The sequence below is a fragment of the Pocillopora damicornis genome, chromosome 9 (assembly GCF_964200805.1).
Source record: "Pocillopora damicornis chromosome 9, jaPocDami1.2, whole genome shotgun sequence".
In the NCBI taxonomy this organism is placed as follows: Eukaryota; Metazoa; Cnidaria; class Anthozoa; order Scleractinia; family Pocilloporidae; genus Pocillopora; species Pocillopora damicornis.
In genome coordinates this window covers 11550683-11622283 of record NC_142678.1, presented here as the reverse complement: position 1 = coordinate 11622283, position 71601 = coordinate 11550683, and the positions used below count along the sequence as shown (strand labels likewise).

Below are 71601 nucleotides of genomic sequence, written 5' to 3'. Positions count from 1 at the left end.
AAGTACAGTTATTTTTCTTTCTTAAAATGTTCTCAATGCCAAACCAAGATTGTGGATTAGCAAAGATGTGCGTTTCAACCGAGTACTTCTCTGCCATTAAGTCTGATAGGCCTCTAGCTCGACCCAACTCCTCAACATAGAGAGCATCCCTAGCATTTCCGGTGTCACAGAGCAAAGTACAAAGCAGCTTGTAGGGAAATATTCCTGAGTGCTCCAGCAATGATGTTTTGAACTCATTATTGGTGCCCAAAAAATATCTCAGCTCCTCATACTTTTCAATGCACAGATGAAGACACGACAGAGAGTCTTTGATTTTATTTTGAAATAAATACAAAATGGCGTAGCCTCGAAGGATTTCGAACTCTGTTCTTCCATCTCCAATATCTCTGGATATGAATAAAGCTTTCTCCAAACATACTTCCGAAGCTTCATAATCACCAACAGTTCTAGACGCAGCAACTAGGTTTCCATAACATGATGCTTCCCCTTTTCTGTCACCAATTTCAGTTGTGATGACAAGCGCTTTTTGGTGATACTCTTTAGCCTTGTTGTATTGGCCAAGCGAATGAAACACAGTACCTAGGTCTCCATAACATGATGCTTCCCCTTTTCTGTCGCCAATTTCAGTTGTGATGACAAGCGCTTTTTGGTGATACTCTTTAGCCTTGTCGTATTGGCCAAGCGACTGAAACACAATACCTAGGTTTCCGTAGTCAGTTGCCTCCCCTTGTCTGTCGCCAATTTCAGTTGTGATGACAAGCGCTTTTTGGTGATACTCTCTAGCCTTTTCGTATTGGCCAAGCGACACAAACACAGTACCTAGGTTTCCATAACATGATCCTTCCCCTTTTCTGTCGCCAATTTCAGTTGTGATGACAAGCGCTTTTTGGTGATACTCTTTAGCCTTGTCGTATTGGCCAAGCGACTGAAACACATTACCTAGGTTTCCGTAGTCAGTTGCCTCCCCATCTCTGTCGCCAATTTCAGTTCTGATGACAAGCGCTTTTTGGTAATACTCTTTAGCCTTTTCGTATTGGCCATGCGAATAAAACACAGTACCTAGGTTTCCATAACATGATGCTTCCCCTTGTCTGTCGCCAATTTCAGTTTTGATGACAAGCGCTTTTTGGTAATACTCTTTAGCCTTGTCGTATTGGCCAAGCGACTGAAACACAGTACCTAGGTTTCCGTAGTTAGTTGCCTCCCCATCTCTGTCGCCAATTTCAGTTGTGATGACAAGCGCTTTTTGGAGATACTCTTTAGCCTTGTCGTATTGGCTAAGCGAATAAAACACAATACCTAGTATTCCATAATATGATGCTTCCCCTTTTCTGTTGCCAATTTCAGTTTTGATGACAATCGCTTTTTGGAGATACTCTTTAGCCTTGTTGTATTGGCCAAGGGACTTAAACACAGTACCTAGGTTTCCATAACATGATGCTTCCCCTTTTCTGTCGCCAATTTCAGTTGTGATGACAAGCGCTTTTTGGAGATACTCTTTAGCCTTGTTGTATTGGCCAAGCGACTTAAACACAGTACCTAGGTTTCCGTAACAGGATGCTTCTCCCCTTCTGTCGCCAATTTCTGTTGTAATGGCAAGGGCCCTCCCAACATATTCCTTCGCTTTTAGGTTTTCACCAAGTTTATAAAGCATAATTCCAGACTCGCTGTATAAGTCAAACAGTTTCCTCCCGTATCTTTCCGCACTTATGTCGTCAGAGATATGACGATAAGCGCTGAAAAGAACGGTATAGATGTCGCTGTAAAATTGTAGCAGTACTGAATCAAATTGGTCTTTGCTGTTTTGATCGGTGCTATTTAGTAAAATCAAACATTCGCTGCATATCTCAATGGCTTTCTGAATGCGATCTGAGTTGAGCAAGAACAGGGCAACAAATAAGGCGATACTCATGAAAGGTGTTATGGCTTCTGCTGTTAGGTTTCCATTGCCATCCTCTCCTGTAATCAGGGAAACATCATTTTTAGTAACACAATACTAAATGAGTCGATAACCTGGATTAATAACGAGTCACTACAAGCAGGAACACACATGTTAAGTTACAAAAACGGGCTGGGTCGATTACACCCAGAAACTATTTGTAACAAGCTGAAAGTGTTAGAAGTCACAATATCCCCATAAAACAAAAAAATAAGTGAAGATAAATAAGTTTGTCACCTTTCATTTTACTCAAGTTGTGATTTTTGCAGAACATTACATGACTTTAAAGTCTCGGGGCAAAGATAAACAAAACTGACAGCATTTATCTTAACTTTTGCAATGAGAACTTTTCTTATGCATAGTTTTTATAAACAACATTAATCAACGGGATAGGTTCTGAAATAAACTTTGGTGGGGTATTACAAAACTATTTGGCTTTACCAATTGAGTTGACAATGTAAATTGGCCATCGTAATGAGTTTCTGAAGCTGACGTTTCGAGCGTTAGCCCTCCATTAGTGCATTTGATAATCTTGAGGAATCAATGATGTTGTGTTGCTAGTATTCCACAAAGAAACCAGTAAAGAGTGTTTTGCCGTATAAATGTAATGCTTCGTTTTCTATCTGCATTTTTACCGGCCGTCAGAACTTATTTACAATAAAGCGTCTTGGAATCAAGCTACATGCTTCAAGTTTTAAGCGTTTCAATTCTTAGGCTAACAAGACAGATAACCTTTTACAACAACTCTCTGGAAGATTTCTTGACATTCCACAATATGACATGGAATATTTGAAAAAATTTTGAGGCCTCAGAGGTTTGACGAACTCAAGCTTTGTTGCGAAATCATTTCATCCGGTGGCGATTTTTTGCACAACATAACATGACTTTAGAGGCGATCTCTGTAAGAGCGGTCCAGGGCGTTTCGCATCGAAAAAAGGTTTTCCCTCAAACTTTGCCCAATGAACTATCTATGGTAACAAGTAAATAAAACCACATTAGGTTTTGGAAATACGTTAAAATAAAATTTTTAGAGCTCTCAAAAGTAAAAGCTGCGAAAGGCTTTTTTTTAACCTCTTGCGACATCGAAAATTTCAAAAGTTAAAAAGCCCGGTCCTCGTACCACACCGCATGCAGCAAAAAATATTTTGTACCCTTAAACTTTGTGATATATAAGGTGTATAAAATGCATTTCAATTTTGATATTCGTTTATTCAGAGGCTCGTCATAACTTATTTAAAAACATTTGTTGGATAGCTTCTGAAATTGGTCAAAAGTACTCTTTCTTTCTTGGTTGATATTGCTCAAGTCCAGACCAGACCATTAAAAACTCCGCTTGATTTCTGCCAATAAGATGTTTGGCTGCAGAAAAATATAAAAATATCTTGCACTTATTGATTTTCTTCACAGAGGTGACTTTAAACTTTTAGCGGTATTGCTAGAGTGACAGCCGATTATGCAAATTAGTTCAATGAGCAAACTCCGACAGTTTTCTATGAGTAGCTCAATAAATCTTCGATTTTAAGTAGAAAATATAGTAGGACAGAGCTTTAATACCACACCGATTAATACTTTAAACATTTTAAAAGGCCAAAATTTGAAAATTTGAAAATTTGGCAAATTTCATTATCTCGTGACGAAAGACGTCAACAACAACGTATTGAATATCATAATCTGATTAGCGCTCGCAAACTCTTTTTTAAAAATTTGGCTTCTGTTATTTCATATTTGAGTTCTGATAGCTTACGCTACTCAAACCTGTATGAACATTTCAAAACCAAACTACAAGATTCTATTTAGTGTAACCGGCGACAACAGCACACACGGAAATACACTGTGACCACTGTCACGTAATTAAATTGTGAAATTATCCTGAATTGCTTCTCTCTTCGTTATAAAGCGGCGATAACATCGCCTTTTGGATCAGAATTCTAGTCGGCAGGAATAAGTGAAATTTTGTCTGCACACCAGTCTTTATGAAAGTTTCTATTCAGAACTCTGGGGAGTTATTGTGGAAAAGGACCCCGCGATTTTTGAGGATATAAATTATTACGTTACTTGTCACCTCATTTTTCCAAAAATTAGCTATATTTATGTTGTAAAGCGCGTAATTTGATTAGCTGTCATTCTTGGTTTGCTTTTGATTAATAACACTAAATTCTTGAAGCGGTATTCGCAACAAGAAGTCTTGTTTTCAGTCGCGTTCCTCCGAAACTTCGTTCGGAGACTCACGAGGAGTTTCCGGTTTGTTTAACTTTCCTCAGAGTACTGACTCAATAGAGAGTCATCTCTGCTTAATCCATTTGTCAAAAGAGAGTGTCACAGAAGGAGAGCTTATTTTTGCAAGGGCTGGCCTGTTCGATGTAGGAGACTCAGTTATGGCAAAATGTGGGTCTGCGCAAAGCATAGGCACACTTATGGGAAGTTCTGGCGCCAAAGTTCAATGTGCCAGTATCCGACACATCCTGGTAGCGATTCGAAAGGGGTAAAGAGCCGGTATTCTGTCAATTTGCAAATGTCAAAGGCCATTTCTAAGATGTATGGCGTTCTTTAGGGGTTAAGACAATACCGCAGCTGAGGGAGCGGATGGTTTCAAGGATTTTCTCCAAATTATGGACGAATTGGAACGCGTGGGAGCAGAAAAGGATTGGTGTAAAGAAGTTCGGAAGAGGCTTCAGGAGAGCAAGTTGTATTTGAAGTCTACATTCCGTAATCACTGCGAAGAAGACGATAGCAAATGTGCCGATCACTGTAGGGTCTTTGCACTGAGCGATGCTGGTGACACTGACTTTCAGAAAGTATGCAGTCACAGTCACAACGTGAAGTGTGAGGATCGTGAGAAGCTGAAGTGTGTTCTTGAAGAAGTAAAAGGCGCTATTTCTGAGTACACAATGCAATTGGGTAAGTTTCAAGCGGAAGACTATCTGTATGAAGCAAAAAATGCTGCTGCTAAGATCTTTGAATGGAGAGGGCATATCCTGAGAACAGAAGACCAGGATCAGTACAAGCGGCAAATTGTCGATGCTTTGAAGGGAGATGAAGCATTTGTAATAGTTGACTGGATAATGAAGTCCAGGAAAAGCAAGCAGAATGGTTTGCCAAGAGGGAAATCAATTGGCATGTGAGTAGCGTTGTTGTAAGACAGGAGGAAAGCCTGGAAGTAACCTGATACGTACACCTTCTTAACAGCTGTAAACAAGACTGGTTTTCAGTGCTGTCAGTCCTAGAAAATCTCTTTGTCACCATAAAGTTACGAAATTCAGGAATAATAAAGGCCTTTATAAGATCGGATGAAGCAGGTTGCTATCACAACAGTAAGCTGGTATTATCTGTACGAGAGCTCGGATATCGCCAGGGAGTCGAACTCGTGAGGTACGATCCGATTCTAAGCCACAGGTTGGAAAAAATATGTGTGACAGGAGTCTGTGTCCGTTAAAAGCGTCAATCAGGAGATACTGCAACGAAAGCCATAATGTTGTTTCTGCCAAAAACATACATACCGCATTGAAAGAGAGACCAGTCAGGAGAACGACAGCATCAGTGTGCATAGTCCAGGAACAGAACTCAACCGTATAAATTAACAAGATTTCCAATTTCAGCAACTTACACAACTTTGAGTTTACACAAGAGGGCCTGCGCGTTTGAAGAGCGTTTAATGTTGGGCCTGGAAAGTTTATTCAGTAAAATTAAAATTGCAATTTTTCCACAGAAAAAAGACGGATCTAGTGGAGGAGATTCCATTTTTCCCCACTACTGCTCGACGAACTGCATCAGCAGGAGAAAGCAATGATGGTAACGACGGTAGTTCCTATCAATGCCCTGAACCTGGTTGCGATGAAGATTTTAAGACCTAGGCCGATCTTGACCTCCATATGAATTAGCTAGTTCATCATGTAAGTCCTGTGCCTGCGAGCATGATTTAAAGTCTTTATGACTCAGTGAAGAGGTAGTGGGTTCATCACTTTCAGTCATTGTCATTATAGGGTGAACTGAAATGGTTGCAGTGGCCACAGAACCCTTGACAAGTACTTCAAAGCTTCCCATGGGATGGGCTTTTCATAAGAGAGGTGCAAGTGAACGGCTTTCGCAAAAGGTCAGGCAGTACTTGACACAGAAATTTAATATCGGATGAGACACTGGCAGAAACCAAAACCCAGTAAAAGTAGCAAAGGATATGCGAACTACTTGCACAATAGATGGAGAGAGAATGTTCGATAGAATAGAGTGGTTATCCAACATACATATTCAGGGTTTCTTCGCGAGATTGTGCCTTAAACAGCGATCTAAAATACAACAAGAATCGGATGATGCCACTGACGCAGACGACCACTTGATAGAGGCATCCGCGTCTGATGTAGATGAAAAGTGTTTGAGAGAGGCGAGGAACACAGTGATGGATGAGATAGGACTGAAACATCCAATCATGTTTTATATCTATGATGTGTGCTCGTTGGCAAGAGAAGCAAGGTTGCCTAGCCTCAAATTCAAGATGCTAAGAGACATGTGCAAACATTTTGAGCTCGCATTCAAAATGCAAGATACAAATGCAGCACCTCTTGCAAAACTGGAGGAAATGATTTCGGAGTGCAGTTGTTATGCAATCTAGTTATGAGGTCCACCGTTATGCGAATGCGATATCCTTTTCACAAGAATTCTTCAAACTTACGAACAGAGACTGTTATGCAGACAGGTGTGACGACCAAATATCATTTTTTCCTTTCAATTAGAAATCCGAGCAATCACTGCTTTATTGTGACGTGAGAAGTATTCAGCACAATTACACGATGGAATTACGTGACACTGTCACTGGTCACGGTGTATTTCAGTGTGTGCTGTTATCGCCGGTTACACCAAATAGAATCCTGTAGTTTAGTTTTGAAATATTCATACAGGTTTGAGTAGCGTAAGCTATCAGAACTCAAATATGAAATAACAGAAGCCAAATTTTTAAAAGCGAGTTCGCGAGCGCTGATCAAATTATGATATTCAATACGTTGTTGTTGACGTCTTTCGTCACGAGATAATAAAATTTGTCAAATTTTCAAATTTTGGCCTTTTAAAATGTTTAAATTATTAATGGTATTAAAGCTCTGTCCTACTATATTTTCTACTTAAAATCAAAGATTTATAGAGCTACTCATAGAAAACTGTCGGAGTTTGCTCAATGAACTAATTTGCATAATCGGCTGTCACTCTAGCAATACCGCTAAAAGTTTAAAGTCACCTATGCGAAGAAAATCAATAAGTGCACGATGTTTTTATATTTTTCTGCAGCCAAACATCTTATTAGCAGAAATAAAGCGGAGTTTTTAATGGTCTGGTCTGGACTTGAGCAATATCAACCAAGAAAGAAAGAGTTCTTTTGACCAATTTCAGAAGCTATCCAACGAGTGTTTTTAAATAAATTATGACGAGCCTCTGAATGAACGAATATCAAAATTGAAATGCATTTTATACACCTTATATATCACACAGTTTAAGGGTAAAAAATATTTTTTGCTGCATGCGGTGTGATACGAGGACCGGGCTTTTTAACTTTTGAAATTTTCGATGTCGCAAGGGGTCAAAAAAGGGCCTTTTGCAGCTTTTACTTTTGAGAGCTCTAAAAGTTTTATTTTAACGTATTTCCGAAAACTAATGTGGTTTTATATACTTGTTACCATAGATAGTTTATTGGGCAAAGTTTGAGGGAAAACCTTTTTCCGATGCGAAACGCCCTGGACCGCTCTTACAGAGATCGCCACTTAATAGTCACAGGACAAGACACAACTAAAAAAAACCAAAAAAAAATATTATAGACAAGATTATGGAAGATGGAAAATCATAGGAAATCAGTTGAGTAACGTTCTGTTCCTTACAGAAAATACACTACCTTTCTTCCTGAACTTTCAGCGTCATACGCTGACTTATCTTCTCACGCACGACTTTGACGCTTTAACAAGAAGAGGTCAAGTTAATTGGTAATGCAAATTACGACCATTGGAAAACCACGAAATCTTACACCGCGATTGTCCTATGACATCAGCAGCAGAGTATGTAAATTTGCTTTTTAAAAAAATTAATAGTATAATCGTCAAAACCATCATTTTCTACAGTTTTTATCCATGGATGTCCTTTTTTTATCGGAAATTGTAATTTTTATGATTGATGGTAATAAGACTTTGTGTCGTCCAGTTCAGTCTGTAATCATACTCGCAATAAACAAATCGGACTCCCGCTGCGCAGTCGTCCGACTTTGTCATCGATGGTATGATTACAGACTCTTCTCAGTCCTATTACCGGTACGTAGATGTGACCCTCCACGGGGTGTCAGGGAATTAGGTGAACGCACTCACACGGCACGTTATAACACGCTCGCACGCGCGCTAACGGCATGACACACTTATCGCGCAGATATACGCATAAAAAACAATTGATTTTGGAAAGCATGTTGTAGCCATTGTTCATATCTGGCTAACACGGTAGAGCTTACTTTCTATGACACGCTATTTTTTTTTTTTTTTTTTTTTTAACACGCTAAGTTCCATTGTTTCTTAACACGCTAGCTTATCTTGTAAAACCCAGCTTACTTTGTTACTTGTGTTTGTCAGCTTCTTAATAAATTATAGTGAGAACGGTGTTTGTGAAGTATATTACTTACAGAATGTAAGCGAAAATGAAGAGGATCTTCTGTCCTGTCTGAAAGTTGTAATAAAAAAGGAAACATTCAATTCAAATCACGGCTCTTTCCCTCAGGATTTTCACAAGGAATTCAATGAGCACGAAGTGTTTCACAGGGTCCAGAGGAACTCAGTTGGAACACATGAATTACTTTTTTTAAAACTTAACTCTAACCTTGTAAAATTTAAATCCTTATCGCTTCACGAAGTTAATGAGCCCAGTACTGAATCTTTGTGAATACTTTAGCAACATATATCTGGCTCCATGTCCCCTACGCGGTCGCTGTTAGTCACTCTATGCAAACCGGCATTAAAATAAATAACTGACCGCAAGTTAGCCGGCGCAAAACGAAGCTTTCCGATAAAAAGCCGCGTATGATTTGCTGTACACCGATCTTGGCATCTTACGAGCTAAGAGGTGTGTTATAAAATTGGCACGGTCACCGTGTTGTATTGTGCAAAGTTGCGAGAAAGATCTTAACACGTTCCTTTGTTTCTACCGTACGAGGCAAGACAATGGCTGCAAAGTTAATGAGACAAGTAACTTACACGAAGCTAACGTGTTCAAAGTTCCTTCTTTTGTTTTAGCGTGCTAGTGTACCGTGAGCGTGCGTTCACCTTATTCCCTGAAATCTCGTGTTGGGTCACATACATGTAAGATCATAGTGAATTCAAGTAAGTTACTTAGTTGTTATAGCTGATGGAAAACCGCGTAAGATAAACCAGTCGCGGTCAGATAAAGTTTAAGAAATACTGTAATTGGTACTGTTGGGGCCAAAAGGATGGCCCAAATTGTTCAGCAAATTTCACACGTACCATAGAGGGTCTTTTTGTTCTCGACAGCGTTCCTAACTTGGAAGATGAAAGTGTGTGTGCTATTCTAATGATTAAAGGTGGAAGATTTAATGGGCGCTCATAACTTGACTTATAAGAAAGACTTCAGCATGTTATTGGACAGCAAAACTGAATGCGAAATTGGCAATGACGAATGACACAAGCAGTTAGAAAGGCTATAGAAAACAGACTTTGAAAACACAGAAGTAGAGACCAAAGTTTGCGCACCAGTTGAAGATAAGAGAGCTTTTAAGATCATGGAAGGGATTCTGCAGCAAGTCCATGGACACTTTCAAGTTACTTTGCCGCCCTGGCAAAATGACCCACCGTACAAACTCAACAACAAGGTGATGGCAGAGCGAAGAGCTATGTTTTTGTAGAGGTGTCTTATGAAAGATGAAGAATTGTCGAGGAAATAACGGACGACAATAAACGACTACATAGAAAGAAGAGATGCAGAAAGAGTTCTTGAAGAAGAGTTGAACACAAGGGATAAACCAGTGTGGTACCTCCCTCGCTACCCAGTTAAGCATTCCTTAAAGCCCGGCAAAGGTGAGGCTGGTTCATGATTGTGCAGCAAAGTTTGGACAATCATCACCAGTAGTTGGTGACATAGAAGCAATGTTTCACCACTTAATGAACCCAAAAGATTGCGACACTTTTTCAATCTTTTAATATTTGTATGGTGGCCGAATAGGGACCTGGCAAAGGAAATGCAAGAGTATCGAATGGTGAAACATCTATTTGGTTCTACATCTTCACCAAGCGTTGCCAATGTCTGTCCTAGGAAGACAGCTCAGTTGAATCAGGAGGGGTTTGATGCAAAAGTAGAAGCGACAAGGAAGGAGGGCTGTAGCCAGACTTTAGAACAAGACGAGGCAAGTTTCGAGCGCTGAAGGCGCGAGCCGCTAGGGGGGGGGGGGGGGGGTCTAGGGGCATGCCTCCCTAGAAAATTTTGAAATCAAGAGGCTCAGAAATGCTCTTCTAAGCATTTCTCGTGGCATTATTCTTCAGAAAAGTCAATCTTGAACCAAAATCAAGACGAGGGAATTGCCTCGTCTTGCCTCATGCTAGCTACAGCCCTGTGAAGCGCAGCATGTATGCAGATGACGTGATGAAGGCAGCAGGTGCCACAAAGAAAGCAGTTAATTTAGAAATTCAACTGCGCAGGTTGTTGAGAATGGCAGTTTTCCCTTGAGGAAGTGCTAAAGTAACGATAGAGAAGTGCTGGCTGCGAACGTGGAGTCTGGAAGAGCCAAAGCTGTGGTTAATGTATAGCTTATAACGACTTCCTACAGATAGTGCTTTTGGCCTCAAGTGGAATACAGAGAAAGACAACTTTGCATGGGAGGTCTTGGAGAAGATATTGCAGCTAGCGAACCAGAGACCAATGACACGAAGAGGGATTGTGTCAGCTGTTTATTCCATCTTCAATCCTTTTGGATTCATCGCGCCACATGTCATGAAGGCTACGTTGCTGTTGCTAACACTCAGTAGAAAGAGTTTGGGCAGGGATGACCCATCAGAGGAAGATGACAAAAAGCAATGACAGTGCTGGCTAGATAATCTACCAAAGCAGTAAGAAATGCAAGTAGTCCACCGTTTCAAGCTCAAGGGATTGGTGAAGTTAAAGAAGTACAACTACACCTCTTCTCAGACACTTCTCGTCAATGATATCCAGCCGTCATTTACCTCCATTTGAAAGATGTCACCAACCAAGTTCACTATGCATTTGTCATGGGAAAAGCAAGATGAGGTCTCATAAATAAAATTTCAATTCCAAGATTGGAACTGACAGCCAGTGTTATCTCCATAAGGCCTTCCAGAGTTATTCGAGAACAATTGGACATGACAGTAGATCAAGTCTAACACTGGACTGAATCAGCTTCCGTGTTGAAGTACATTAACTTTGTTAACTCGCAAGTAAGCGAAGCGTAAAAACTGGTAGGGACTATGATGTGCAAATGTTAACTCACTCACTGAGTCACTCTATGTAGACACTGTCGTAAATAAGTTACTTTGATCTAGTTTTTTGGTTCGTTCATCTCGTCACGCGATGTAAAAGAAATCGTATGATAACAGACTCCACTCAGTCCTATTACCAGTACATTTCACTCGCTCACTGACTCACTCTGGTGTGAGACTGTTGGTCTCGTTTTTTTATGATCGAACCAGAACTTACGGTTTTACTGATCACCTGAGGAAACTCGAAAACCTTTTTGTTCCGGCCTTCAAAACGTATATGTAATGAAACTTCCTAGGATCGAGCATCCTTATTTCTTGTTCATGGTAACAACAAAATGAATGAATTACCGCCGGGACTATTCCCAACCTTCAGAACTTCCGCTGTCAGATTGTTTTGGGTATCCAGATCACGTGTGTTTTAGAATATTCCCTTCCCCCCTCTGGGCTAATCGAAATGAAAAGAAAAACTTTTCATTACAGAATTTGTATGTGCTCGTATTCCCGTCTATTGCGTCCTATTTAAGTTGAAATTTTCAATAGTTAGTGGTCATATGATAAAATGCTTATTGACCGAATTTAGTGGAGCCGGACGGGAAAATATTTGGCTCAAGGTCATGAAGCAAGGACCTTACTGCGCTCGGTTCATAGGTCATGACCCCGAGCCAAATATTTTTCCGGCCGGCCCTACCACTCAATTAATAAGTTCACAATATTTCGATTTTGTAGGTCAAACATTTATTACTCATGATTTAATTAAACATAGAAAATGAAAAGCGTCATTCTTTCTTGAATAGGGAACGTCAGGCTTTAGTGTTTACCCCTTTGAAATGTTTAATTTTCATCACAAGATCTATCACAGTACAACCTAAGTAAGTTTCTTTCTTGAAACGTTAAGCTATCTTTGCGTGATAGTGGACTTATTGTCTTCGTGAACTTTTCATTTTCAAGCAAGTGTGATTTGCACGAGCAAAGTCAAAATTGCAAAAAATACCGAGTGACTGTATTTCAGTTTGGCACGTCATGATACATTTCTATCTAATGGTGGATTTTAGTATCCAAAGATGAAACATCTTACTCTGTTTCACCAAAACGTCAGGCTTCAGGGTTCATCCCTTTTAGACCAGTTGGATTTGCATCACGAGATCAAGAGTACAACTAAAGCTTCTGTCTTTAAACAGTAAGCTATCTGTGCGAGAAAATTGACGCATTGTATTCATTAACTTGTCATTTTCTTGGACGGAGTGGATAGGGTAATTTGCTCGAAAGTAACCACATCACTGGTCTTACATTTGAAAGCGCTGATCCAGTGACTGAAATATGGCAACAATCAGAGAGAGCAGCTTGACTTTCAGTAATAATCAATAGTTGATATTTCTTTTGGGAAGGGGAGGGGAGAGATGGGGGTAATGGAAGGGGAGGGGAGAGAGGTGGGGGTAATGGACTGGACTCCAGTTACGTTGTAAGATCCACGCATCTGCAAGGCACTCCTCAGAAAACTCCCAACGACAATTCGCGCTGTTTAACATTTTTGTTTCCTCTTTTCCTCAGACAATCTCATTTTCGAGGGTCACACGATCAAAACCAAACACGTCGTATTTGAGAATTTGTAGTGAAGGGAGGGTTTCAATGGGATGATGGCTTTTACGGCTAACGGTTAAAATGATTTTGGCCATGTTACGGCTAACGATTGACGTCATTCCATGAATTGTCACCAGAAATTTTTTTTTTGAGGTTAAAATTTTCATACGATTAGTGGTTAACTGATTTGACAATTTTTATCCTTAACGGTTAAATTTTTTGGCCGTTTCATGGCTATCGGTAAACCCCATCGAGACCCTCTGTAAGTATATGAGGTCTTAAATCAGTGGTAAGTGACTGACATTTAAAAGGTACTTACTGTAATTGTTTGCTCTCATATACAGCTGAAACCATAGATATTTCACAAGTTATGTTCTATTTACTAGAATCTGAGGCGTTGGGAACTTTTTTCAAATGGGAGGGGGTTTAGCTCTGTCAAATTTGAATTTAAGAGCATACCGGCCAGAATGCATTATTATCGTGAATTGTGGGATAGGGGGTAAAATCTCCCAGTGAACCCCTTGGATGCTCCCTCTAAGTATCAAGAGGGCCGGATAGGAGTGTTAGCTTGGCTTTTACGGCTAACGGTTAACTCTTTCCATTGTTGTCACCAGAAGTTTCTTTTACACCTAACGGCTAATTTGTTGGCCGTTTTACGGCTCACGGTTAACCTTATTAAGACCCTCTATCAAACACTGTTACTGCCAATTTGTGATTAGGAAAAAATGAAAATTGTGATTAAAAGTATTTAACAAAATCTCTGAGAATAGGAACTGATCAATTATCAAATAGGATTGAGAAAAAGATCAAAATGGTATGCTTTTTTTTTCCTAAAGTGATTCATTATGTACGAGACGTGAACTAATGATTCTCATTTAACAAAATCTTGCAGAAGATGGTGAGATTTAAACTCCCCGGTTTCCATGCGACTCTCAAAATTCGAATACTAAGAGAGAATTAATGATGGAGATATGAAGAGCGAATCAGCATTTACTCAGAATATTTAAGTGTTCCAACTCACACGAATGAATTTCGGTTTTGTACGTCACACTTTTATAACCAATGATGGAATTGAACATGTAAAAACAAATCATTTCATTCTTTTTTAACAGGAAACATCAGGCTTCTGTGTCCATCCGTTTGAAATTGGAATTTTATTACAAGATCCATACCAGTAGAACTAAAGCTTCTTTAAATGGTAAGCTATATGTGCGCGATGATCAACTTTTCATGAACTGATATGGAAAACCGATCGACAGTTTACTCCACAGAGATTCTATTTCGGTTTTGCACGTCACGCATTTATAACTTCAAATTGACCATATTTGGTTCCCCATATTATTCTTTATAACGTGTTCAACTCTCGTAACTTAACACCGAGTCACACAACGCGTGATGCTTTCATAAGTTAATCGTTTGTTTTTTTTTCGAGATGTGAGCTAGGCCGCCTCTATTGTCATCAGTAAAGGACATTCTGCATGATAAATGTGTTTTGATACAAAATTGACTATAGCTTTTGATCACGTGATTGTAGAGAGCCCGTCTCCTGACAGTGTTAACAATCTTAGCTATTGAAGTTGAAATATATTATATAAAACTTTAACGGTTTGAAGAAAGCCATTTAACGGTGAAGATATGAAGCATCCGATCAACGGAAAAGTACGCTCATACTATGTATGCAATAGCATTGAATTTAAGAAAGTTTCAGTTTCTCTGAGAAAATTGAAACATCTTTCTTCGTGGCAGTGTCATGACCTATCTTCTTGTGCGAGACTCTGGCCCTTAAACAGACAAAAAAGATTTGTGCTCGTATACCCGTCTATCGCTTCCCATTTGGGTCGAAATTTTTAAGAGTTAGTGGTCATATGATAAACTGCTTATTGACTGAATTTGGCTGGGGCCGGACGGGAAAATATTTGGCTCTCGGTCATGTAGCAAGGCCTTCGCTGTGCTCCTACCACTCAATTAATAAATAAACAGTATTTCTGTTTTTACGTCACACTTTTATCACTTATGATGTAATCGAACATGAAAAATGAAAAGTGCTATGTATGTTATTTTTAATGAGGAACGTCAAGCCTAAGTGTTGACTATTTGAAAAGTTTGGTTTACATCACAAGATTGATCACAGTACAACCTAAGTTTCTTTCTTTAAACGGTAACCTATCTTTGCGTGATAATCGACTCCTTGTCTTCCTAAACTTTTCATTTTTTAACGGGTGTGATTCACATGATGGAAGCCAGAACTGCGAAAAAAAAACTGAGTAACTGTATTTCGGTTTAGCACGTCACACTTTTCTGACTAATGTTGGATTTTAGCGTCCAAAAATGAAACATCTTACTATGTTTAACCGAAACGTCAGGCTTCAGTGTTCATCCCTTTTATTGGAACGATTGGATTTGCTTGACGAGATCGATGAGATCGAAAGTACAACTGAAGCTTCTGTCTTTAAACAGTAAGCTATCTGTGTGTGAAAATTGACAGCATTGTACTCAAAACTTTTCATTTTCTTATGGGTGTGATTCATGAATTAATCGTTTGCTGTCTTTAAACAGTGAGCTGTCTGTGCGTGAAAATTGACTCATTGTACTCATTAACTTTTTATTTTCTTGCGGGTGTGATACATGAATTAATCGTTTGCTTTTTCTCGAGATGTGAGCTTGGGCCGCCTCTGCTGACATCATTAAAGGACATTTTGCACTATAAATATGTCTTAATATTGGATTGATTTTAGTTTTTGGTCATGCGATTGTGGAAAACATCAGTTTCTTAAATTAAACAATGCTGAACAATCTTAGCTAATGAGATTGAAATATATTGTAGAAAACCTTAACGGTTTGAAGAAAGCCATTTGACGGTGGAGATATGAAGCATCTGATCAACGGAAAAGTACGCTTATACTATGTATGCAATAACAGTGAATTTAAGAAAGTTTCAGTTTCTCTGGGAAGATTAAAACAGCTCTCTGCGTAAGCGCGCAGCATCATAACTTATCTTCCTATGGGAGACTCGGGCGCTTACGGCCTTTAGAAAAATATGTAACATAGAACCCGCCGCTAGTATCCAAACATTTTAGTGAATAGTATCTCGACCATGAAACACTTGTGTACAAGTAGAAAACGGAAATTCAATTCGAATCTGGCGCGATCTCTGAATCGATCGTTAAATCCTCCTAAAACAAAGTCAAGTTAAAAGCTACATTTCAGATCATAGCCATTGGAAAACCACATAATGGAGCACTATGGATTTCCTATGATATCAGCGTGGGACAGTCCACACAATAAATAGAGGCCTGAATTTGATTTTGTGATCATCAATTTCCCAATTGAACGATACTCAATAACCTTAATTAATGAGAATAAATAATACGGTATAAAGCCACACATATTTGAAAAAGTCGCCGTAGAACCAATTCATTTCACTTTGGTGACGATTCAATCGCGCCATCAACCGATTTAGCCAAGGGCTAACGATCGAAACGTGACATATTGCAAACGTAAAGATCAAAAAAGCAGTTACTGGGCCTTGCCATAAGAGCCTTACCTCTCTACAGTTACTAAATAACTAAAGCTGATAAAAACCGAGTGACTAGAAAAGATTTTCAATCGCACTTACCAAGTTGTTGACAATGTGGCTGATACTTTCAAAATAAAACGACAAAAATAATGAATTACTTTTCTAACCTTCCAAACTTCCGGTGTCACAGTGTTTCAGGTATCCAGATCACGTGTGTTTATGTTATTCCCTTCTCCCCTCTGGGCTAATGGAAATAAAAAGGAAAAGTTTCGATTGCATATTTTTTTGTGTGCCCGTATGCCCGTATGCCCGTCTATCGCGTCCTACATAGGTTGAAATTTTCATCAGTTAGTGGTCATATGATAAAATGCTTATTGACCGAATTTGGTGGGGCCAGTGCGGAAAATATTTGGCTCGGAGCCATGAAGGAAAGACCTCGCTGCGCTCGGTCCGAAGGTATTTTTTCCGTCCGGCCCTACCACTCAATCAACAAGAGCACAGTATTTCGGTTTTGTACGTCACACTTCTATCACTAATGATGTAATGGAACATGAAAAATGAAAAGTGTTACTCTTTTTTTAATAGGAAATGTCAGGCTTTAGCGTTTATCCCTTTAAAAGGTTTGATTTTCATCACAAGATCGATTACAGTACAACCTAAGTTTCTCTTTTTTTAACGCTAAAATATCTTTGCGTGATAATCGACGCATTACCTTCGTGAACTTTTCATTTTCTAGCGAGTGTGATTTGCATGATTGAAGACAAAACTACTTAAAAAAACAAAGTGACTGTATTTCGGTTCGGCACGTCACACTTTTATAGCTAATGATGGTTATAAAATAATTGAGGCAGTTCGCACGCTCTTATAGGTCAACTTGTTAGTTTAAATGAGAGTATGTAAAGACAGCTTATTTGGACGTCATACTTTTAATGTTTGCCGGCGCAATTTGAAAACATTTCAAACTCAAAGTTTTCCCAATACTCGCAAAGTAATTTCAAGTACAAATAATGAATATCGGAATTGGAGAAAAGTTTGCCAAGTTTTTTATCTGGGGTTAGGCTACTATACCCCTTCCCAGTGAGGAACAAGAAAGAGGGAAAAGAGGAACTAGTGCTTTGCCTGCCTTGATGATCATGAGCTGTACGGCCTCTTCGAGGGAGTTCAAGTAAAGACGACAAATATGTAACAAAATGCGCAGTAAACATCGAAATGTAAGGAAATAAGGAAAAATTTTGGAAAAATATTTGGAAAACTCGTTCTACGCACCCTACTTTCAAAGAAACCATGGAAAACTATCTATCACTGAAAAGCTTATAAAGTATAGAAGAAAAGTTTTAAAAGTTTCTTTTTTTTCCAGCAAGTTGAGTTTCCATGTTTTCTCTCACCTGTCACGCAATTCTGACTCTAAGCAGTCAATTAGGCAAATAAACCTATATATGCTATAGCTCGTTATACACGATGATTGATTAAGGAAGCTAAGAAATGTGAACAACTTTCGAGATTTTTTTTTTGAGGAATTAAGGAAAATTTAAGGAAAATTTAACGTTGAGAGAGATGCGTGTAGGCGAAATGTTGATGGGAAAATCGTAGTGTTTCTTTCTTCTGTCGTTTATTACTTTGGAGATTTGCTAAAATCAGCAAATATGGCTTTTGTACAGAACAAAACATTGATTGGTCTATGATTTGTTTACCGCTCCTAGCTAAAAATATTGACGCAGATGGGAATCATTGCGTGATAAATGACCAATGAATTCGTTCCGCGCGACGTAGAGTTTCCAATAAAATCTCGCTCAATCAACGGGTGGGTAATGAACCTCCACATTCATTAAGCTTTGGAAGCACTTATCCCACAAAAGTTTCACACAACTTTTACCCGGTAGGGGTTTCACCAAAAAAAATTCACTCAACAGATTTACATTGTTCCGTTCTGTTTTATACCACGTTCCATTCCACTAGCTTTTGCCTATTCTTTGGTGAGGTTTCCGTTTATGGAAATTTGGTCTGAATTTGTTGCTGGTCATGACACAAAGCTTGGAAGTTATAAACTTTCTTTTAACACTTTAGTTTTAGCCTGGCTGCTAGCGAACTTAACGATCTCGGTCACGAAGTTTTCATTTAAAGGACGAATTCTGTAGAATGTTTGTGGCTTTGAAGATGTAAGCTGCCTATTACATAATGAGACCCCATTTACATGGTCTCGGGTACCACAGACAACCCTCCCCCCCGAGTTACCCTGGGAGAGCTAACTTTTCACTTATTTCTTTAAAAAATTCAGCCGACCGTTTACATGAAGTTATGAACTCGTCTCAGGTAGGCGAGACAACTAGGGGGGTGAGGCGGGACAACTTTTCCTCATGTAAACACCTTGTCTCGCTTACCCGAGACAAGACAACTCGAACAGAAAATGCATGCACATGCCATGACCAGGATGTTTACAGATATTTTTTTCCTGCCGTCCGTTGGTCTCGCTCGTCCTAACAGATGGCGTGCATATAGTAAAGGAAAAAAGCTCGATAGCGCTTAATAATTTTTACAACTGAATACTCCAGGTAGCATGAGGGGCAGATGGAGCAAGCCAGAAGCTTATAGCTCCATTATGGAAGAATGGTTCGCTCCTGGATCATGGAGAGCGTAACAAGATCGACTTTGTTGGTCCACCAAGGGCTAAGAGACCAATAATGATATACTTCAGACTATTCCGTAACGTTTCTACGCCTCGACAATACTGACACAGACACCACATGATAGCGAGTGTTCAGGAATTGCAGAGTGGTTCTTCACATTCCTATCGACTAGTCGCGTTCATTTTGGACTGTATGATGCGCCAAACTCACAAATGGACTTTTCCGTCTATCCTGAAGCTCTTTAAGACTTTTCTAGTACATTCTCAGGAAACAATCTTGTCTCACACAAGGGTTTCTGTCTGTACAAATTCCTGCCTCGCATCCTGTTCAGCTACATCCTCATTATTTTTTCTAGTCCACTTTTGCTTCATTTGTAGAAAAATCCTGTGACACAACGTATCCAGTATGCACCCGATCATTTTAATGGTGAGTTGCAAAAAGAGTCCACTTAGGTCTTCTACCTAAGAAGCTGAGCTGGACGAGTTTCTCACGGGCATTTATATTTTGACACCCAGAATTGTTGGATAAAGTCTGTCAGTCCTTTAGCTTTAATCATTTGGAGAGCCTATGATACTCGTGGTTCTCCGCAGCTCTCTCGTGTTCTTAAAACTTCCCGCGTGTTTATATAACTCGACCATGCGCTCGGCAATTTTTTAATTCTTTAGTTACAGCATGATCTCTTGTGTCATTTGGTGTGAATAATAAGACTACAAATTGCGCTTGCCTCACGGACTCGTGTAATTTTGTTGTCTTTGAAAAATTTACTCACACTTAATGACACCAAATTGCACTCGAAATAATATTATTTCCTCTAAAAATGCACATTCTGATAACTCTGCTGTATCGCTAAACATTATTTTCGACAAGGACAGTCCTTCGAATGGACCAGGGCTCTGGGAGTTTAATACTTCGTTATCACTTAATAGCGACTATTTTGAAACATTAACTTTTAAATTTTCTAAATTTGCTATGTAGCAATTAAACATCTAAATTGCACTCGAAATAATATTATTAGCTCTAAAAATGCGCATTAAGATAACTCTGCTGGGTAAAATTTCCGCACAGCCCTATACTACATTATGCATTCAGTTCTTGGATAGAGAAAACAATGACAAAAAAATACATTGCCATTGAGAAAACAGATTTGTTTTACAATAGTATGGGGCTGTGCGGAAGTTTTACCATTCGTTGTCACTCGATACCGAATATGTTGAAATATTAACTTTTGGATCACTTCGAAAGCTCTATGGATGAAACTTTTAAGAGGGTCTGAATGGGGGGGTCAAAATGTCGGTTGTCGGTTAAAATTTCGTTACTTTGTCGGTTGTCGGCTAAGATTTTTGACCTTTGTCGGTTGTCGGTAAATCTCAGTTAATAATTAAAAATACACGTTAATTATTCACATTTATTATGCAATTTGCCCAGTTTTAAGACTTTAAACTCTAGACGAAGTGTAATACTTGTAATAATTCATTATTTGTTTTCACTTAAACCTCGTTAACGCTGTTTTTTAATTTAGCAACGTGCTCATCTACCCCACTTTTGTTTGCAAATCTAGTATACCGATAAAATTCACCAAAGCTTTTATTATAGATGTGAATTTGTTTCCTGTCGACTACGGGGCATCGAAGTAAATCAAGAGAGGTAAATTCTACAAAGAATGAAACACCCACTCTAGCCCCTGGGATACCTAATTTTAATTTGTAAGCTACGGAAGTCTTTTTTCCGGGACGTCCACAAAAACTCACTACACTTATTATTCAACGGCTCTCGTGGCTTTTCTACGAGGTTTCTTTTTTTTCTCTCTTTTTTGCCATTTTTTTCGTTTTCTTTTTTTTTTTGTCATACGTATCAATCTGCACCGTTAAATGGATTTTTTAACTGTTAGTACCTCTTACATGTCGAGACGCACAAATGCACGAACAGCCCTGCCGGATCGGGTAACACACGCTCTGTTGACAACCTCTGGATGTTCTTCAAAATCTGATTCCTCGTCATCCGAATCTGTCTCATACTCATCGAATTGTACTTCTCTGTGATCCTCAAACACCTCAGTAACATCCCCTTCGTCCACAAATTGTATGCTGACAACGCGTTGTGCATTTGCTGACGATACAGTGTTTTCTTCAGGATATCAAAGCCTCTCTTCAGACTTGTCGGTGTGGTGAACGGCGTAGACAGCTGGCGGCAAGGCCCCAGCCTTATCTTTTGTGGTCTCACTCCTAACCGTCCGTTGGCGTACTGGTCTGTAACTCTCTAGCCACTCTTTGATCTGTCCTTCCATCCCTGGTGTTATGTCCTCACTTGGCAAAGGTGTCATCATAGCTATAGCAGAAAGGGGCATGGCGGATTGAGGTACCGGATAGTAGGATTTGTCATGCGTGTAGTACTTTGCTGCCCATCTAGATGTGCGCTTCAGAGATTCCTTGCAAATTTAGCCCGGCAAATTCTTTATTTTAGCACGCAAAATGCGCCACGATGCCCATCAAAGTGATAATAATACAGTTTTTAGCCGGAATTTAAAAGAAACTATCTTTACATAGCGAACGCACCAAGTGAGCGTTTTTCGTTGTAAAAACAAGGCAGTGTTTATAAACAAGGAACACCGCAGAATTTCCAAAGTAGCGAAATTTATGACTTTTGAAAATCAGGTAAACGAACTACAAGTGCTAATTCAGCCCTACCATCCTGAAACTTTTGAAGGTCTCCTTGTTGCCTTTCGTTTCTCTCGATGTCACCCCCTTCAGTCATGATCCTCTTTGCCAGATTTTCATCTTCTTTTGCTTCTTCTCGTGATTTCCGTTTCCTTCTCACCTTTTGACTCGTCATCTTTCTCTCAGTGTCGTTCATTGACTTCTGCTTGCTTTTATCAGATGTAGCCGGCGCCTTCAGCAACACTACTGGCTTTCCGGTCCAGTTTGTGACCTCTTGGATAATGTGTACTAAAATATTAAATACCGTGTGTTTTAAGTTTTCTCTTTGGTAGGCTTTTGAGAAACTTACACAGTTCTTATTAGCAAATGCTCGTCAAGATGTATAAAACGTGCACATCGAGCGAAATCTCTCGTGCGTAGCTTCCCTCGAGGAGAGAATTGAATATTATTTGAACGTCTGGTTTTCAGAAACGAATAAATTTAAGGGCGTGTATAAATAAACGGGGTCTTTAATATGTTAAGCTACACTGTTGTTCATTCACCAATTAATCAGAGAGAAGCTTATAAACTGATTTACTCTCTACTTCTTTGTAGAGATTTTTCTTCTCAATTTTCGCATTCAAATGGACGGTGAAAAAGAAAAAAAAAAACATTCCGCTCCACAAAACAACAAACAAAAAACGGTGGAACCAGAGTTTAACCACGTTAATATTTGAGCTTAATATTTAACTACAGAACTAAAGTGATTGATCAAACTCCGCTGCACGCGTTCCACACTTACCGTTGAGCTCACTGCTACTTTAATCAGATATTAAATTTGGAAGTTCAAGCTGCCATTGCCCATCCGTCACAATTGCAAAATTTTCGCATTTGCCCGCAGGCGATTTCGCCAGGCGAAATAACTTTAACGAAAATCCGCCAATTCCATATTGATGTGCCTGCTCCTTTAGTCCTAAAAACTCCGTAAGATGTTTTTTTAGTTCAGATACTCCTCTATGAGCTTCTTTGTCTACTGGGACCCTGCTTCGACGACGTTCGATGGCGACTTCTTCACCTTTTCGAAAAAAACTCACGATGACTTTAGCAATCCCAGTCATGACCCGACCGCATGAACAAACAACGGGCAATAAAAAGACAACAGCAGGGCGTCTCGTCGGCTCGATTGTGATCCGCTGTTATTGAAATGAGACAGCAGGGCGTCTTGTCAGCCCGATTACGAGCCGCTGTTCCAGAAATGAGCCCACGCTGCTCACCGAAAAGAAGGATCCCGTGGATTTAAAGTAATTTGAAGACAAGAAATTCTATAATTCGGCTAAATTTGGAATTAACGTGGTTACTTCGGGTGAAGAAGGATTTTCTGAGCTAGAAATCATCAAAATGCTGTTCTTTCTGAATACAAACATCCCTGTCACGTCTGACCATGTCGGTTGTCGGTTAGAATTTATTTGTCGCTAGTCGGTAATTTTTTCCCCGTTTCGTCGGTAGTCAGTAATTTTTTACGCCCTTTGTCGCTAGTCGGTTAACCCCATTCACACCCTCTTTTAAAATCGTTGGAAACATTGAACTTGTTTGTAAAGTTTGTTAGCAGCTCTCGAGAGAGTCTTAAATAAACATCCTTATTGTCTTCGGGCTTTTTCTTAATACAGTAGAACAGGCTTCCTCCAAATAAGGCATACGCAAAAAGCAGTGAAGCTCTAACCAGACTTTTCATTAGCAGTTTCTTCATTTTTTTTCGACTTTTCTCCTTAGCGCTGTGGAATAAAATAGAGAACAAATTATTGGAATACAGGCCGAGGCAGTTATCGCTCCTTGACTCGTGCCATTTTCAAGGATGCATGAACACGCATTGTTTTTTAGCTTAATTCCGATCAGGAAATCAAAACAAATCCTGCTCTTATAAAGACTTGTTTTAGCATATTTCTGTAGAGAAAAATGAGACCAGAATAAGACCAAAATATTAAAATAAACAAACGTTAAAAAAAGGCAATAAGAAAATCGTAAGCAACCCTTTTCGCTTTCTTTCTGGTTTTTCAGAAGTTTTGTCTTCTTAGGTCACTGTAAATTTCTCTCCTTCACCACTTAGAGTGTCATAAAGAGTCTAAAGGTAATTCAGTTTATCGCAAAAAACACTACCTCCTTCTTTCGCGTTGAGCAGCTTATTTACATCAATTAAGTCAAGACAGAAAAAAAAGGCGTGTTATTTTCCAAAGTAACATCTAACCGTGAGTGACATCATTACGGGAAATGGTGATACCTTGCCGTGGTGATAGCGACTGAACGGTCGACGTAAATAATTAGGTTACTTTTTGAATGGCTCGCTGAAAAATATGAGGAAAATGTCTCTCCAATTACGACAGAAATGATTACCGCGGTGCAAAAAAAAATTAAGATAGCTTTATTTCGGTTATCTGGCGGGAAACATTTTCAAGATTTATCACCCGAGGACTTGATCTGATGAGGGAAGGTGCTTCATGATAGTAAGATTTGATAGTAAGAGAAAATAAGAGAGTGAAATGCATTGTTTAAAATATCTGTCATCCCTTCACTTTTTCAATTTTAATTCATTGCTTTTTTAACATCACTTTTCTCTGACAAATATGAAACTTAAAGTAGTGGTTAAGCACAAGATATTGACATAAATAATACACGCAGAGAAAAAATGAAATAAACAACATAATTAAAAGAACTCGAGAAAATAAGATAGATACACTCAAAAATTGACCAGACAACAGAGACGCTAATGATTAATAGGCTCTCCTTTCCCTCTATCCTAAGACATTTAATATATAAACTACCTCCATTTGACTGTTATGTTAGTATCTAGCTCACTTTAAGAATTCTCTTACATTGGGTTGTAAAGTCAGTATCTCGTGCATCCTAAGAATTCTCTTTCATTGGATTGTTAAGTTAGTATCTCGTGCATTTTAAGAATTCTCTTTAACTGGATTGTAAAGTCAGTATCTCGTGCGCTTTAAGAATTCTCTTTCATTGGATTTTAAAGTCAGTATCTCTTGCACCCTAAGAATTCTCTTTCATTGGATTGTTAAGTTACTATCTCGTGCATCTTAATAATTCACTTTCATTGGATTGTTACGTGAGTAAGATGTCTGGAAAATTCATACAGCCTGGCCCCGGTAATTAGGCTACTTACCACCGTGAGCAAAATTACGCGTCCTGCCAGACTTAAGTCTTGATTGGGAATTGGTCAATACGCTACCAGAAGTCCAGACAGAGCTGGAATTTTCCCTATACTAATGCCTGAACACTTTGTTGGCTTCCCGCCCGCTGGCGGTACTCGTAATTATGCCCACGGTGGTAAAGGGTGCCTCACATCAAAATTTGTCCTTGCTAAATTTCAAGTGTGCTGCACGCATCATCACCACCCGGGGGACACCTTTAAGAAGGCGGGGGTGCGCGCCGGGAATTTCGAAAACGAGCACTATAAAATTATAAAAAGGTACCTGAGTCTTCTCTGTTTGGGAGTGGCAACAATTGATGACTACCCCTAAAAAGTACAAATTCAAAAGCAAAGAATTGAAAAATCCCAAAAATAAAAACTCCTTGATCGATGTGCTCTATAGGCTCAAGTCAGATCATTAAAATCGTCCTAGTAATGTTTATTTTAGGTATTTTATCGAGCGAAAAACACCCTAAAACGTACCAGCTTGGTCTCAGGTAGTCCACTTAAGTTTGAGACACCGTTAGCACCTAAAAACCTTAAAAACCCCCATTGAAAAAAAAATTGATTTGCTCCAGTCGCCCCCACCTCAAAAATCTAATGTTCCGTCTCTGAGGTACCTTTTACATAATTCCAAAATGAGTTTCGTTCCGGAACGAAATGAATTTCATACCGCGTTTACATGCAAGATTATTTAGCTTGTAAAAACAAGTATTTGTGTCTTTTCTGTCTTTTTCTATGCTTCCCTCGCTCCTAAAGAGGATTCATACAGATATAAGAGTCGTTTATATTAAAAAAGGTCGTCCAGAATGAGTGTTTCGTTCTCGAATGAAAACCCCAATAAACTCTATTAAAGTTCACATGGCAACCAGGTGGACAATCAGACATGGTTTGATGCTATTCTGGTTTACAGATTTAATGAATGTCACCGAAGAAGTTACAATTCATAGACCCAACGTTTCGACACTCCTGTCTAGTGCCTTCATCAGGGGTGATCTAAGCGCTGCAACAAGAGGTCCTTTTATACATTCACTAATTAGCTGCCTTAGTCCTGACGAGGCGTAGGCAGGCGTCAGGAAGAAAGTCGCCATCATCACGATTTAAAGGAGCGTAGGCGAAATTAATAACCCAAGCTTCCAAAGAAAGGCGCTGGTGGTAACGCCGATTAGTGGTGATAATTTTAAATTTATCCCACCCAGTTGTATGGTTAGTTAGGCATGTGTGCTCCCAGAAAGCTGAATTTCCTTTTTTGCAAAAGCAAACCGCTTTTTCATGCTCTTTCAAACGTCTACCAAACTGACGTTTGGTCTGTCCGATGTATTCGTTGTCACAGTCATTGCAAGGAATAGAATAAATGGCGTCGGCTCGTTGTTCTTTCCTGACAGGATCCTTATGTTTGGCAAAAATATGCCCCAAAGTCTGAAAAGGTTTTTGAGCAATGGCTATTCAAAATTCTCTTGATGGGTTCCGTAACACCCTGAATGTAAGGAATAACACCAAAACCGGTCGCTGCTTCCCTTTCATCAGGAGTGCTATTAGATGTAACTGGTTTTTGGCAGTTATGGAGAAAAGTTTTTGTATAGCCATTCGCCTTTAAGACATTAGAAACATATTTCCTCTCCTCAGCCTTCGAATCGAGTGTTAAAACTGCCTTTGTTTTGATGTTACTTTTCGACATACGAAAAGTATGTCGGACAAAAATATCCACCACCAAAAATTATTTCTTTGCCAGCTTCAATAATGACAGGGGATTAAGTTCAGATGATAAAACAAAGGATCATGTTGGCGGAAGTACATTCGTTTCATGAGGTCACACAACTCGGGTGGTATTCACGGTGAAAATTTGCATGTTTGAGCGGTCGAACGAAAAAATTAATTTCTCGAAAACTGAAGTACATTTTCACACAAAAAAACTACACCACAATTATTAGGACATATTGGGTTGCAAAATATGAAAGCAGGGGTGAAATCGAATTTTGGGCGATGGATGCTGACATCCTCTCTTAGGATGAGAGAACAAATTGACATGACTTGTCAATCAGTCTACTATCCCTTGCATAATATCAGACAAATAAGGAAGTTCTTGACGCCTGCCTCCACCAAACTGCTTGTACAAGGCGTGATCATGGCGAGCATTGATTACTTTAATGGACTTCTCTATGGTGTACCTGCTGTGCGTCTTTCCAAATTGCAACGTCTTCAGTATTCTGCTGCGCGACTTATCACCCATACACCCAGATACTGTCTTATTACCCCACTTCTACTTGCACTGCATTGGTTACCGTTGAAGTTCCGAATTTGCCATAAAATCGCTGTGATCTCTTTCGAGACTATTCACAATATTGGGCCTGCGTTTTTAAGTAACCTCATAAATATTGTGTTCTCGCCATGACCTGCGGAGTATTGTGGGCGTTATTTTGCAAGACCCTACCGCTCAGTTCATATGCACTCTTGGGGATATATCATTCACTGCGGCTGCTCCAAAGATATGGAACGGTTTACTGGACTATATTAGGAAAGTGGATGATTTCGATATGTTTAAGAGACTCATTAAGACGCACTATTTTAAAGAGGCCAATAACGACCTGTCTTAAGCCATTGTGGGTTTCTTTTTTATTTTCTCTTTTATACTTCTTACTTGTTATGAGTTATGCTTAATTACCTATTAGCTTTAGTCAAGAAATATAACACCTTTTTTTAAATTAGAATGTACGTGTGGGATTCGTGCACGATGTGGTGCTCTACAGCGGATACATATACGTCAAGTATGAATTGCAGAAACTTATAGGAGGGCGTATGTTGGTGCTTGCGCGGGATACTACTAACACTGGAACGTAAAATTATGATTCGTGTAACAAGTAAGAGCGAATTGAAATTTCTGAGCATGTCATTTGTATTCTCATTTTTCTCTTTTTTCCAGTTCATTTCTATTTAGAATGAAAAATTGACATGACTGTGTAGTCTTTTCAAACAAAAGTGCAGAAAGTAAAATTTGCACGCGCCTTAATTGGCGGCAAGTGTCAAATGATCGGCGAATAGAAGTGGATAAATTTAAACAGAAATTTACCAAAATAAAAGTTTAGAATTCAAGCAACGAAAAAAAAAAAGAATGAAATTGACGAATAACACATAAATTTGTTGCTGGGTTACTTGAAGTGCATTGGATGCGACTTCAAGTGTGACTTGAAGGAGTGGACTTTCGCGAAACATGGGACCCGAAACTGAGCTGTTTGAAAGAGTTCATACTTCAGACAGCGATCATCGAAAAGAGAGACTTGAGGTTGGGTAAGAGAACTTTTCTTTCGCTGTATAGCAAGCATTTCAACGATTTTGTTTAGCTGCTGATGGAGTTGGAGCATTGCGTCAGAGGTATTTTTACTGGGTCAGGAAAGCACTTGGCATATATCTGTAACAGGTGGTTCGTCACTCCTTGCGACTGGTCACTGGTGCTAATCGGTTATGTCCGGGTTGAAATTGGGACGAGCGCACTGTCAAAATGGAACTGAAGAGGCTACACGAGGTTTCACATTCAAAGCAATTAAAAGGATTGGGAATGTCGAAGTACGGATTAGGCGCGATGACTTTGTGATCAAAATGAAGTGTAGGACCAACGAGTTCTGCTATGGAGGTAACGATTCGCTGTAGAGCTTGAGACTTAGAAATTTCAGTTTCGAGAGAGCTAGATGTTGTTTTCTTTGCTGAATATTAAATTTCTGCTGCTATTGGGAGTGCTGTTCCTGGAAAACCGTCACTTCAAGTCTTGATTCTGCGACTCGTGTAAGTTTCTTAGCTCTAGTCATTGACATAGACGACATATAACTCATACGTGAACCACGCGATAAGCAAAATGTCATTTTCTTCTTGAAATTCGAGAGGAACCGATTTGAGTGGCTGAGTCCTTAGGCGGTGGCTGGGCGTTGAATTGCGCTGTTTTTGTGTCCTTCGGATCCAGTTTTGAGGTTGTTAACAAAAGTCTTCTCTGGGTGCATACTCTCGATAAAGTGGTCGTGGAAGCTAAGAATATTTGACCAATCGGTAAATGGGATAATTAAATAAAACGCGGTTCTGTATACCATTCAAAGACAACAACGTACTTGGATAACTTACTCTTTATGACGACTACGTTTTCTTCGTCTGTATCACTTTTCCTTTTTTCGTATTCACCACTGAAAGAAATCCAGCTCTTCGACGCTTATTTCACCGTGCTCTTCGGTGGGCACGAAAGACGTGCTCAGTCTCAAAGGTAGGTCCAGAAGGTGAAATTTAAACGCTCTTTATTTAGCGTTCTGGCTTGTAAAATCGAAACATCTATCAGATATTACACCTGACAAACTTTTTTCAGCTCCGAAGCAGAAGAACAATGCTTTTCGAGACTGATAACGAGTCACAAAATTGGGCAGGATAAAAAATTACCGGGCGCACTTGCCTCTCTGAAGAGAAGACAGATTTTTCCGTGAAAAGAACAGAATTTTCCTATAGCACCTGGGCCCTTATAAGTGCTGTTTGATTCTTAGAGACTAGTTGAGAATCTACCTGTCTATTTAAAATGTAGCATCGCAAATTAGAGAAAGCAACGTCTCCACTAAGATTGTATTCGTCGTTTTAAATCAGGAATGATTTGTATTAGAAGTTCGATTTTATCAGACAGAGGGTACGAGATGCTAAAAGGAACTGACTTGGAAGTATATGAGAAAAAATGTCTCGCCTAACGAGGTAATTGGTGGTGTTGGACCGGTTTGTTGCTGGGGGAATATTGGTAAATATTAGTCTCCTAGTAACGAGGTTGTTGCGAAGGAAGATTTATCTTAATGCGCAGCTGGTTTGTTGCAGCAAATAGCCGAAACATACAACGAGCTAAATGTTGGCGTCGAAGTTTGGAATATGTTTATTGTTGTATGGGGAATTGTTTGTAGACGATAGAAATGGTTTTAGATAAAAAAAAAAAAAAAAAAGGAAAGTCAAGATGAAAAATTTCCATTTGGAAATTGCTTTTAAGAGGGTCTGAATGGGGGGGTCAAAATGTCGGTTGTCGGTTAAAATTTCGTTACTTTGTCGGTTGTCGGCTAAGATTTTTGACCTTTGTCGGTTGTCGGTAAATCTCAGTTAATAATTAAAAATACACGTTAATTATTCACATTTATTATGCAATTTGCCCAGTTTTAAGACTTTAAACTCTAGACGAAGTGTAATACTTGTAATAATTCATTATTTGTTTTCACTTAAACCTCGTTAACGCTGTTTTTTAATTTAGCAACGTGCTCATCTACCCCACTTTTGTTTGCAAATCTAGTATACCGATAAAATTCACCAAAGCTTTTATTATAGATGTGAATTTGTTTCCTGTCGACTACGGGGCATCGAAGTAAATCAAGAGAGGTAAATTCTACAAAGAATGAAACACCCACTCTAGCCCCTGGGATACCTAATTTTAATTTGTAAGCTACGGAAGTCTTTTTTCCGAGACGTCCACAAAAACTCACTACACTTATTATTCAACGGCTCTCGTGGCTTTTCTACGAGGTTTCTTTTTTTTTCCTCTTTTTTTTGCCATTTTTTTCGTTTTCTTTTTTTTTTGTCATACGTATCAATCTGCACCTTTAAATGGATTTTTTAACTGTTAGTACCTCTTACATGTCGAGACGCACAAATGCACGAACAGCCCTGCCGGATCGGGTAACACACGCTCTGTTGACAACCTCTGGATGTTCTTCAAAATCTGATTCCTCGTCATCCGAATCTGTCTCATACTCATCGAATTGTACTTCTCTGTGATCCTCAAACACCTCAGTAACATCCCCTTCGTCCACAAATTGTATGCTGACAACGCGTTGTGCATTTGCTGACGATACAGTGTTTTCTTCAGGATATCAAAGCCTCTCTTCAGACTTGTCGGTGTGGTGAACGGCGTAGACAGCTGGCGGCAAGGCCCCAGCCTTATCTTTTGTGGTCTCACTCCTAACCGTCCGTTGGCGTACTGGTCTGTAACTCTCTAGCCACTCTTTGATCTGTCCTTCCATCCCTGGTGTTATGTCCTCACTTGGCAAAGGTGTCATCATAGCTATAGCAGAAAGGGGCATGGCTGATTGAGGTACCGGATGGTAGGATTTGTCATGCGTGTAGTACTTTGCTGCCCATCTAGATGTGCGCTTCAGAGATTCCTTGCAAATTGTTCCAAAATCCTGGGCATATGTAAGTACCGTAAATGTCTCGTGTTTAAGGTGTGAAACAGGGTGCAAATTTTCCACTACTGTTGTGAGCAACGTTTCGAGCAGCAGATCATCTACAAATTGGGAGTTAATGTCCATCACGTTCTTGTATAGCCTTTCTATGCCCTTTTTAAGCAAAGACACAGATACTTGCGTCTTCTGTGATACAGTTCCCTGTGGACCATTGGTTGCAGACGTCTCGCTCAACTTGTTGTTTTCTGTGTTTTCAGCCATGATTTGGGCTTTAAAAATAGCTGCACGGTTTCTTTTACCAACGCTACAAGAAGACGGCGCGAACATTGGTTGTCTTGGTTTATTTTTAAAAATACATTTTAGCCCGGCAAATTCTTTATTTTAGCACGCAAAATGCGCCACAATGCCCATCAAAGTGATAATAATACAGTTTTTAGCCGGAATTTAAAAGAAACTATCTTTACATAGCGAACGCACCAAGTGAGCGTTTTTCGTTGTAAAAACAAGGCAGTGTTTATAAACAAGGAACACCGCAGAATTTCCAAAGTAGCGAAATTTATGACTTTTGAAAATCAGGTAAACGAACTACAAGTGCTAATTCAGCCCTACCATCCTGAAACTTTTGAAGGTCTCCTTGTTGCCTTTCGTTTCTCTCGATGTCACCTCCTTCAGTCATGATCCTCTTTGCCAGATTTTCATCTTCTTTTGCTTCTTCTCGTGATTTCCGTTTCCTTCTCACCTTTTGACTCGTCATCTTTCTCTCAGTGTCGTTCATTGACTTCTGCTTGCTTTTATCAGATGTAGCCGGCGCCTTCAGCAACACTACTGGCTTTCCGGTCCAGTTTGTGACCTCTTGGATAATGTGTACTAAAATATTAAATACCGTGTGTTTTAAGTTTTCTCTTTAGTAGGCTTTTGAGAAACTTACACAGTTCTTATCAGCAAATGCTCGTCAAGATGTATAAAACGTGCACATCGAGCGAAATCTCTCGTGCGTAGCTTCCCTCGAGGAGAGAATTGAATATTATTTGAACGTCTGGTTTTCAGAAACGAATAAATTTAAGGGCGTGTATAAATAAACGGGGTCTTTAATATGTTAAGCTACACTGTTGTTCATTCACCAATTAATCAGAAAGAAGCTTATAAACTGATTTACTCTCTACTTCTTTGTAGAGATTTTTCTTCTCAATTTTCGCATTCAAATGGACGGTGAAAAAGAAAAAAAAAAACATTCCGCTCCACAAAACAACAAACAAAAAACGGTGGAACCAGAGTTAAACCACGTTAATATTTGAGCTTAATATTTAACTACAGAACTAAAGTGATTGATCAAACTCCGCTGCACGCGTTCCACACTTACCGTTGAGCTCACTGCTACTTTAATCAGATATTAAATTTGGAAGTTCAAGCTGCCATTGCCCATCCGTCACAATTGCAAAATTTTCGCATTTGCCCGCAGGCGATTTCGCCAGGCGAAATAACTTTAACGAAAATCCGCCAATTCCATATTGATGTGCCTGCTCCTTTAGTCCTAAAAACTCCGTAAGATGTTTTTTTAGTTCAGATACTCCTCTATGAGCTTCTTTGTCTACTGGGACCCTGCTTCGACGACGTTCGATGGCGACTTCTTCACCTTTTCGAAAAAAACTCACGATGACTTTAGCAATCCCAGTCATGACCCGACCGCATGAACAAACAACGAGCAATAAAAAGACAACAGCAGGGCGTCTCGTCGGCTCGATTGTGATCCGCTGTTATTGAAATGAGACAGCAGGGCGTCTTGTCAGCCCACGCTGCTCACCGAAAAGAAGGATCCCGTGGATTTAAAGTAATTTGAAGACAAGAAATTCTATAATTCGGCTAAATTTGGAATTAATGTGGTTACGTCGGGTGAAGAAGGATTTTCTGAGCTAGAAATCATCAAAATGCTGTTCTTTCTGAATACAAACATCCCTATCACGTCTGACCATGTCGGTTGTCGGATAGAATTTATTTGTCGCTAGTCGGTAATTTTTTCCCCGTTTCGTCGGTAGTCAGTAATTTTTTACGCCCTTTGTCGCTAGTCGGTTAACCCCATTCACACCCTCTTTTAAGATTGCTGGCGAATAGGATACAAAACAAGGGAACACTGGAACTATGATTTTTACGACAATTGTTCATCGCATGGTGAAAAAGTAATTTTGCTTAGTTAAAGTTTGTAAATGTTTTCGTCATTCGGTGTGTTGTTTTGGTCGTATTAAGATGTACGTATTAATCACAACACAAACGCTTGAAGAGTTAATATTGTTGTCAACTTGAAATCATTTTGTACGGAAAAAGACCATCGTTTCCAAAATGAACCTTCTATTTATTATTTGATATCATTGTAAACTTCTCAAGTTGAACATATAGTAACATAAAGGAAATTTCAAGTAGTGTTAAGCCTAGATCGCACTACACCTTTGGTTGTTCGTTTACGTAAAAAATCCGTAAAGGTAGAATAGATACAACCCCCAATTTGAAGAAGTTGCCAAATCTTTTGCACGTTCCCAAATTTTTTGCCAATCTTGAAAGAACAAGTGTCAATCAGTTCAAAACACAAGAAATCAACACAAAAAAGGAAAAACCGTTCCTGCGCAGTAATGGTTCGCACGAGATCTCTTTTCATACAGCATAGCTTCACAAAAGCCCACGCTATGATTATTCAATTTGCTTAATTCATTTGTTGGTGTGTGGCATGCTGATATCAGTTTGTTTTTCTCTATTTTTTCTTCACGAATCGAAAGACTTTTGAAACTCTCAATGTTTGAAAGCCTTAAGAAGCTAGAATCGCACTTGGCTCTTCTTTTGAGCTGAGCAACCTCCCACCTGTATCCATAACTTAACATTTGCACACTGAAAGCTAACCATTTATTAATAATGTGACCGCTGCAAATTTCTAATGCGAAATTTTTTGGCAATTCTTGACACGCAAAATGTTTACTTTACTCATGCGTACTGTTTTATTTACGGTACATCATAATTAATAGTATGGTGAACTGGAACGTGAATGGCTGTCAAGGGCCAACATTATTTTGATATTTATCTTCTTGTGAGGCCATGGGCCAGCATTTGTTGCTGAAAGAGAAAGTAATCAAGTGATCAAGAGCTTATTTATTTGGTGATCATTTCCTTTATTCTCATGACCTTACTGTGTGATTTAGAGCCATCACTGTTATTCCTATTGCAACTTTGGCTGAGAAAAGTGCCAATTGTGAGGATTTTCAGGGTGCAAACTACTTTTACGTGGACAACGGTCGAAATCTTAGCCTGCAGTCTTGACTTCTTTTGGTAAATGGATGAAATTTCGTTCCCCATAATATTCCTTATAATGTGTTCAAATTCTCATACAATGGTTCCTCTGGTAACTTAATTAACACCGAGTCACACATCATGTGACGCTTCCATGACTTAATCGTTTTGCTTTTTCTCGAGACATGAGCTTCGGACGCCTGTTGTGTGACTAATATGTTATTTCATTTAAGTGACAGCCAGTTTTGAGAGGTAATATTGATTCACAAGATAACATTTTATTGTAAAATAACATCGGTTGTCATGACTGTCACAATTATTTGTTAGTGGATTCTGAAATTGAATGCATTTATGAGTTATCAACAGTTCTCAGTGTTGTGCAGCTCTTTAAGTCATGTGTAGGCTGATCAGGTCGCAAATTTTTGTAAAAGGTATGCTATTAACATATAATGCAGCATTTTGATAGATTTTCTTTGCAATATGTGACTGTTGGATTTTAGGATCATCGCAATACTCAGACAGAAGTTACCGGTAGTCAAAAAGTATAAAGGCAGAAGATCAATTTATCAGTTATATTATATGAAGCTCAGTACATAATGCTACAGAAGAGTATACTAGGAAGATAATGAAGCAGAATCTTGTTTATTCATCCTCAGTATCATTTTCATCACACGTTGTTCAAACGTTCTCAAGGTTTGATGAGGCAAACTGTGGGAAAAGAAGTCATTAACAGAAGGAGTGCATCATAAGGAAGAAATGACATTTAAAGTGGGAATAAAAACTTCACAAAGATGTATGATTATTGCTCTAGTGTGTAAATGTAAATTTTTGTGTTTTGACTATCAATGGTAATTGCCTTTCTTTTCTAACTGTGGTTGTGATTGAATTTAATTGTAAACTACATGAGTTGAAACTTACTGTTTTGCACACCTCCAAATATGATTAACAAAGACTCTGTTTTGTTGTGAGTTCTGTGAAATATAGGAAAGATAATTTGTCTCTAAAATGATGTGATTCACCTTAACCCTTCAACCACTAAGAGTGACTAACATCTAATTGCTCCTAACATCACCCTTGAACCAAACATTAAGGTCATGAGAATAAAGGAGATGATCACCTACTAAAGAAGCTCCTGATTGTTGAACAAATTCTCCTTGTCAGAACCCTGGGAAATGTCTAGGAAGTAGTATGGAGATTATTCATACTGATACAAGGGAGGAGAGGGTTAAATAAATTAATACTTATAGTTGACAAGATCTACAGAGGAAACCTGCTTTTTAGATTAAATTTGTGATGTCAATTAATTAAATCTTTTAAAAAATGATCAAATGAATACACAATTAAGGTGTTACACTATGTTAAATTGGGTTTTTCACTGTACCAAAAGTTCACTTAAGGTTTTAAAGAATTTTGTTAGTTCCCTTTAACTCCCAGGATCAAGTGACCAAGACACACCCTTGCGAACTGAATTCCCAGTTTTCTGGGAATTCCTAGGAATTCCTAGGAAATCTCAAAAATTCCTAATTATGCAAATGACCCTTGCAAACTGAGTTCCCAGTTTTCTGGGAATTTCTTGGAATTTCTGGGAATTCCTAGGAATTCTCAAAAATTCCCAACTATGCAAATTAACTCTGATTTAAAAAGCTTGGAATTACTGGGAATTTCTGGGAAAGGAAGACTCCAGTTTTGTGAGGACTTGGAATCCCTAGGAATTCCTAGGAATTCTCAGCTTTACATTCTACCTATAATTTAAGAAGTGTGGAACTCTTGGGAATTTCTGGGAATTGAATTTGAGGCAATTTTAATACCCTGAGGTCCACATAAATTCTAAGGAATTCTCAATACCTTGAGTGTGAAGGTTTTAAGAAAAAGAGTAATTTCAGAGGCTTAAAACTTTGGCTCAATAAAAAGTATGCTATACAAAACTTACCAAGAGATATACATACATGTACATGTTTATAACTTAAAGATCATAAAATTTATTATTCAAACTAAGTTTTAGTAAATCTTTACATTAATATGGATTTTCTCATGAACCAGCTGTCAGTTATGTTAAATGGAAATTTCCAACTTCCACAATAATTAACAATAATTACATTGTTATTGTAAGTGCCCCTAAGGCACGGGTTTATCCCTTGTTTTGATTTAGTAATCGTTTAATTAATAATCTGTAAAAGTCACACTAGGTGCCTCGTCACGCGTTCCGTAAGTGGTATCGCATTTCCAAACAGAACGGATCTATTGTGAAATTCAATAATTCGATCGATTTCGCAAGCACTCGTGGTTTAATAGAAAGAAATTGTCTGTCGTTTTTATCGAAGGAAGGAAAGGTCCTTTTTGTGTCAACTCTCGCCAGATCCGGCAACAATGTAAGTTTAATTTACCTCGAGTGTTTCTATAGCTAATTTCTTGTCCCTAATTTTGTGAATCAATTATTTTTAGCTTCACGGTCAAATACGACATTTAATAAAGGAGGCGTTCCATGAAAGAAATTGGGGCGATATTTGTTGTGTCGATCAGTGAGATTCGTACGGTCCAGCTAGCGGCGATCAAGCGTCGCTATAGTTATCTTACTTCCCTAACCTAGATTACTGGTTGCCTTTGTTAGAAAACCTTGGAACAGTCAAGCTCAGTTGCCTCAAATGCTGTCAGAGACTTTTTGTTGACAATATTTTTAGTAGAAATTTCATGCCTTAGACAAACAAATTCAACACCTAATTAATCTTTCTTTTTTCATGATTGTTGTTGCTGCTTATTCAGTTTTTTGCTCTATTTTCATGGCTAATTGCTGTAATTTGTTTTGCTGTTTTTATTCTTACAAAACATTTTTATAAGAGTTCCAATACTTGTGGATCATCCACACACTTTGCAAACATTTGGCATGCAGACAAGACAGAGGTAGTCAATGTTCCCTTTGAGAAAAAACACCTTTTATATGACGTCTTCAATTTACTTTATTTGAAACTCTGATCTGAAAATAGTTTTCAACAAGACTTGTTAGTAGTGAGAAGTACCAACCAAGTTTCCTTTCATAACTTAATTTCTTAAATGTCCCAATCACTGGATCTCCCAAAAAATATTACATCTTTTTATTTTTGGTGCAAATTACAAGTCCTTCTTTATATAAAAATGAAAAATGCTAGTCACACTTCAATAATAACAGCTCTTAAGTTTACTTGTTGTTCTTCTCTGTCTGTCAGCTATCAACAAAATTGTTTTATACTTCGGGCAGTGCATAACTATTTGTGGACCAGAGTTCACACCTCTGTAATCGCACATAGCTACTTCTGTCTCTTGTACAAATGTTTCTCCTTTGTAAGACGCACTCTACTCTGTTGTCAATACTGCTTTAAGTTCAGTGGAAACGACTGACTGAGGAATCGAGATGGCGGTGTTGGAACGTGTTGCTGAACGCTTGCTACGGTCAAGCTTTGTAGATTTAGGTACTGGTACACTGGGATCATCTATGTATCTCTTATACTTCCGAATGTGGTATCCTTCTTTTATAAATATGAGGGTAAAAGACGATTTGTAGTCGCATTCAAAACTGTGATTGGCTTGTGTTATTTCTCACCTTTGCCATGAACACAACTCAAGTGAGTTTCGAGTCTTTGTTTCCTCGACAACTTTCGGCCACAAATCGTGCATTTGTAATACGATCGATTCTTGTCGATTATTTCTACATAGAGTGAGCTCACATCTTTATTTATATCACCAAGCTATCCATCTTCTAGAAGCAGAGAACCGGTCGGAGAAGTCAGAATAAAGTTGGGCGCTTCTCTTAACACTGCAATCGGCAAGCCAGCGGATTCACTTTGCTAGCCAATGACAAGTCCTAAAAGATCCACGTGATCATGCCCGTGATCGGAAACAAAGAAGACTCCATTTGGCGCTCATCTTTGAATGTACTTTTCATCGGTTGATCGCTTTTCTCAACTGTTTTGCTTAATATAACATTTCTAAAGATAGCTTTTATTGTGGTTCAATGGGAAAACGAGAATAGCGTGAGTGTTGTAAAAGAAAAGAAAGTCGGTGGCGCCGTGGAGTTAAAAGAAGGGACAACAGTTGACATATTGACTGGTACAAACAAGGGTCGAGTGGCCATCTGTAAAGCTACGATTTTGAAAGTTTGTGGTGAGTAAAAATTGCGATATTCGTTACGTGATCAAAATCTTATAAAAGAATAAATGTAGCGGGCTGAATTAAGCTTACATAACGGTCGGCGCAACTGAAACTAGAATAATTCTGAGAATCGAATCGGTCACTTGCATGCCGCAGTTTCTTAAGCTTATGCTTTACAATGAAATAAACCTATGAGTGAGGTTTCAAGATTCCTCTAGTCACGTTTGGGAAAATTCAAGATTCATAATAGGAACTGTTATTAAACAAACCTTAGTACATAAAGAAGCCCTCCTTGGTAAAAACAAAATAATGTATTCAGCCCTTTTTTAGTAAATTCCATGAGAGAGATGTACTAACTCCAATATAAAAGTCACTCAATATAACAGAGATTTCTCAATTTGAGAATCCAATGAATGCCCTTTTCCTCATAGCCATCTTAAAAGCCTGGTCTGAGCTTTAAATATACATATTTCAATATATTACTTTTTTTCAAATTCAGATGTCAAGGAATCCAGATACAAAATGGTCAAGGTTCTTGTAGACAACCTCATTCAAGGCCAACTCATTGTGAGCCCAGGAAAAAAAATACAAACAGTACAAACAGCAGCTAAGTTTGCAGTTTAGGATAACTTCATTCTAATTTATTGTTACAGTTACAACAAGATTTTAATCAAAAAATCAATTTTATTTGTCTGTAATTAGCCTCTTCACTCCCAAGAGTGCTTGGTTTTCAAATATAACTTAAGATATTGTATTTTATGGAAAAGAATCAACAGATTTTATTCACAATTTGTGTCAAACCAAATTTAATGATTGATTAGAACTATTTTATATGAATAGCTGTAATTGAGGATTAATCCGTATGAAGTTTTCAAGAAAAGAAAAATAAATCAAATTCCATCCTAATATTACCACACATTGATGTTAATAATTAATCAAAAATATTTTACATGTAAGCCTTAATTAAGCTTCTAAATAAATTTCATTGAATACTTGAATTTTAGCTGGGTTTTTTTTTAATTTAAAGTATTTATTTTATATCATTAGCCTCAAATTTTTGCTTAAAATTCCCAGAAATTCTTAAACATTCCTAAAAATTCTCAAAAATTCCCAGAAATTCTTAAACATTCCTAAAAATTCTCAAAAATTCCCAGAAATTCCTAGGAATTTTTTAGATTTACAGCTTTTCAGGGAAAGTCATTGGTTCTCTGAGTTGGAATTCCTAGGAATTCCTAGGAATTCCAAAAGCCATTTCGCAAGGGCGAGTTTCTCCATACAAAATCAATGCAATACCAAGCAGACAGCTAATGAGAATAAAAACAAATATTAATCAGAAGACTATTACTTGATCCAATACCAAATTCTCCAAACTAACTGAACATCAAAAGAACTGTATGACAGTCAGTTGCCAATGAGATTCTCGGAGTTAAAGGGTTACGATTGTATTTTCTATTGGAAATATTTGAAAAGTGTTACCATTATTTAGCTTTATTGGTAATCTTCAATTCTAGGAATCAATTTAAAAAAATTCACTTATCATGGCTGGTGATTGGCACAACTGATTACCAATGGAATTGAGTTGGGTGTGAATGTTCGATAAATTTTGAATCATTGCTATAAATGATTACTTAATTTTCTCGAATTGATCTAGAAATGAACTGAAAGGCAACTGTGACATCTAAATGTTTCCACAGAAATGTTTTCACTAACAGCTGATATAGTGAGGGTTAAGAACATAAATCCTACTTGAAACGAACTGAACTGTCTTGCAACAGTATTATATATATCTTATAAGTTGAAGTTTGTGTGTGTTGTGGGAAGAACTGTTTTCAGGATGTTCATGATGTCACTGCTGAACAAATGGATGTTCTGTGTTATGTGCAAGTAAGGAACTATGAATTAAAATGTATGTTCATTCTGTCAGGATTGATAAGATTTGATCAAATTTCATAGGCTGGGTATGGTACATAACTATGTATCCGTCAATTTGGAGCTTCAACATCCCCCTATCACAGCAATCTCCACAGGCATTTGGAGTTTTGAAGATTAGTTTGTTCCTGGGGCCAAAGTGTTGTTCAAATTCCCTACTCCAAGTGTTGGATTTAATAGTTAATTTTTGTAAAAGGCAATTGATAGTTAGTGCTATTTTTCTGTTTGGCTGTACCAGTGATTTATAGTTAACATTTTTAATTGTTTGATGCAACAACACAGGTGATTTGGGTTCATGAGAATGACAAGTGAATGTATGAACAAAATAATACAATAAGAGAATAACATGACTTCTTGAGGGAATATTGTTTATTTGCGCCCGCGTAGTGTCATTTCCATCTTCACTAAGGTTTTAATCATTATGCTAAACTTTCCAGACCTTTTTTTCTGAGTTGCCCCAGGTTGAAAGGGGGATTTTAAAAGTTTGAATTTATTGGCGCATTACTTCTGTTCCTATCTGCTAGTTGTTTGGTGTTCATTTGTGCTACAGCATTTGCAGTAAATTCTGAAAAAAAGTAATAGTCAGTGATATCAATTCAATGCAAAAAAGATGATTAAGGAAATCAAATAAAACATCAATTATAGCACAATTTGTTGATCAAATACAAAATTCTCCAACAAACCAAGATTGTTATTTTCCTGCATATAATTTACAACATATTTTGTAACAAAATGTGAGAAATATGCAGTCAGTAATAATAAAATGGACAACCATATTTGTGGCATATTACATAGAGCATTTAATCATTAGAAAGTTAATTTACGATGTAGCACTTCAATGCAGAACTCCGCCAAAACTAACATGTGCGCCACGATGTGCATCGTGACCCGAACACTTTTCGCTGTTCGTGCTGTCTGCTAGACAAAAATTTCAGAATATTCTGAATGACTTCAAAATTTTGCGCAGAAATTTCTTATTAAAAGCTTTTAAAATAACTGAGAACTGTTGCGGGCTAATTGGTCGAGAGCAAAAGGAATAAAAAATTTATCCAGCAAACTGATTACGACTATATGCGCTCTTTGAAGCAGAACGGAGTGGGGGAGGGAGGGAGGTTGGGGCAAGTAGGTTGGGGTACGAATGATCGATGTTCTTGATTCATAAGAAACATAACTCACAGAAAGGTTTTCGAACAAAACCGGCCAGAATCCATCTCCTTAATTTCCTTTTTTAAGCAGAGCGAAGTGGAGGAGGGAAGGGGTTTGGGACGAGTAGGTTGGGCTAGGAATGAGAACTCCTCATGCACTGATACTCATAGTTCAGGTATATTAACGTTCGGAATAATTAGTGTGATGTTAAACGCCCTTAGAAATAGCTAAAGAAGGAGACGAGAAGGACACCATATCAAGAAAACGTGACATGATCAAACCTTTTTTCGTGCATGCAATCACTTTTTCATGCCTCAAGAATGAAATTAATGTCATTTACATCAAATGAAGGCATGAAAAACTCGTTTGGCTCCCATAATACGATCATTTGACGCTATATCTAGTGATACATGTATTAGGATTACTATTTGACACTGGAATGCTGATCACCAGAACTTCATCGCCAGAATTTTTTGGATTTTAGGACGAGAATCAAGTCACATGGGTGGATGAGAAACGATCAGAGAAATGCACGCCTTAACAATGAACAACAGTGCTTTCTGTTTTACTCTGTAACCTGGTTAAAACAGACGCTCACGATATTTTCTAAGATTTCTCTTAAGCTGTCTTTTATTTTAGCGTCTTTGGAATTACTGCATAATCCCTTCGGAAAGTTTCCCAAAAAAAGAGGAGTGTATAAAAGTGTGGTAAAAATAAGAATATTTTTATTCCCAAACCAACTTTCTGACAATAACCTGACTTGAAAACGATTAAATCACCATGAAAACATTATAACGTATCAAAAATTACGATAAGTGACTTATTGAACCAGTTTCAAAATATTGCTGCCGTAACTTTTCCACTTTATAGTAATACAATTCTTGACTTTGATAGCTTTTTCCATGGTCCTATTTAGAAATCCATGTATTTTTCAGTCTTTTAAGCACTAAGAAGTGGTACTGGAAATGTCCATAAGGAAAGGTTTCTTTTAAGACTTTTTGTCAAAAATTTAGGATTCTGTGAACGAAACCTATAACAAAAAAATTAAAGACTTTGAGAGAAAATCCTTTAAGACAACTGGCTCATTTTTGATGCTTAAACTACTGTTTCAACTTTCCTGATTTCACTTTACTTAAGAGCCCTTCGTCCATAACGTTTCGTGCTACTTAAATCGGCCGGATAAGATCATTTTTGCGCAGAATAAAATCTCTCTCGAATACGTAACCAATACCTCCCTCTGAGAAGATCGGAAAAAAAACGCAAAAAAAATTATAATCAATATGCTTAATTGAAGATTGCCCATTCTTTAATTACACAATAAAATAACGGATAGAGTATTTTCTTTACTCGTTCTATTTGTTCATCCATTTAAAAGTCTCTAAGGTCTGTTTCCTTCGAGATATTCTCATCCTCTTTCCTACAACAAACGTAAAGAAGAAAAACAATTATAAATAAACAGTTACACCAGGCGCAATATGTAGGCAAATGTGTACTTGTATCTGATTGGCAGAAAGGCGCTTTCGAGATTATATATTTTACATCTAATTGGGAGAATCAATTGTTACTATTTGAAAGAAACCGAAAAAAATGGTATAAAAGTAGCTTTGGTATTCATGGTGACAAAGGATTCCCGCCGACAGTCAGCGACCAGTAAGTCAAAGCCACCTTTACATCTAATTTAACTTTCATTTATGAAATACCTGTTCTGACCGAGCCTCACCTCTGCTTGTCAAACTCGAGCCTCACATCATCTCCAATCAGCGTAAACGAAGCCCAATCAGACATTTTTCTCGAGCCGTTTTTTCTCATCCACTTTATGGCCTGATGAAGGGATTCACTGGCACTTTCTCCTTCAACAAGGTGTTTGTAGAACCGATTCATCAGCTGCTCCGTTGCTAAGTCTGAAATGGCCCACAGCGCAACTAACACCGAGCGAGCACCAGATCCTAAGAACGCACGGGCAATTCCTATCACTCCCTCGGCTGTTATCTCACCTCTTCCACTGTGACAGCAGCTAAGTACCACCAGTTTAGCTCTAACTTTCACTCGTGAGACATCAGCCATCGTCAACATGTAAGCTTCCTGCTGTGGGATAGCATTTGGACTGTTGGGAATAGGAATGGGGGAGAGGGCAATTTCTCCTCTTTGGGCGTTGCCATGGGCAGCAAAATGTATCAGGCTCACTGAACCTATCCGCTCAAGCACCGCCTGCTTCGTTGCTTTCTCTTCTACCAGAGGCGGAACACGCATCAGTCGTCCAACCATCTCTGCTTCCTTTCTTGCACATGGCAATGACGGCAGCCAATCAACCTTGGGATTTCCTATTATCAAGGCACCAGTGTTACTGTGATAGCCCTCTGGACTATCTTGAATAATCTTGAGTGTTGTCAAAGAAGGAATGACACGGATCTTATGAGTCTCCGAGAGGTATTCGGCTCCCTCCTTTTCACTCAGTGCAGCAAATGGAACTTTGTACAAACTACGGTCAGGAACGATGATGACTTCAGGCCCCTCCAGCAAATCATAAACGGGAGCAATAAAAATTTTGTAACACAAAGGTAGACTTGAAATGACTTCCTTGTGCTCGTCCTCCTCGACGAGTCGCAATCTTGCTGAGCTCTTTTGTGCGGAGGAGAGAGGTTGCACGTTAATCGTATTTAAAGACCGATCTTCACAATCTTTAGTAGGCAAAATACCAAGACCCCGGAAATTATCATCCAAAAATTGACTCAAAGACAAATCTTTGGGCAACCCAGCCTGAACTAGATTCTCTTCTACTGATATTCTTCTATGGTGAAGGACTCCACTTGTTTTCAAGATCCACAAATGCAGAACATTCTTAAAATAAGAAATGTACAGACAAGTACAGTTATTTTTCTTTCTTAAAATGTTCTCAATGCCAAACCAAGATTGTGGATTAGCAAAGATGTGCGTTTGAACCGAGTACTTCTCTGCCATCAAGTCTGATAGACCTCTAGCTCGACCCAACTCCTCAACATAGAGAGCATCCCGAGCATTTCCGGTGTCACAGAGCAAAGTACAAAGCAGCTTGTAGGGAAATATTCCTGAGTGCTCCAGCAACGATGTTTTGAACTCATCATTGGTGCCCAAAGAATATCTCAGCTCCTCATACTTTTCAATGCACAGATGAAGACACGACAGAGAGTCTTTGATTTTATTTTGAAATAAATACAAAATGGCGTAGCGTCGAAGGATTTCGAACTCTCTTCTTCCAGCTCCAATATCTCTGGATATGAATAAAGCTTTCTCCAAACATACTTCCGAAGCTTCATAATCACCAACAGTTCTAGACACATCTCCAAGGTTTGCAAGATATGCTGCTTCCCCTTCCTTATCACCAATTTCATTTGCGATGACGAGCGCTTTTTGAAGATACTGTTTAGCCTTGTCGTATTGGCCAAGCGACTGAAACACAGTACCTAGGTTTCCATAACATTTTGCCTCCCCTTCTCTGTCGCCAATTTCAGTTTTGATGACAAGCGCTTTTTGGAGATAGTCTTTAGCCATGTCGTATTGGCCAAGCGAATTAAACACAGTACCTAGGTTTCCGTAGTCAGCTGCCTCCCCTTTTCTGTCGCCAATTTCAGTTGTGATGACAAGCGCTTTTTGGTGATACTCTTTTGCTTTGTCGTATTGGCCAAGCAACAGAAACACAGCACCTAGGTTTCCATAACATGATGCTTCCCCTTTTCTGTCACCAATTTCAGTTGTGATGACAAGCGCTTTTTGGAGATACTCTTTAGCCTTTTTGTATTGGCCAAGCGAATGAAACACAGTACCTAGAGCTCCATAACATGATGCTTCCTTTTTTCTGGCACCAATTTCAGTTATGATGACAAGCGCTTTTTGGTGATACTCTTTAGCCTTGTCGTATTGGCCAAGCGAATTAAACACAATACCTAGGTTTCCATAACATGATGCTTCCCCTTGTCTGTCGCCAATTTCAGTTGTGATGACAAGCGCTTTTTGGAGATACTCTTTAGCCTTGTTGTATTGGCCAAGCGACTTAAACACAGTACCTAGGTTTCTATATTCAGTTGCCTCTCCTTGTCTGTCGCCAATTTCAGTTGTTATGACAAGCGCTTTTTGGTGATACTCTTTAGCCTTGTAGTATTGGCCAAGCGAATAAAACACAGTACCTAGGTATCCATAACATGATCCTTCCCCTTGTCTGTCACCAATTTCAGTTGTGATGACAAGCGCTTTTTGGTGATACTCTTTAGCCTTTTTGTATTGGCCAAGCGAATGAAACACAGTACCTAGAGCTCCATAACATGATGCTTCCTTTTTTCTGGCACCAATTTCAGTTATGATGACAAGCGCTTTTTGGTGATACTCTTTAGCCTTGTCGTATTGGCCAAGCGAATTAAACACAATACCTAGGTTTCCATAACATGATGCTTCCCCTTGTCTGTCGCCAATTTCAGTTGTGATGACAAGCGCTTTTTGGAGATACTCTTTAGCCTTGTTGTATTGGCCAAGCGACTTAAACACAGTACCTAGGTTTCCATTACATGATGCTTCCCCTTTTCTGTCGCCAATTTCAGTTGTGATGACAAGCGCTTTTTGGAGATACTCTTTAGCCTTGTCATATTGACCAAGCGACTCAAACACAGTTCCTAGGTTTCCGTAACAGGATGCTTCTCCCCTTCTGTCGCCAATTTCTGTTGTTATGGCAAGGGCCCTCCCAAAATATTCCTTCGCTTTTAGGTTTTCACCAACTTTATAAAGCATAATTCCAGACTCGCTGTATAAGTGAAACAGTTTCCTCCCGTATCTTTCCGCACTTATGTCGTCAGAGATATGACGATAAGCGCTGAAAAGAACGGTATAGATGTCGCTGTAAAATTGTAGCAGTACTAAATCAAATTGTTCTTTGCTGTTTTGATCGGTGCTATTTAGCAATATCAAACATTCGCTGCATATCTCAATGGCTTTCTGAATGCGATCTGAGTTGAGCAAGAACAGGGCAACAAATAAGGCGATGCTCATTAAAGGTGTCATGGCTTCTGCTGTTACGTTTCCATTGCCATCCTCTCCTGTAATCAGGGAAACATCATTTTTAGTAACACAATACTAAATGAGTCGATAACCTAGATTAATAACGAGTCACTACAAGCAGGAACACACATGTTAAGTTACAAAAACGGGCTGGGTTTATTACACCCAGAAACTATTTGTAACAAGCTGAAAGTGTTAGAAGTCACAATATCCCCATAAAACAAAAAAATAAGTGAAGATAAATAAGTTTGTCACCTTTCATTTTACTCAAGTTGTGATTTTTGCAGAACATTACATGACTTTAAAGTCTCAGGGCAAAGATAAACAAAACTGACATCATTTATCTTAACTTTTGCAATGAGAACTTTTCTCATGCATAGTTTTTATAAACAACATTAATCAACGGGATAGGTTTTGAAATAAACTTTGGTGGGGTATTACAAAACTATTTGGCTTTACCAATTGAGTTGACAATGTAAATTGGCCATCGTAATAAGTTTCTGAAGCTGACGTTTCGAGCGTTAGCCCTCCATTAGTGCATTTGATAGTCTTGATGAATCAATGATGCTGTGTTGCTAGTATTCCGCAAAGAAACCAGTAAAGAGTGTTTTGCCGTATAAATGTAATGCTTCGTTTTCTATCTGCATTTTTACCGGCCGTCAGAACTTATTTACGATAAAGCGTCTTGGAATCAAGCTACATGCATTCAAGTTTTAAGCGTTTCAATTCTTAGGCTAACAAGAGAGATAACCTTTTACAACAACTCTCTGGAAGATTTCTTGACATTCCACAATATGACATGGAATATTTGAAAACATTTTGAGGCCTCAGAGGTTTGACGAACTCCAGCTTTGTTGCGAATTCATTTCATCCGGTGGCGATTTTTTGCACAACATAACATGACTTTAGAGGCGATCTCTGAAAGAGCGGTCCAAGGCGTTTCGCATCGGAAAAAGGTTTTCCCTCAAACTTTGCCCAATAAACTATCTATGGTAACAAGTATATAAAACCACATTAGTTTTTGGAAATACGTTAAAATAAATTTTTAGAGCTCTCAAAAGTAAAAGCTGCAAAAGGCCTTTTTTGTCCTCTTGCGACATCGAAAATTTCAAAAGTTAAAAAGCCCGGTCCTCGTATCACACCGCATGCAGCAAAAAATATTTTGTACCCTTAAACTGCGTGATATATAAGGTGTATAAAATGAATTTCAATTTTGATATTCGTTCATTCAGAGGCTCGTCATAATTTATTTAAAAACACTCGTGGATAGCTTCTGAAATTGGTCAAAAGTACTCTTTCTTTCTTGGTTGATATTGCTCAAGTTCACACCAGACCATTGAAAACTCCGCTTGATTTCTGCTAATAAGATGTTTGGCTGCAGAAAAATATCAAAACATCTTGCACTTATTGATTTTCTTCGCAGAGGTGACTTTAAACTTTTAGCGGTATTGCTAGAGAGACAGCCGATTATGCAAATTAGTTCATTGAGCAAACTCCGACAGTTTTCTATGAGTAGCTCAATAAATCTTTGATTTTAAGAAGAAAATATAGTAGGACAGAGCTTTAATACCACACCGATTAATACTTTAAACATTTTAAAAGGTCAAAATTTGAAAATTTGACGAATTTTATTATCTTGTGACGAAAGACGTCAACAACAACGTATTGGATATCATAATTTGATCAGCGCTCGCAAACTCTTTTTTAAAAATTTGGCTTCTGTTATTTCATATTTGAGTCCTGACAGCTTACGCTACTCAAACCTGTATGAATATTTCAAAACCAAACTACAGGATTCTATTTAGTATAACCGGCGACAACAGCACACACCGAAATACACTGTGACCACTGTCACGTAATTCAATTGTGAAATTATCCTGAATTGCTTCTCTCCTCGTAATAAAGCGGTGATAACATCGCCTTTTGGATCAGAATTTTAGCAGGCAGGAATAAGTGAAATGTTGTCTACACAACTGTCTTTATGAAAGTCTCTTTTCAGAACTCTGGGGAGTTATTGTGGAAAAGGACCCCGCGATTTTTGAGGAAATAAATTATTACGTTACGTGTCACCTCATTTTTCCAACAATTAGGTATATTTATGCTGTAAAGCGCGTAATTTGATTCGCTGTAATTCTTGGTTTGCTTGTGATTAATAACACTAAATTCTTGAAGCGGTATTCGCAACAAGAAGTCCTGATTTCAGTCGCGTTCCTCAGAAACTTCGTTCGGAGACTCACGAGGAGTTTCCGGTTTGTTTAACTTGCCTCAAAGTACTGACTCAATAGAGAGTCATCTCTGATTAATCCATTTGTCAAAAGAGAGTGTCGCAGAAGGAGAGCTTATTTTTGCAAGGGCTGGTCTGTTCCATGTAGAAGACTCAGTTATGGCAAAGTGTGGGTCTGCGCAAAGCATAGGCACAGTTATGGGAAGTTCTGGCGCCAAAGTTCAGTGTGCCAGTATCCGACACACCCTGGTAGCGATCCGAAAGGGGTAAAGAGCCGGTATTCTGCAATTTGCAAATATCAAAGGCCATTTCTAAGATGTATGACGTTCTATAGTGGTTAAGACAATACCACAGCTGAGGGAGCGGATGGTTTCAAGGATTTTCTCAAAATTATGGACGAATTGGAACGCGTGGGAGCAGAAAAGGATTGGTGTAAAGAAGTTCGGAAGAGGCTTCAGGAGAGCAAGTTGTATTTGAAGTCTACATTCCGTAATCACTGCGAAGAGGACGATAGCAAATGTGCCGATCACTGTAGGGTCACTGAGCGATTCTGGTGACACTGACTTTCAGAAAGTATGCAGTCACAGTCACAACGTGAAATCTGAGGATCGTGAGAAGCTGAAGTGTGTTCTTGAAGAAGTAAAAGGCGCTATCTGTATGAAGCAAAAAATGCTGCCGCTAAGATCTTTGAATGGAGAGGGCATATCCTGAGAGCAGAAGACCAGGATCAGTACAAGCGGCAAATTGTCGATGCTTTGAAGGGAGATGAAGCATTTGTAATAGTTGACTGGATAATGAAGTTCATAGCGATGAAGTTCCAGGAAAAGCAAGCAGAATGGTTTGCCAAGAGGGAAATCAATTGGCATGTGAGTAGCGTTTTCGTAAGACAGGAGGAAAGCCTAGAAGTAACCTGATACGTACACCCTCTTAACAGCTGTAAACAAGACTGGTTTTCAGGGCTGTCAGTCCTAGAAAATCTCTTTGTTACCATAAAGTTACGAAATTCAGGAATAATAAAGGCCTTTATAAGATCGGATGAAGCAGGTTGCTATCACAACAGTAAGCTGGTATCATCTGTACGAGAGCTCGGATATCGCCAGGGAGTCGAACTCGTGAGGTACGATCCGATTCTAGGCCACAGGCTGGAAAAAATATGTGTGACAGGAATCTGTGTCCGTTTAAAGAGTCAATCAGGAGATACTGCAACGAAAGCCATAATGTTGTTTCTGCCAAAAACATACATACCGCATTGAAAGAGAGACCAGTCAGGGGAACGACAGCATCAGGGTGCATAGTCCAGGAACAGAACTCAACCGTATAAATTAACAAGATTGCCAATTTCAGCAACTTACACAACTTTGAGTTTACACAAGAGGGCCTGCGCGTTTGGAGAGCGTTTAATGTTGGGCCTGGAAAGTTTATTCAGTGAAATTAAAATTGCAATTTTTTCACAGAAAAAAGACGGATCTGGTGGAGGAGATTCCATTTTCCCCCACTACTGCTCGACGAACTGCATCAGCAGGAGAAAGCAATGATGGTAACGACGGTAGTTCCTAATAATGCCCTGAACCTGGTTGCGATGAAGATTTTAAGACCAAGGCCGACCTTGACCTCCATATAAATTAGCTAGTTCATCATGTAAGTCCTGTGCCTGCGAGCATGATTTAAAGTCTTTATGACTCAGTGAAGAGGTAGTGGGTTTATCACTTTCAGTCATTGTCATTAGAGGGTGAACTGAAATGGTTGCAGTGGCCACAGAACCCTTGACAAGTACTTCAAAGCTTCCCATGGGATGGGCTCATCATAAGAGAGGTGCAAGTGAACGGCTTTCGCAAAAGGTCAGGCAGTACTTGACACAGAAATTTAATATCGGATGAGACACTGGCAGAAACCAAACCCAGAAAAAGTAGCAAAGGATATGCGAACTGCTTGCACAATAGATGGAGAGAGAATGTTCGATAGAACAGAGTGGTTATCCAACATATATATTCAGGGTTTCTTCTTGAGATTGTGCCTTAAACAGCGATCTAAAATACAACAAGAATCGGATGATGCCACTGACGCAGACGACCACTTGATAGAGGCATCCGCGTCTGATGTAGATGAAAAGTGTTTGAGAGAGGCGAGGAACACAGTGATGGATGACAGTTCGGGCCATAACCATTTCTGGATATCGGTTTCGAGCTTTGTGATTGGGTGAGATCAAAACCAAAACAAAGTAAATTTGGCCGAGAGGTGCTGGAAACGAGAAGCTGATTTTTTCTTTTTTTTTTTTTGTGGCGGCCATGTTGTAATGCGATAGCAAGCTGAAACAAAATTCGCTAATAAGGACTGGACGTAAGATACTATTAAAAATATTCGTTTATTTCAAACATTCAACATGCATCTCCTCGACATTCTCGCATTCTGGAAGAGTAAAGCGCATTTTTTCTAGCACGAATTCTTTGTAACGCTGTGGTCCTTCCACCAAAAGCGTCACAGGAATAAAAGCTCCTCCACCAGCCTGTTTGTATCTGGAGAACTTCTGGGTAGAGCTTGGTCTCGATGTTACTGTCCGTTCTCCGTTGATTTCCCTATTTTGGGTTACAAGAAAACCAATTAAATAAGGTTGAACCAAATAACGCCCACTGATAACAATTGGGACGAGTAAGGTGTGAGATCGCGGAAACGGGACAATTTCATTTCCCTCCAGTATAGGTCGAGGAAAGACAATGTCTTGCTTCTCTCCGATTTTTAAATAGACATTATCAATTTCAGTCCATCAAGCCTTTACGAAAAAGTAACAGTGAAGCAAGAAAACAGTAACTTACCCTTCAATTCCTGGTTATTTTGCCACATCGGAGCAAAGCATGCAGCTGTATGTTTAGAAAGTGCTGAACCGTGCCGATCTGCTGCCCTTTGACATCTCCTAAAGTGTATGTTCTGCGATTTGCTGAAAATCTGACTTCTCGTAGAGTCTCTGGAATGCGTTCCATTTCTCGTGGAAGAAGACAAGCCAGTGCATGCGAGTCATACGTGTTGTCGTCTTCACTTTGAATAACAAGCGGTGTTCCACGTGGAGCTTTGATCTTGAAATTATGATACCTGGAAAATAAATGCCAATAAATACATGAGTGGGATAAAATAAAAGCAAGTAGCCACATTCTATATTAAGACGAATACACATGATCGAATTCAATGCAAGAGAATCATACAAGGTATTTTGCGCGCTATTGGTCGATTCGCGGGAGAATCTAGGTCTCAGAACACTACAAATTCGGTCCTACAGCTTTTAGTCAGCAATAATATGTCCTTTACAATTACCCTTTGATTTGAACACCCTGTATAGAAAGTTTGTTTAGGTAATCACTGCAAAATGTGAAAGCACGAGCGGTGTTTCTAAACGAGTTTCACAATTACAGACAAGTTCCTTGTGGTTTTAGACGGAAATTTCACTCTCATCAGTTCGTGTAGTTAAACTCCAACCTTTGTTTCCGGAATGCTGTAATACAGATACTTCGGCAAGGCTTTCCACCAAGTGATTTCTTTATTTTCATCTTCATGCCGCTCTTATCGCACATTTCCCGGATACGATACCTGAAGATGTGAGAGCTCAGTGAACGAATACCTCTTTGTTTTATGTTTGCCCGAAGGAGAACTTACTCGCTGGATAATCGCATTTATGTGTTAGATCCGTGATTTCCTGAAATTATTTTTTAGTGTGCATTCGCGTTGCTGAATGAATCTCTCTGATTTCAAGATCGACATTAATTCGAAATTTCATTCAGAGCTCCGATTTAAAAGATTCTTTGTTTGTAGCACTGACCCAGGTCCGTGGCAGATTTGTGCCACAAAGACGAGAGGGTCTCGAGATACTGAATGTGTTCATCCATTCTGTTGGCTTCATCTGAAATTCACAATGTAGGCTTATAAAGGTCCGATAAATAATTGTCCTTTTACTTTAAATTGGCCGGCCACAACGTATGGTTAAAATTTATGGTTTACACGATACTCCGATGGATCTGAACAAAGGAATCCGCTTAGTAGTTTGAACACTACCAGACTTTCAACATTCGTGCACTCGAGCAAAAACCTCGTGCACTCGATTGGAATTTTGACAAATTGGAAGCAAATTTATTCTAGTCTTTTAAAAGATTTTTTTTAGGAATCAAAAAAAATGTTGCATACCTGAAAACCTCAACTAAAGAGAGGTTATTCCTCGATCGAGCCCTTCGCAACATGGACCTCCACCCGACTTTTCATCTGAATTTTTCCTTCTCGTCATTGTGACCACCATCAGTTCTTTGCTTGTTGTGTGTAATTGCTTGTCTTCTGTAATTTTGCAAGGTTTCATGGGATATGGGTAGGGAACAAAGTCGCTAGGGCTCGAATAAAGTAATGATTGAGTTTCCTCGAGGTCCCACTATGAAATCCATGTTGGTGACGTCATCAAGTATCCAGACATGGTTATGACCCGGACTGGATGAGATAGAACTGAAACATCCAATCATGTTTGATATCTATGATGTGTGCTCGTTGGCAAGAGAAGCAAGGTTGCCTAGCCTCAAAGTCAAGATGCTAAGAGACATGTGCAAACATCTTGAGCTCGCATTCAAAATGCAAGATACAAATGCAACACCTCTTGCAAAACTGGAGGAAATGATTTCGGAGTGCAGTTGTTATGCTATCTAGTTATGACGTCCACCGTTATGTGAATGCGATATCCTTTTCACAAGAACTCTTCTTTGTTCATATCTGGCTAACACGGTAGAGCTTACTTTCTATGACACGCTAGTTTGTTTTTGTGTTTTTCTTTTTTTTTTTAAACACGCTAAGTTCCATTGTTTCTTAACACGCTAGCTTATCTTGTAAAACCCAGCTTACTTTGTTACTTGTGTTTGCAAAATTGTCAGCTTCTTAATAAATTATTGTGAGAACGGTGTTTGTGAAGTATATTACTTACAGAATGTAAGCGAAAATGAAGAGGATCTTCTGTCCTGTCCGAAAGTTGTAATAAAAAAGGTAACATTCAATTTAAATCACGGCTCTTTCCCTCAGGATTTTCACAAGGAATTCAGTGAGCACGAAGTGTTTCACAGGGTCCAGAGGAACTCAGTTTGAACACATGAATTACTTTTTTTAAAACTTAACTCTAACCTTGTAAAATATAAATCCTTATCGCTTCACGAAGTTAATAAGCCCAGTACTGAATCTTCTAATCTCCGCGTAAGATAAACCAGTCGCGGTTAGATAAAGTTTAAGAAAGACTGTAATTGGTACTGTTGGGGGCCAAAAGGATGGCCCAAATTGTTCAGCAAATTTCACACGTACCATAGAGGGTCTTTTTGTTCACGACAACGTTCCTAACTTGGAAGATGAAAGTGTGTGTGCTATTCTAATGATTAAAGGTGGAAGATTTAATGAGCGATCACATGATGATGCTGTATACCAAGGTCCTTTAAAAGAATCCGCTGATAACTTGACTTATAAGAAAGACTTCGGCATGTTATTGGACAGCAAAACTGAATGCGAAATTCGCAATGACGAATGACACCAGCAGTTAGAAAGGCTATGGAAAACAGACTTTGAAAACACAAAAGTAGAGACCAAAGTTTGCGCACCTGGTAAACCAGTGTGGTACTTCCCTCGCTACCCAGTTAAGCATTCCTTAAAGCCCGGCAAAGGTAAGGCTGGTTCATGATTGTGCAGCAAAATTTGGACTACCGCTAGGGGAGGTCTGGGGGCATGCCTCCCCAGAAAATTTTGAAATCTAGAGGCTCAGAAATGCTCTTCTAAGCATTTCTCGTGGCATAATTCTTCAGAAAAGTCAATCTTGGACCAAAATCAAGACGAGGGAATTGCCTCATGTTAGCTACAGCCCTGTGAAGCGCAGCATGTATGTAGATGACATGATGAAGGCAGCAGGTGCCACAAAGAAAGCAGTTAATTTAGAAATTCAGCTGTGCAGGTTGTTAGAGAATGGCAGTTTTCCCTTGAGAAAGTGCTAAAGTAATGATAGAGAAGTGCTGGCTGCGATCCTAGAGTCTGGAAGAGCCAAAGCTGTGGTTAATGTATAGCTTGAACGACTTCCTACAGATAGTGCTTTTGGCCTCAAGTGGAGGATTTTGGATTCATCGCGCCACATGTCATGAAGGCTACGTTGCTGTTGCTAACACTCAGTAGAAAGAGTTTGGGCAGGGATGACCCATCAGAGGAAGATGACAAAAAGCAATGAAAGTGCTGGCTAGATAATCTACCAAAGCAGCAAGAAATGCAAGTAGTCCCCTGTTTCAAGCTCAAGGGATTTGGTGAAGTTAAAGAAGTACAACTACACCTCTTCTCAGACACTTCTCGTCAATGATATCTAGCCGTCATTTACCTCCATTTGAAAGATCTCACTAACCAAGTTCACTGTGCATTTGTCATGGGAAAAGCAAGATGAGGTCTCATAAATGAAATTTCAATTTCAAGATTGGAACTGACAGTGCAGTGTTATCTTCCTAAGGCTCTCCAGAATTATTCGAGAACAATTGGACATGACAGTAGATCAAGTTTTCTACTGGACTGACTCAGCTTCCGTGTTGAAGTACATCAACTTTGTTAACTCGCAGGTAAGCGAACCTTAGAAACTGGTAGGGACTGATGTGCAAATGTTAACTCACTCACTGAGTCACTCTGTGTAGACACTGTCGTAAATAAGTCACCTTGATCTAGTTTTTTGGTTCGTTCATCTCCTCACGCGATTTAAAAGAAATCGTATGACTACAGACTCCACTCAGTCCTATTACCAGTACATTTCACTCGCTCACTGACTCACTCTAGTGTGAGACTGTTGGGTATAATTAATTTTGATCTCGTTTTTTAATAGTCGAAACAGAACTTACGGTTTTACTGATCACCTGAGGAAACTCGAAAACCTTTTTGTTCCGCCCTTCAAAACGTATATGTAATGAAACTTCCTAGGATCGAACATCCTTATTTCTTGTTAATGAATAATACAAGACATTTTTAAATGTCTTGCTCAAAATCTTGAATGAAGAGTAAACAAAGGCAAAGGTTCAAGATGAATAACCTAAGATTTCATTTTGGGAACTTTGAGGATCGAGTATTCCTTTTCAAATCACGGGTGAAAAGTTTGTATTAATACAGAACCAATTCTCAAGTGCGAACCTGAGATAAACATTTAGGTTTTTTTATAGTTTTTCGCGAGTTTGACGTCGGAATCCGATATAAATATTATTTTTTCCTAGGCGTAGATTGCTTTTGAAATTCGTTGCAAGGTGAAATTGACTGTAATTAGCGCTTACGTTATATGTGAAATCTTACATGCTGCGTTGTAAATGTAATTGACCACATGATGCCCTAACGTCGATTGCATTTACCCTTCCATACGTGGCCTATTAAATTACAATGTTTTGCCAGGTGATGTCACTAAACTTCAATCTGGAAAAAAGGAAAAGCCCGCAAGATTTGGCCGAATCGCCCCTAAACTACCCCCTTAAGTTACGTTGGGGTTAATGTCTGTTTAGTCATCGGAAATTCATTGTAAAGGACAATAAAATTTCGATGAGTTCAACCTATTCAGTGAGCACGCAGATCGTCAGGTGATGTTCATTATGTTATTTCATAATTTTTCTTCCTTTGACAACTCGTTCTTCGTAGTATACAGTAGAGTAGTTTGGTGGTTACTGGCATATTGTCTTGTAAGTGTCATAACTTTTTAGTGACTGGCCAAGGAGGGAGCTGGTAAGTCTATTGTGGTAAGGTAAATCATAAGGAATTTTCAAGTGGCTAGAAAAAGGTTTTTTATGGTATGTTCCAGTGCTATCCGATCCTGGTGCCGCCTCTACAGTGCATTCCTATTATGGATCAGGAATTGCAGACCTATCACGGGGACAGCTGTCTGATTGGTTGATCGGGACGATAGATCAATGCGAGGTGTCACTGTGGGGATGGGAATAACAATGATGGCAAATCAAGCTTAAAACGGCAGAAATCGCCAGAAACTACTATGGATACACAAAATGTGTGTACTCTGGCTTTTATTGATTTTACGAGCTAAATGTTAATTTCTCGAAATATTTCTCGTCATAAATCGACCATATTTCGCTCCCCATTCTATTCTTAATAACGTGTTCAACTCTCGTAACTTAACACCAAGTCATACAACCCGTGACGCTTTCATGAATTAATCGTTTACTTTTTCTCGAGACGTGAACTTATACCACCTCTACTGACATCAGCAAAGGACATTCTGTATTATGAATATGTCTTACTATGGGATTGGTTTTAGTTTTTGGTCACGTGATTGTGGAAACCATCAGTTTCTTAAATTAAACAATGCTGAACAATCCTAACTACTGAGGTTGAAATATATTGTATAGAACCATAACGGTTTGAAGAAAGAAATTTAACGGTGGAGATATAAAGCATCAGTTCAACGGTAAAGTACGCTTATACTATGTATGCAATAACAATGAATTTAAGAAAGTGTCAGTCCTCTGAGAAAATTAAAACATCTCTCTTCATGAGCGCGCAGCGTCATGACTTATCTTCTTATGCGAGACTCTGGCGCTTAAACGGACAAAAAACAGATTACGGCTTTAGGAAAAATATGTACCGTAGAACCCGCCTTTAGTATCCAAAGGTTTAAGTGAAGAGTATCTCGACAATGAAACGCTTGTGTATAAGTAGAAATATGGCATTTCGAATTTAGTGCGATCTCTGAATCGTTCGTTCAACCCTCCTAAAAAGATTCCAGTTGATAGCTGATGTAGAGTTATGGCCACTGAATTAAAAATCACGTAATGAAACACCACGGATTTCCTTCAGCGAGGGACAGTCCACAACATAAATAAAGGTCTGAATTTAGTTTAAAAACAGCAATTTCTCAAATTCAACGATACTCAATAACCTTAGTTAATGAGGGTAAATTATATGGTACAAAGCTGCAGGGATTTGAAAAACTCGCCGTAGAATTAATTTATTTCACTGTGGTGACAATTCAATCGCGCCATCAATCGATTTAACGAAGGGCTAACGCTCGAAACGTGACATATTGCAACATAAAAATCAAAAAAGCAGTCCTTACCTCTCTACAGTTACTAAATGACTACAGCTGATAAAAACCGAGTGACAAGAAAGGATTTTCAATCGCACTTACCAAGATGTTGACAACGTGGCTGATGCTTTGAAAACAAAAGAACAAAAATAATGAATTACACTCAGGACTTTTCTCAACCTTCCGAACTTCCGCTGTCACAGTGTTTTAGGTATCTAGATCACGTGTGTTTTAGGTTATTCCCTTTCCCCCCGCTAGGCTACTTGAAATACAATTGCATATTTTTTGTGTGCTCGTATGCCCGTCTATCGCCTCCCATTAACGTTGAAAACGGTTAGTGATCATATGATAAATACTTATTGACCGAATTTAGTGGGGTCAGTAGGGAAAATATTTGGCTCTGGGCTGCGCTCGGTCCGTAGATCATGACCCCGAGCCCAATAATTTTCCTTCCGGTCCTTCCACTCACTCAATAAGAACAAAGCATTTCGGTTTTGTACGTCACACTTTTGTCGCTCATGATGTAATTGAACATAAAAAATGAAAAGTGTTATTATCTTTTTGATAGGAAACGTCAAGTTTTAGTGTTTACCCCTCTGAAAGGTTTTATTTTCATAACAAGATCGATCACACTACAGCCTAAGTTTCTTTTTTTAACGCTGAGCTATATTTGCGTGATAATCGACTCATTGTCTTCGTAAACTTTTCATTTTCTTCATTTTCTAGCGGGTGTGATTTGCATAATCGAAGCCAAAATACCAAAAAAACCAAATGATTGTATTTTGGTTTGGCACGTCACACTTTTCTCACTAATGATGGATTTTAGCATCCAAAAATAAAACATCTTACTCTGTTTAACTGAAACGCCAGGCTTTAGGGGTTCATCCCTTTTAGGCCAGTTGGATTTGCATCAAGAGATCGATCATATCGAGCGTACCACTAAAGCTTCCAACTTTAAACCGTAAGCTATCTGTGCGTGAAAACTGACCCATTGTACTCGTGAACGTTTCATTTTCGTGCGTGTGTGATTTGCATGATCAAAGACAAAAATAGTAACCGAGATAATAGATAAATCGAACATAACCACATCACTGGTTTTACCTTTAAAGGCTTCAATCCAATGACTGAAATATGGCAACAAGTAAATGAGGAGGTAGCTTGACTTTCAGTAATAATCAAAAGTTATACTAAGTAGTCCTTCATAATTCTTTTGAGAAGGGGAGAGAGGTGGGGAAAATGGACTGGACTACAGTTACGTTGTAGGATCCACGCATCCGGAAGGCGCTCTCCTGAAAACTCTCGACCGCAATTCCCGCTGCCTTAACCGTTTTTGTTTCCTCTTTTCCTTTGACAGTTGCAAGAAACTTGCAAATAGAGGGGACTAACACCGAGCGATGAGTTGAATGATAAAAATTACATATATGACTTAGATTCTTCCTTTTCTTTGAAAAAAAACCATCAATTGTAAGCTTGACAAGCTTACTTTCCGTTTAATTTAGTGTTGATGTCAACATTACCTGATTTCTCCAAATTGATAATTTTTGCGCTTAACGGTTTAATCACTTTTTTGCTAACGCTATTGCTAAGCCCATTGAGAACTGCAAGAAGTATAGGACGTCTTAAATCAGTGGTAAATAACTGACATCAAAAAGGTTCTTACCGTAATTGTTTGCTATCATATACAGCTAACACCATAGATATTTCACAGGTTATGTACTATTTATTAAAATATGAATCGTTGGGAATATTTTTCAAATGGGAGGGGTGGGGGTGGGGGGGTTAGCTGCGTCAAATTTGAATTTAAGAGCATACCGGCCGGAATGTATTATTATCGTAAATTGCGGGATAGGGGGTAAAATCTCCCAATAAACCCCTTGGATGCCCCCTCTAAGAATCAAGAGGGTCGCAGAGGAGTGTTGGCATGGCTTTTACGGCTAACGGTTAACTCTTTCCATTGTTGTCACCAGAAATTTCTTTTACACCTAACGGCTAATTTGTTGGCCGTTTTACGGCTCACGGTTAACCTTATTAAGACCCTCTATCAAACACTGTTACTGCCAATTTGAAAATTGTGATCATTATTATTTAACAAAATTTCTGAGAATAGGAACTGATCAATTATCAAATAGGATTGAAAAAAAGATCAAATTATATTTTTTTTCCTAAAGTGATTCATTATGTGTAAGACATGAACTAATGAATCTCATTTCACAAAATCTTGCAGAAGATGGTGAGAGTCAAACTCCCCGGTTTCCATGCGACTCTCAAAATTCGAATACTAAGGGAGAATTAATGAGAGGGAGATATGAAGAGCGAATCAGCATTTACTCAGAAGATTTAAGTGTTCCAACTCACACGAATGAATTTCGGTTATGTACGTCACAACTTTGTAACCAATGATGGAATTGAACATGTAAAAATAAATTATTTCATTCTTTTTTAACAGGAAACGTCAGGCTTCTATGTCCATCCCTTTCGAAATTGGAATTTCATTACAAGATCCACACCAGTAGAACTAAAGCTTCTTTAAACGGTAAGCTATATGTGCGACATAATCAACTTTTCATGAACTGATATGGAAAACCGATCGACAGTTTACACCACAGAGAGTCTATTTCAGTTCATAATTTCAAATCGACCATATTTCGTTCCCCATACTATTCTTTATAATATGTTCGATTCTCGTAACTTAACACCAAGTCATACAACGCGTGACGCTTTCATGAATTAATCGTTTGCTTTTTTACGAGATGTGAGCTTTGGCCGTCTCTGCTGTCATCAGTTAAGGACATTCTGCATGATAAATGTGTTTTAATATAGGATTGACTTTAGTTTTTGATCACGTGATTGTGAAGACTATCAGTTTTTCAAATTTAACAATGTTAGGAGCCCATCTACTGGCAATGTTTAACAATCTTAGCTATTGAGGTTGAAATGAATTATATAAAACCTTAACGGTTTGAAGAAAGCCATTTAACGGTGGAGAAGCATCCGATCAACGGAAAAGTACGCTTATACTATATATGCAATAGCATTGAATTTAAGAAAGTTTCAGTCGTTCTGAGAAAATTAAAACATCTCTCTTCGTGGGCGCGCAGCGTCATGACTTATCTTCTTATGCGAGACTCTGGCGCTTAAACAGACATAAAAAAGATTTGTGCTTGTATGCCCGTCTATTGCGTCCCATTTAGGTCGAAATTTTTAGAGTTAGTGGTCATATGATAAACTGCTTATTGACTTAGTTTCGTTGGGCCGGACGGGAAAATACTTGGCTCTCGGTCATGAAGCTATAGGACCTCGCTGCGCTCCAACCACTCGATTAGTAAGTACACAGTATTTCGGTTTTTACCTCACACTTTTATAATTGATGATGTAATTGAACATGAAAAATGAAAAGTGCTATTTTATTTTTAATGACAAACGTCAAGCTTAAGTGTTAAGTATTTGAAAAGTTTGGTTTACATCACAAGATTGATCACAGTACAACCTAAGTTTCTTTCTTTAAACGGTAACCTATCTTTGCGTGATAATCGACTCCTTGTCTTCCTAAACTTTTCATTTTCTTGCGGGTGTGATACATGAACCACTCGTTTGCTTCTTCTCGTGATGTGAGCTCGGCCACCTCTGCTGACATTATTAAAGGAAATTCTGCATTATAAATATGTCTTAATATGGGATTGATTTTTAGTTTTTGGTCACGCGATTGTGGAAACCATCAGTTTCTTAAATTAAACAATGCTGAACAATCTTAGCTAATGAGGTTGAAATATATTGCAGAAAACCTTAACGGTTTGAAGAAAGCCATTTGACACTGGAGATATGAAGCATCCGATCAACGGAAAAGTAGGCTTGTACTATGTATGCAATAACAGTGAATTTAAGAAAGTTTCAGTTTCTCTGGGAAAATTAAAACAGCTCTCTTCGTGAGCGCGCAGCGTCATAACTTATCTTCTTATGGGAGACTCGGGCGCTTACGGCCTTTAGAAAAATATGTAACGTAGAACCCGCCGCTAGTATCCAAAAATTTTAATGAATGGTATCTCGATCAGGAAACGCTTGTGTACACGTAGAAAACGGAAATTCAATTCGAATCTGCCGAGATCTCTGAATCGATCGTTGAATCCTCCTAAAAAAAAGTCAAGTTAATAGCTACATTTCAGATCATTGCCATTGGAAAACCACATCCTATGATATCAGCATGGGACAGTCCACATAATAAACAGAGGTTTGAATTTAATTTTATGATCATCAATTTTCTCAATTGAACGATACCCAATAATCTTAATTAATGAGGATAAATCATACGGTATAAAGCCACACAGATTTGAAAAAGTCGCCGTAGAACCAATTCATTTCACTGTGGTGATGATTCAATCGCGCCATCAACCGATTTAACGAAGGGCTAACGCTCGAAACGTGACATATTGCAACATAAAAATAAAAAAAAGCAGTTACTGGGCTTTGCCATAAGAGCCTTACTTCTCTGCAGTTACTAAATAACTAAAGCTGATAAAAACTGAGTGACTAGAAAAGATTTTCAATCGCACTTACCAAGTTGTTGACAACGTGGCTGATACTTTCAAAATAAAACGACAAAAATAATGAGTTACTTTTCTAACCTTCCGAACTTCCGCTGTAACAGTGTTTTAGGTATCCAGATCACGTGTGTTTAGGTTATTCTCTTCTCCCCTCTAGGCTAATCGAAATAATAATGAAAAGTTTCGATTGCATATTTTTTGTGTGCCCGTATGCCCGTATGCCCGTATGCCCGTATGCCCGTATGCCCGTATGCCCGTATGCCCGTATGCCCGTATGCCCGTATGCCCGTATGCCCGTATGCCCGTATGCCCGTATGCCCGTATGCCCGTATGCCCGTATGCCCGTATGCCCGTATGCCCGTATGCCCGTATGCCCGTATGCCCGTATGCCCGTATGCCCGTATGCCCGTATGCCCGTATGCCCGTATGCCCGTATGCCCATCTATCGCGTCCTATTTAGGTTGAAATTTTCATCAGTTAGTGGTCATATGATAAAATGCTTATTGACTGAATTTGGTCGGGCCAGTGCGGAAAATATTTGGCTTGGGGTCATGAAGGAAAGACCTCGCTGCGCTCGGTCCGTAGGTCATGATCCCGAGCCAAGTATTTTTTCCGTCCGGCCCTACTACTCAATCAACAAGAGCACAGTATATCGGTTTTGTACGTGACACTTCTATCACTAATGATGTAATGGAACATGAAAAATGAAGTGTCACTCTTCTTTTAATAAGAAATGTCAGGCTTTAGAGTTTACCCCTTTGAAAGGTTTGATTTTCATCACAAGATCGATTACAGTACAACGTAAGTTTCTCTTTTTTAACACTAAACTATCTTTGCGTGATAATCGACTCATTGCCTTCGTGAACTTTTATTTTCTAGCGGGTGTGATTTGCATGATTGAAGACAAAACTACTAGAAAAAACCAAGTGACTGTATTTGGGTTTGTCACGTCACACTTTTATAACTAATGATTTTTATAAAATAATGAAGAAAGTTCGCACGCTCTTATAGGTCAACTAACTAGTTTAAATGAGAGTATGTAAACACAGCTTGTTTGGACGTCATACTTTTAATTTTTGCTGCGCAATTTGAAAACATTTCAAACTCAAAGTTTTCCCGATACTCGCAAAGTAATTTCAAGTACAAATAATAAATATCGGAATTGGAGAAAAATTTGCCAAGTTTTGATCTGGGGTTAGGCTATCCCCCTTTCCCAGTGAGGAACAAGAAGGAGTTAAAAGAGGAACTAGCGCTTTGCCTGCCTTGATGATCATGAGCTGTACGGCCTCTTCGAGGAAGTTCAAGTAAAGACGACAAATATGAAACGGAATGCGCAGTAAACAACGAAATGTAAGGAAACAAGGAAAAATTTGGGAAAAACATTTGGAAAACTCCTTCTACGCACCCTTCTTTCAAAGAAACCATGGAAAATTATCTATCACTGAAAAGCTTATAAATTATAGAAGAAGAGTTTTAAAAGTTTCTTTTTTTCCAGCAAGTTTAGTTTCAATCTTTTCTCCAACCTGTCACGCAATTCTGGCTCTAAGCGGGCAAATAAACCTATGTATGTAAATGAACCTATGTATGTAAATAAACCTATGTATGTAAATAAACCTATATATGTTATAGCTCGTTATACACGATGATTGATTAAGGAAGCTAAGAAATGTGAACAACTTTCAAGATTTTTTTTAAGGAATGGAAAATTTCACGTTGAGAGAGATGCGTGTAGGCGAAATGTTGATGGGAAAATCGTAGAGTTTCTTTCTCAGAGATTTGCTAAAAAATCAGCAAATATGGCTTTTGCACGGCACAAAACATTCAGTGGTGTATGATTTGTTTACTGCTCATAGCTAAAACTATTGACGTAGATGGGGATCATTGCGTGATAACTGACCAATGAATTCGTTCCGCGCGACGTGGAGTTTTCAATAAAATCTCGCTCAATCAATGGGTGGGTAATGAACTTCCACATTCACTAAGCTTTGGAAGCATTTATCCCACAAAAGATTCACACAATTTTTTACCCGGTAGAGGTTTCACCAAAATAATTCACTCAACAGATTTACATTGTTCCGTTCTATTTTATCCCACGTCCCATTCCAATAGCTTTTGTCTATTCTTTGGTGAGGTTTCCGTTTATGTAAATTTGGTCTGAATTTGTTGCTGATTATGACACAAAGCTCGGAAGTTATAAACTTTCTTCTGACACTTTATTTTTGGCCGGCAGCTGGCGAGCTTAACGATCTCAGTGACGCAGAGTTCATTTAAAGGACTAGTTCTATAGAATGTTTATGTCTTTGAAGATGCGAGCTGCCTATTACATAATAAGACCTCATTTACATGGTCCCGGGTACCACAGACAATCCTCCCCCCCCCCCCCCGAGTTACCCTGGGCGAGCTTATTTCTTTTAGAAAATTCAGCCAACCGTTTACATGAACTCTTCTCAGGTACGCGAGACAACTAGGGGGGTGAGTTGGGCAACTTTTCCTCATGTAAACACCTTGTCTCGCCGACCCGATACGAGACAACTCGAACGGAAAATGCGTGCGCACGCCATGACCAGAATGGTTACATATATTTTTTTCCTGCCGTCCGCCATTTTGTCAAATATGTAACCTGGCCGAACGAGGGTCAGCAGACGTTAAATTTCATGTAAACACTTTGTAAAATTGTCTCAGGGAGAGGATTGTCTCAGGTACCCGAGACAATATATATGGTGCCTAAGAGTCCGGAATGCCACAGATCTTCATTTATTCCAATTTTTGCAATGTTCTCGAGAGAGTGACGTTGAATTTAATTGCATCTCTTCTGGCCATGAATTATTTGAGAACATAAAATTATTCATTTATTACTCATTTTTTTTGTTTGTTTGTTTTTTTGCTTCTGAAACGCCTCGTCTTATCTTTCTCTCTCATATCAATGAAGTTTTTTTTATGATAATGTTTGTCTCACATTTCAGAAAAGGTTATTAAATCACTTCCCTGAAAATTTCATTTTTGAACTGATTGAGGTCTGAAACATTACTAGATTGCAGTTTTTTCAGAAAGATTAAAAAACATTCCGTATTAGTTTTGATATTACTCAATTCCTGTTGTGTAGCTCTACTAATGACAACTTTACTGAATTAAGATAACTATCGTTGAATGTCCATGTTACTTCTTTTACTGCAGAGGTGAGGTAAAGATCCACCACTTTTTACGACTCTGAGGTAAATTATTGTTTTCGTATATACCACACAAGTACCAAAAAATTAACTGTATTTCTGTCAATAAACCAAAGACATGTTCTGAAACTAAACTCATGACGGGCGATTTTGTCTCTTCAGCTGCTAAGCTTTCAAAAGAACTTGCCAATCATTGCCAGCCAATCAGGTTGCACGAAAACCACCTCTCGCCCAGTGACATATACTTTGTGACCGAAAATGGACTTTTCCGTCTATCCTGAAGCTCTTTAAGACTTCTCCACTACATTCTCAGGAAACAATCTTGTCTCACACAAGCGTTTCTGTCTGAGCAAATTCCTCCCTCGCATCCTGTTCATCTACATCCTCATTATTTCTTCTAGTCCACTTTTCTTTCATTTATAGAAAAATCCCGTGACACAACGTATCCAGTATGCACCCGATCATTGCAATGGTGAGTTGCAAAAAGAATCCACTTAGGTCTTCTACCTAAAGTTGGGCTGGAAGAGTTTCTCTCGGGCATTTATACTTTGAAACCCAGAATTCTTGGATAAAGTCCGTCAGTCCCTTAGCTTTAATCATTTGAAGAGCCTCTGATACTTGGAAAACAAAGGATTGTTCTTTTTAACAGCAATGGATGCTCCAGACAAAAGGTTCACCGACAACTCTGAGTTCACAATGAGGATCATTCCTTGATTCGCATTCCAGGCCCACGTGATTTGCGACGAAAACGGCCAGACTCCTGTTCATAAAAATCAAGCAAGATGATGTGACATTTTTAATGTTGTTGTTGTTGTTGTGTGTATGTTGTGTTTTATTTTACAAAATGAATCCTTTCTCTAATTTTGTTCCAAGTTTAGAAAATCAGCAACCACATACAGGGCTTCCACGCTTGAGAGAGCTGAAATAAAAATGATCAAAACAAGATTTAACTGAGATTTTGGATTTGAAGATTCTTCAACTTGTAAAAGCACACTCCATCCGGGAACGTAGTCACCGTAGCCCAGAGTGGAAAGTGTAGCGAATCATGCGTAAAAGCCTTCTACAAAAGTCCAACCTTCTACGTACATTCCTTCTAATCCACCGAGACAAACGATCAGAATCATGAGAGCAAATGTCACAAAAATACTCTTCTTCTTAACGTTTCGAGGTCGTGTCCTGCTAAGCAACATTGTCTCGATTGCGTAAACGAAGTCATAAACCAGGTTAGAAACCATTTTTCCCATTGTTTTCAGAGTTAGCATCGTCAGAGGAACACCACCAAAGGTGTATAAAACAGTGACGATTTGTCCAAGTGGAGTCTCTGGTGTAATGTGGCCATAATCTAAAAGAGGCAAAGTGAAATGGTTAAGAAACCTCACGGCCTCTTTTATTTCATGTTAATTTTAGGCTTTTTGATCACACTCCAATAAGATTGAACTGACTGACCAAGAGAGACTCGCATGAATCAAGATGAAAAAAAAACTTAGTTTTCACGGGCAGGGTGCACCCTATGCGGATTTAGTTGGAGCAATACTTCCCAAAAAAATCTAGGTCGGCTTTGAAAAGCTTGTGCAACTTATTTGTTTAGTTTTGTTCATGTAACATAAGTGCAAAGTTTTGAGACGAGTGCAAATAACAAGTAGCGCGCGCGCGCTGTCAAAATTTCGTCTGTCTTGACTTTCTGTGATGCTTTTTTTCTTGTTTATTATACCCATTTTGAAATCGCTGGTGGTCCCTGTAATCTGATTGGTTCTAATTGATGCGATTTATTCACGAATCGCACCATTTTTTGCTTTAAATCGAATCTTTTTCCCAGCCAATGAGGAGGCTAAACTAAAAACAAAACAACCAATCAGATTTTAAGGCTTGTTTAAAGTAACCGATCAAATTTCAGGAAAATGAAAGACAAAGAGTATCATGTGGCAGTTTTGCAACTTTTGTTTCTTAACTCTTACTTTTTCCCCCAAAAAAATGGATATGAATTTAATTTCAGATCGGCTCAGTACTGCATCAATAAAATATTTGAACTGACCAAGTCCTGTATTTAGGCAATTTCAAATGGATGTAATAAAATGGTAATTGAACCTCGTCTCGTTCAATTTTGGTCTGATTCAATTTTGGTCCGTTCAATTTTGGTCATGTGTATGATTTAAGTCCAAATTGCGCTCCACTCAGTTCAGCTACCGTTATAAAAAATGAACCATTATCACATAAACTGCGGTGTTATACAAGGATTTCCGGCCCTGAGAAAAGCCCTAACAACACACGTGAAAAAGTATCGTATTTTTAACGTGTGTTGTTAGGGTTTCTAAAAGCAAAGCAGCATAAAGGGCTATTGTGTTTATATGATAAACAAAATAATACATGGGTGCGCGTAGATATAGAATTTCTCTTCTCGTGTTCAACTCGACATCTCACTCGTTCGCTGTGCTCACTCGTGAGCTATCGAGTTAAACACGAGAAGAGAAATTCCATATCTACGCGCGCCCATGTATTTTTCTCTATTTATAAAATGTTCAGAGAAATGCGCGCGCCGTGATTGCTCAGAACGAGTTCATTATTTAACAAATAGAGAAGCCTTGACTGTGCTCTGTTCTGTTATAAAGCACGCAGGAAGCGGCTAGAGCACGAAAGAAGTGTAGGGAGAAACACGAGACGTAGTCAAGCAGAGTCAAGGCTTCTCTATTTGTTTTATAATAAAGAATCCGTTAAATTCCCCATGTATTACTTTCAATTTTCAAAACAAACTTTATTTCCAAAGCGAACAACAGTGTCGTCAGCATACTCTATACTCTCATAGAGCACGCTACAATAAGCCAATCAGAATCCCTGTTAGAATACTTCAAATAATCTGATTGGCTGTACAAGACAAAAGCTGTCAAAGTGTCAAACCATCAAAGTTCAAAAACCATCAAAGTTTACAATCTGCAATAGTTTACAAACCAATATAATTCGAATTTAACGCTTTTGCTTGAAGTTTTTTATTCAGAATCTTGAAGTGAAATGTTCGGTGAACTTCAGCCGAATTATGGCTCATAAAAACACGCGGGTTTTTTCACATGACAAGGTAGAAAACAAACTGTTCAAGGCGAGTGTTTTTTAAATGAACGACAGCCGAATTCACCGGAACATGAAGATCGCTCGGGATAACAGCGCCGCAAAAACTCGGCTGCAGTGACTGATGTGGCTTTCCTCTCAACACATCGGAAAGGATATCAGAGCGAGATCTTATTTTTTCACTCGAAGGGCGGCCGATGTAGTTTCTGAGGTTTGCTTTACTGTGATGACCGGAGATCGCCATGATAAGTGAGCCGCGATGGACTTCAGCATGATCATATTTGCTCAGACACCGTCATGATTAGTATGAATTTTAACAGTGATGCCAGTTTGGTTATATTTTTCATCATTTCTGTTTTGTTCTGTTTTGTTCTGTTTTGTTCTGTTTTGTTTTTTAACTCTGAACTTTATATACTATACGAGTGTTGGCTGTGTTTGATTTTCATTAACGTACGTAAGCTTGCAATCTAACTGAGCGTGAAAATCTTTAAAACTCGGAATGTCTATTTTGTTTTTCCTTTGAGGATTTTCGTATCTGCCCACGTTTTAATAACGTAAATAACGGCGCCTGGCATGTTTACAAACCTTTCTTTGGTTCTTCTGTTACTACGTGCCGGCTCGCTCATTCCGAAATTTCACTTTCAATTATCGGAAAAAAGCTAAAAAGAAGTCCCGGAAAAGGTCGAACATAGTACAATTTGGCAGATGGCGTGACAGCTTTAGCTCAGCTCTATGCTCTATACCCTCATAGAGCACGCTCTTTCAACCAATGACAGCGCGCGTTATATCCGAACTTTATTATAAATTTCCATAAAGCACGCGCCTTACGTCACACGAGTGCATTGTTGAGATATAATGCACGCACGGTACGTCATTGGTACGAGCGCGCGCAATTCACGATACATTTTATAAAAGAAGTAACAAACTTGTTCCTCGAGCATTGTTGAGTTATATAAGCACTAAGGAATTTTTAAGAACACTCGAGAAGTACGAGAAGCAATCGTCCTCGGTTCGTGCTTCTCCGCACTTCTCTCCTAAAAATTCCCGCGTGCTTCTAGAACTCGACAAAGCATTCAGCGATTTTTTAAATTCTTTAGTAATAGCACGATCACTCGTGTCATTTGGTGTGAATAAGAAGACTACAAATTGCGCTTGCCGCGCAGACTCGTGAAATTTTGTTGTCTTTGGAAAATTTACTCATGCTTAATGACACCAAATTGCACTCGAAATAATATTATTTCCTCTAAAAATGCACATTCTGATAACTCTGCTGTATCGCTAAACATTGAAATATTAACTTTCAAATTTTCTAAATTTGTTACCTAGCAATGAGTAAAACGTGGTCGAACTGGTGAGACGTGACACCAAATAATAACAAAGGGATAACAGTCACATTTTTGCTTTTATATTATTAACTAGCAATACATAATTTTTCTCGTGCAATTTTTCAAAAACAAAAAATTGCACCAGCCCGTAATTTGGTTAGCCTTTAAAAATTTACTCGGGCATATCTATTCCAAATTGCACTCGAAATCAAGTGATTACCTGTACAGACCACACAAGAGAACACGACAAAAGTTTTGACATGAATGAAAGTGATCCTCGCAGTGATATGCACTACTTAGGCAGTAGTGAAAATAAGGCCTGAAAAAAATTCAGGCCTGTACGGGATTTGAACCCATGACCTCTGCGATACCGGTGCAGCGCTCTGCCAACTGAGCTAACAAGCCAACTAGGAGCTGGTCATGATGGTGGTTCTAAATAAAATAAAATATGAATTCATCACTTCACGGGTTTATTTATAGAACCACCATCATGACCAGCTCCCAGTTGGCTTGTTAGCTCAGTTGGCAGAGCGCTGCACCGGTATCGCAGAGGTCATGGGTTCAAATCCCGTACAGGCCTGAATTTTTTTTCAGGCCTTATTTTCACTACTGCCTAAGTAGTGCATATCACTGCGAGGATCACTTTCATTCATGTCTTTATCCGCAGTTCAAATATATGACTTTCATATATTCTTAACCGTATATTCATCACTTCACGGGTTTATTTAGAACCACCATCATGACCAGCTCCCAGTTGGCTTGTTAGCTCAGTTGGCAGAGCGCTGCACCGGTATCGCAGAGGTCATGGGTTCAAATCCCGTACAGGCCTGAATTTTTTTCAGGCCTTATTTTCACTACTGCCTAAGTAGTGCATATCACTGCGAGGATCACTTTCATTCATGTCAAAACTTTTGTCGTGTTCTCTTGTGTGGTCTGTACAGGTAATCACTTGATTTCGAGTGCAATTTGGAATAGATATGCCCGAGTAAATTTTTAAAGGCTAACCAAATTACGGGCTGGTGCAATTTTTTGTTTTTGAAAAATTGCACGAGAAAAATTATGTATTGCTAGTTAATAATATAAAAGCAAAAATGACATTCACGACAAAAGTTTGTTTACAGTTTTCTCTTGTTCTCCCAACATCTCAAGTACAGTATTCACAGCGAAAAAAATCTACCTTTCAGGTTAAGATCTTTCATATGGAATATTTCCCTCTTCTTGTTATTGTTCGGCCTTAAACCATCTCATTATCATATGAAAATGTTATCTATTTGTCAACGCCAACGGTAAAAGCAGATTCCAGTCTAGCGACCTCATCTCCTAAAATTGCTACAAATGATCATTAGAAAAACACTTTGCATGATAATTTTAATGAAAGAGGGATTTTTTTTTTCCAAAATATTTAGTTACTTTCCGATGAGTGCTTTTGTTTTTCATTTTGTTTGTAACTTGTAATTAATTTTCTAAAGCAAAGTAAGATTTGGTTTGATTTTGATTTTTGTTTATGCTTTAATGTAGTGTATTGCAATGTATTAGGACATAATGGTACGTATTGCAAGGTAAGATAACGTAGCGAAAAAAATTATTAATTCAGTGAGTAATGTTAGTATTGTAAGTACTATGGTAAAGTTAGTGGT

At 38.7% G+C, this 71601-nt stretch overlaps 4 protein-coding genes, 1 long non-coding RNA gene and 1 pseudogene across 6 annotated transcripts in view; 1 reads left to right on the top strand and 5 right to left on the bottom strand.

The window, feature by feature from the left end:
• LOC149040108 (uncharacterized) overlaps positions 1–2183 on the bottom strand; it is a 4343-nt gene extending 2160 nt beyond the window's left edge. Inside the window, exons 1-2 of the mRNA XM_089181521.1 lie at positions 2177–2183; positions 1–1959 (exon numbers count right to left, since the gene is read on the bottom strand). The exon at positions 1–1959 is cut by the window's left edge and continues 1141 nt beyond it. Of these exons, the coding sequence (XP_089037647.1) occupies positions 1–1959; positions 2177–2183 (1966 nt within the window). The remainder of the gene's footprint in view (positions 1960–2176) is intronic.
• A 28534-nt stretch (positions 2184–30717) lies between these two features.
• On the bottom strand, positions 30718–31385 carry LOC149040107 (uncharacterized). Its single transcript, XM_089181520.1, has one exon. The coding sequence runs from the start codon at positions 31383–31385 to the stop codon at positions 30813–30815; it is 573 nt and encodes a 190-aa protein (XP_089037646.1). The 3' UTR covers positions 30718–30812.
• A 5111-nt stretch (positions 31386–36496) lies between these two features.
• LOC149040106 (uncharacterized) lies at positions 36497–36886 on the top strand. The gene is made up of 2 exons (XR_016179567.1): positions 36497–36763; positions 36837–36886. It is a non-coding gene; the product is annotated as an uncharacterized LOC149040106 (long non-coding RNA).
• A 5551-nt stretch (positions 36887–42437) lies between these two features.
• Positions 42438–46626, bottom strand: LOC149040105 (uncharacterized). 2 transcript variants are annotated; one of them, XM_089181942.1, is made up of 2 exons: positions 43312–46626; positions 42438–43008 (listed from the first exon to the last, which is right to left on the bottom strand). In XM_089181942.1, the coding sequence occupies exons 1-2, from the start codon at positions 46614–46616 to the stop codon at positions 42960–42962; spliced, it is 3354 nt and encodes a 1117-aa protein (XP_089038068.1). In that variant the 5' UTR covers positions 46617–46626; the 3' UTR covers positions 42438–42959. The 2 variants fall into 2 exon arrangements, with proteins under 2 accessions (XP_089038068.1, XP_089038069.1); XM_089181943.1 differs by lacking the exon at positions 42438–43008 and having other exon boundaries at positions 43308–46626.
• Positions 46627–50712: 4086 nt separating this feature from the next.
• On the bottom strand, positions 50713–53830 carry LOC149040104 (uncharacterized). Its single transcript, XM_089182213.1, has 4 exons — positions 53005–53830; positions 52303–52413; positions 51648–51921; positions 50713–51410 (listed from the first exon to the last, which is right to left on the bottom strand). Exons 1-3 carry the CDS (start codon positions 53055–53057, stop codon positions 51651–51653), a joined length of 435 nt encoding a protein of 144 aa, XP_089038339.1. The 5' UTR covers positions 53058–53830; the 3' UTR covers positions 50713–51410; positions 51648–51650.
• Positions 53831–66439: 12609 nt separating this feature from the next.
• Positions 66440–71601, bottom strand: part of LOC149040103 (potassium channel subfamily K member 3-like) — a 5980-nt pseudogene continuing 818 nt past the window's right edge.

Coding starts and splice junctions, on each gene's coding strand:
- LOC149040107 (XM_089181520.1), bottom strand. CDS start 31,385: ATGGCTGAAAACACAGAAAACAACAAGTTGAGCGAGACGTCTGCAACC.
- LOC149040105 (XM_089181942.1), bottom strand. CDS start 46,616: ATGACACCTTTAATGAGCATCGCCTTATTTGTTGCCCTGTTCTTGCTC. Junction 43,009..43,311: donor CTCGAGTTTGACAAGCAGAG/GTGAGGCTCGGT, acceptor CGTTTGTTGTAG/GAAAGAGGATGAGAATATCT.
- LOC149040104 (XM_089182213.1), bottom strand. CDS start 53,057: ATGTTGCGAAGGGCTCGATCGAGGAATAACCTCTCTTTAGTTGAGGTT. Junction 52,414..53,004: donor TCTTTAGTTGAGGTTTTCAG/GTATGCAACATT, acceptor TCACATCTTCAG/GTATCGTATCCGGGAAATGT. Junction 51,922..52,302: donor ACAGCATTCCGGAAACAAAG/GTTGGAGTTTAA, acceptor TTTATTTTCCAG/GTATCATAATTTCAAGATCA.